Here is a 60,948-nt window from a genome sequence, read left to right on the forward strand (position 1 = left end):
TTGCGATTAAATTTCTGTACCCGAATACTGTTAGACCCCCTTGTAAAATGCTCAAATAGAGCTATTCAAACCATCTACTAAAACTATATTCATATCACGATGTTTATTGAAGAAAAATAAAATATCGTAATATCAGATTTTTCCAATATCGTGCAGCCCTATGTCCTCTTCTCTTTATAAACATGATATAATTTGGCCCAATCTTTAAGGCACATGAATTCTGCTATCACCGATTAATTTATTTTATTAAAATTACTAAAACACACTGGTTTATAGTTTACATTGTGTAGCCGTTACACATGCATTGTTATCATTATAGTTAGTTTTCCTATAGTGAATAATGAGTTGGAAGTCATGCACGTTCACAGAAAATTTAAAATAAGATATACACTTGTGTACAGATTTCATTAATGCATGCAAACAGAGAGACCCGTCCTATAACCCTAACCTTGCAGCTGGATCCTTTCATTATTTACACTTGAAATGATAATGCCACCTATATTTGTGCACAGCTGCGCCATCTGCAATTCAACAACATTCGTGTCACACAAAACGGAAAGGGATCTATTGTACATCGTATTCATTAGGTCTGGCAATGATCCATGATCAGGCCACTGAAATATTCTGGCTGACCCCCAAACCTCTCAAGAGCTCAGTTAATAATACTCCATCCATCCAAAAAGCAAGCTTGAGGACTGATTTGTTAATGCCAGTTATTTCCCTCCAATTCATTTTCTCCCTAATGGTTTGTGTTAGAGCTCTGACAACTTTAACTTTTACCCTATTTAAATTCAAACATGCATTTCGGGATTTCTATGTAATGTCTTTTAAAAATGAAAAGCACAAAATCATGGGATGCATTTACACTAAACAGGAGAGCAAATCGAGAGTGTTCAGCAGCTGGTTACATGTCTTGCTATGCCCTCCAGCCACTCTGACACACTGGAAACAAACAAAAATGAGGCTGATGCTGAAATATTATGACAGATTATAATTTATTGAATGATCAACTTTGAACAGACAACAGAGACACTTTACAATGCTGGAGTAAAAGGGAGCACTTTGTTGCAACATAGAGAAGAAAAGGCAAACCAAATAATTCCACCTTTTCGTCCAAGCAAAATGTGTACAAAATACAATATGGTTTATGCGCTTTAAGCCTTGTCAAAGAATAAAGTTGTAATGTCATTGTTTCCATACACTTCACGATTAAGATGTTCAACTCAAATTTCTTAATCTGCATTGTTCAAATGTAAATTAGTCTAAAAGTGCAAAGAATTACTGCAGGTAACTTTGGCACCACTATAATTTTACAAAAATAAAAATAAAATTAAGGCAGCAGTTATATTTTTCGTTGTTTAAGCTATTTGAAAAGATGAACCAGAATTTAAGGGGAAAGTGTCATTGAGACCTATCAGTGATGAATGTCAGACTCTTTCCAGATGGTTGCTTAATGATTCAGTAAATGAATTTTCCTTAAAGTGGAATCATCTTTTAAATCATTCACCCAGTAACAAAAATCTCATTAAGAACACTCATCAAAATCTTACAAATGTGCTCTCTGTGCAGTGTTGGGATGAAGCATTTGTTGATGCATGCATAAAGAAGAACGAGTACAAAACACATCTGGAAATCTTTTTACAAATAGGCCCTTGAATCTGAATTACAAAAATCTTTATCTGCTAACAGAATGAAATGATGAATTTCTGAATGGAAATGCAGAGATAGCAAGTTATTCTGCGTTTGTTATTTCTAACAATACCTATAGTCAGCTATTAAAAACTCAGCCAATTCTATGATGTAAACAACTAGATATTTGCCTTGTGTGAATGAGGGAAAACTCCAATACAAACCGGAAAAATTTCACTCTCGTAGTGTAACGCCTATATACACACGCTCTCTCTCTTAAATAAAGCGCTTTTGGCTCATTCTCGACAGAAAACGTACTCTGTGTAGCTTGTCCAGACTTTGTCCTCGTTTGGGTCGCTGCTTGAGTACGCGCACGTGCCCGTGGAGCTGCACGCGACCATCTGGAAGCCAAACTCTGACAGTTTATCAAACGCCTGCTCGAGGAAATTATATTTCAGATAATAGCGCGACGTGTACCTCTCTGGAGGCCGGTCCGGGTCTCTGCTCTCGTTCAAAGTGTCTCCAAACCTCCTTTGCCAGAGAAGTCTTCCCGCATACAGTGATCCGCGCGACCCGCCTGAATTTGGCATCTGTCTGTATGTCTCTTCCCATTGTGTATGAGCCTCGGTAACCAACCGTGATGTAACCCGACTTTCTGGACTCCAGGGAGGGAGAATGTGCGCTGCTGGCGACGGACAGTGTGCGAGAAGTCTCGGGTCCGACCACTGGAGTCGCGCTCGCGCTCGGCTCCTCCGAGTCACTCTGGCAGATCTCGTCAGTGATGGAGTTGTCTTTACTCATTTTGGGACTCAAGAGCTTGCTGAGGTCCCGCAGCTGAAAGAACTCAGCCTCTCTCTGTAACCTGCTCTTTTCTGGAAAATAGTCCGGCAGAACCAGGTTTAGATCCCGTAGGTAGTCTAAAATGTAGCGGAAAAGAAAGCCGTCCCTGTCCAGAAAGAAGCGACCTTTGCTGTCCCGCGCCAGTTCAGCCGGTGTTTTCTTACTGAACATGGTCCACAGCAGAGAGTCCGGTACGGCTATTAAAGTGGTGTGCCGTGTTACATACACCTGTCCTCCCACGTTAAGTTCGATAATGACGGAGAACGGGGACGCGGAATCAGCGCCGTTTGATATTCCACACTCGGGATCTGCCAAAGCCATCGCGTCTCCTCTGCCGAAGATGCCAGTCACTCGCGATTGTGCGCAAAGGGCTTCCCAAAGGCTCGGGATAAGGGCAGATGTTTGTTTAAATAGGCTGTGGGAGGGGAGAGAAGACGAACGATGTTAACGCTTTATTGGCAAAATGAGACCAACAGCTTTCATGCCTCCTGCTGTCAGTGTTCAGATGCTAGTGTATCTCATGCAACAAAAGTGTAAGGATGCTAAATGTAGATCATAAAATGGCGGAAAGATGCACGGCTAAACGAAATATTCTCTCTATCCATCACGCAGCGGGTGAAAACAGTTAATTACAGAATTGACATTTCTCTTGTGCCTTTTGACAAAGAGAATAGCGACATCTGGTGTAGTAGAAATAGAACTGCGGCTACCAAACTTCACAGTTGAAAGTAGGCTACTAGTAAAATGCTTATAGTAAAAAGTCACATATCAAAGGTTTAGCATCCTGAGGTATGTAACAAAATTTTTAAAAGAGTAGCTTTCTGCTCCTCAGAAAAGTGAGCTGTAATCTTTCTCTTGCCTGCTCGACTGAGGGGCTTGAGGGAATCGAGCACCAGACAAAGACCCCCGGGAGCGAATGACGCCAGTGCCCACTCTTTGCACAGCTTAACTTGTTTGTTTTTAGCAGATACTCATTATCTCTCCATCTCCAAAATGGACCTAGATTGTCAATTAGTTATTAACCTTTTCCTTTGATTTTGATTGTGTAATATTAGATTCTGCTGATACACACTGATTAGATTGACATCATTTAAAATGCTGCTGACTGGGGGTCCTAATGAGGTAAAAATAATTACTTGCTTCTTGTAAATAATTAATTTCCGCTGCTCTTATTATGGCTGTTTTTAGACACAGATGCATTACATATAGATCAATAAAAACAATAATAATAACATTAATAATATATAATAGTATAAATATGTAATAATGAATTCATTATACACTATATGAAATAATAAATTAATATATTATTACTTTTGTTTAGCGAGGATACATCAGACTGACCAGATTTTAAAGCTGATAGCTGCTTTGACACAGTCTTATAAAAAGTGCTATAGAATTTAATATAAATTGAACTGAAAAGATTATATTCTATTCTATAGAGTTCTATATTAAATGAAAGCTAATTTTTTGTCCAAAAAAAAAAAAAAAAAAAAAAAAAAAAAAAATATATATATATAATATATATATATATATATATATATATATATATATATATATATATATATATATATACTTTCTACAAGGAAAAAACGTTAGTTTAAGGTGCAAATCAGCTTATTAAAATTATTGGTAACACTACATAATAACTACACACTATAAATCATTTATTAAGCATTAGCATCTAGTGAATTCATTATCTGTTAAGCATTAACTCTACATTAACGTTAGTAAGCAGATTATAACTGCAGCTACAAATGCTGTATTCTTGACTTATAAGCACCTATATAGTGTGCTAAATAATTGTATTTTCATACTTAGTTAAGGATTTTTTTCATTACTAAATTAAGTATTGCATTATTTACAAACCGGTTGTATTTAAGAGTAGTTGAGGGTTTTTAGAATCATTCAGAATGAGTTAGTAAATGATTAATAAACTATTGAAATCAACATTATATGTCTTATTATTCAGGCATATACTAATAGTTAACTAATATGTTAATAAATGCTTTATTAACTCAACTTCCTGCAGTTTTTTGACCTAATCTAAAGTGAGGACTACTTATGCTTTATAAATCCCTTATAAATGACAATTAAAGGCTCAGAATCAAATGAACAATAATCTTTGCAATCTTTTCTAAAAAATAAAATTACTGTAAAGTTTAAACATTGCCAAATAACAGGAGTGTCAAAATATGACATAAAACTGCATACAACAACAACAACAATATAATAAGATGCAATGTAATGCAATGCAACTGTACAGTAATTTTATTTTAGATAAGGTTGCAAAGATTTATTTTTCATTTGAAGTACAGTTTTATTTGTGTCTCTTTAAATGAAAGGGGATGAGTAATGTCATTTTTCCTGTTTAGAATTTAACTGAGCCTTTATTTCATTTATAAGGGATTTATAAAGCATAAATAGTCCTCACTTTAGATTAGGTCACAAAACTAGATGAAGTTGAGTTAATGAAGCATTTTTAACTATTAGTATATGCCTGAATAATAAGACATATAAATGTTGATTTCAATAATTTATTAATCATTTACTAACTCGTTCTGAATGATCCTAAAAACCCTCAACTACTTTAAATACAACTGGTTTGTAAATAATGCAATACTTAATTTAGTAATGAAAAATAAATCATTACAAAGTATGAAAGTACAAGTATTAAGCACATTATGAATATGTCAAGTCAAGAATACAGCATTTGTAGCTGCAGTTGTAAACTGCTTACTAACGCTTATTAATGTAGAGTTAATGCTTAACAGATAATGAATTACTATTTGCTAATGCTTAATAAATGATTTATAGTGTGTAGTTATTATAAAGTGTTACCAAATTATTATTAGATTATGAAAGATCATGTGACACTGAATACTGGAATATTGCTGCAAATTCAGCTTTGCCGTTGGATTGCAATTTGTTACAGGAATAAATCTTCAATATATTTTAATAGAAAAGAGTTCATTTGAACCGTGATACTATTTTACCATATCACTGTATTTTTTATTAAATATATGAAGACTTTGTGATTACAAGAGACATTTTTATGAATGTTACCCACCCCAGTGTTTTGAATAGCAGTGTATAATTTTTTATCATTCATGCTGTATAATTCCACTTCTTTCATTAAAACCCAGGTCAAACAGCTTTATGATTGTCAAATAATAAGGCTGAATGTGAATAAGTCACTGTCTGCCTTCCTGATTGATCTGTTAAGACTCCCTAAACCCCTCTGGGTGCTCTTTAATAAAATCAACTGATTAAATTAATCAAGGGACGTAATATTCCTTAGAAAGCAATCTACATGGACTCATTCATCTTAAGAGGATCTGTAAGTGTGACCGGTATATTTGTATGTATGAGCCTCTCTCACTGAAAGGCCCACACCAATAATAGCATTTATTTAGTTGCATCCTTTTCTGTTGATGAAGCTGGAGCTAGATAGACATTTAAGGGATGAATCAGACAGCGGCAGATTAAGAGCCTTTTGATTACATAGTGCTTGATGAATTTCAGTGATATTGAGTGTTGTCATAAAATCAACTTTCATTTGCTTTATTCTGAACTCAGTTTCGTACTCTTTTTTATGTGGTCACACATAAAGAAAATAAAGGTGCCATGCAGGTAAAACCGAAAAGAGATGCCATAGAAGAACTTTTCTTGTTCCCTATTTAGTGAAAGTTCATCAAAGAACATTTTTGGTTGGTGTGAAGAACATCTTTAATAATCTAAAGACACTTCTCCACTGTAAAGACCTTTTTGTGGAATGAAATTGTTCAACTAATGTCAACAGTTACTCGTGGGAACTATGAAGGCCATTAAATATACTTCACTTTTCAGACAAATTGTAGGAACATGTACATACTTAAAGAGCCCCTATTATGACTTTTTTTAAAATGACCTTCTATGCAGTGTGTAAACATAGCGCTAAGTGAACATCCAGGTTTAAATCTGAAAGTGAATGTGTTTAAAACTATTGATTCTTTAACGAAATAGTTGACTCAGATTTGAATAAATTAAACGTTTTGGGTTCGGATCTTTTGCTTGAACTCATCAACGTCGTTGATTACCAAATACCAAATATAAAGTGCTGGATCCGGTACAACGTGAATGTGCCTTTTCTATTTAGAAATTAGCGGAGCGCGGGGGATCTCGGGACTGATCATGATGTAAAGATGATGATCACTGACAGATGAAGATTCGGCTGTGGGTAATATTAAAGTTCATTTTCACAACAAAACCACAGTATAGCCAACCTAGTTCTGTGTTTGTTCCTGTTATTTTTCTAATGATTGATATAATATCCTACGCTGCAACGCGGGACTCGTCGTCCATTTGCGGGACTTTGTCAGACTTTGACAGGGACTTTGACAGTAACTGTTACAGTTCATGTAGACCAGTTTTTTCATGCTCAAGATCATAACATGTAAGTCCAATTAAAATTGTTGCCTCGTTTTGTGTAGTTTGCAAAATACAGTATGTGTTTAATTGTGTGTTATAAGTTGTAGTAGCTCCGTGCGGGTTGTAATCACTTATTTATTATAGATCAGTGCTTGTAATGTTTCTCTCAGGTTAAATCTTTATGGAGCTATTCACATTTCGTCCAAAACCATGTTGAAGCCCAATGCATGCTTCTTTCTTTACCAATTTAAATGCATTTCTGAACTCACGATCCTCTGCCGTTTGTCTTTGCTATGGCCACCATCAGCTGTTCATACACACATACGGTGCGGTCAATTTTCAAAAATGTTTTTTAAACTTTTGCCACTGTGTGGATTAATACTGAATGTGTGTCATTGTTATTACTTGGGGTTAGGTTTAAAAGTAGAGTAATATGGTGGTGTTTAATTGCATTGCTTTATTCCTAGGCGTTTCTCTTTGTCTTCCGCTGAACCTAGTCAACCAATCGCAACAGACTGGGTCATCGAACCAATCACCGCAGATTACCTCACGCAAAGGAGGCGTTTGGGAACAAATGAATTGCCAAACAAATCATATGGGAGTCGACAGTGAAAGTGTTTTTTGACCTTGCATGCACATCAGCCTGTTGTTGGAGACCCCAAAACCAAAATGTCACCTTTTATAATACAAAATAGGGGCTCTTTAAAAGGTCGTTTTGATGTAAGTGCAGCTTTGTATTGTGTGAAGATGTAAAGCAGTCTGCGAAAAATATTTGCACACACAAGAAATTTTTGCACACTCTTTCTGGGACATTCCCTTCATATATAACATTAATACACTTTGCAGTTTCCCCTTCTGAACCCAAGAATCTGTGTAAAGACATCTTGTTTTTGTGCCTGTGTTTTGTAGTGTTTGTTGATCTAAAATTATAGTTGGCTGATTTAAAATTGAATGTTTCCAGGTGGTCTATCACCAGCCGAGCAACTACCATTGGGATAATGGGAAAGCTAACAGATAGCTTTAGAATTATAGACCTCCTTGGATATCACTTGTGTGAGTGACAGATGTTACCATTCGTTACCAATATAAATCTCCAATGATGCATTTCCAATGAGGAGGATAGGTCATCAGCATGTAATCCTCAATTAAACTGCTACCAACTGATTCCACAGCTGTACAGGTTGCACCTTATTGACAATACCACCCCCTACTGAGAGCTGTGGCCGAACCTGATCAATAGGCTTGCCTGTGCTGGTCCAAGAAAACTGCACTTGTGCTGCCATTTACAGAGCCCAGCAGGGTGAGCGCCCCGCTGCTCAAGCCTGATAAGCTGATGAGATGGAGGATGATGGGGCACTTGGCAGGCCCATCCTGTGGAAGTGTGTCTAGTGAGCATGTTCAATGATTAAGCAGACCTCCTTTTGAGAAACCAACAGAAGAAACGATTCCTCTCCTCACGTTTTTTAAGATGCTTCTCTTTTAGTTTATGTGGAAAGTTAGCACTCTGGCACACTTCTTTTTTTATTATCTTTTTAAAAGACTAAGATTTCAGGAAATGGATTAATATTAAATGATATGGAATGTATTTACAGTTTCAAACAGAAATTCAAACACATCAGTTACCATAAACACAATCAGAAAGCTTGTAAAAAACAACAGAAATCTTACTAAACACAAAAATGTACATGATTTCACATGATGATTTGTGTTTATTGCATTTGTAACCATTGTGGCATTACATCCATAAATAAAGCAAACACTTAAAGGTCTATGATGGGATATTTATTGCAGTAATTAATTTGTTTCTTGCTTATTTAGATCTTTGCATAATTAGCAGAGGATTGACTGACTCTTTCTACATTAATACACAAGGGCTTTTGGCAATATAAAAAGCTATATACCACTATGTTAATGGTCATTCGATGGTCATATTTCGAGATGAAAATGCAAAGATTCATTGGGCTCAATTTGGAAAATAAAGTTCTATTTTTCACTCATGAATTGACCCCCAGCTGACCTGAACTCGACTTAAACTCTTCAGAATAATGAAAATGATACTCAAATTAAAGTCTTCTGGAGAAGTCCTCTTTTTTCTTCAGTGGAACCTGAAAGAATATTTTTAGCTAGTAATTTGTATAATTCAAATCATTGGTCACCCATTTCTGAGATACAAATGCATACAACCAAGTCCAAATCAATCCCCTGGGGCTGTTAGCGGCCTGTATCCATGTCTGTTTCTGCTTCCATTGTATCAGTTGGCAGGACTCTCTGGGATTTTTGCTAAATAACTAAAACCATATGTAAACAGCAGTCAATCGTATGATGAGGTGATTTTATTTATGAAATGTCTAAAGTAGAAACTAGAAATTTAAACTAGAAATTCTAAGGATTCAGCCTAAGCAGGGTGAATCGGCCTTCAGTTAATACGCCCCCCTGGAATCAGCTTTCAGAATGATCAGATGTGCTTCAACATTAGGTACATTCAAATCAGGACTGAAAACACATCTGTTTACTGAATGAGCACTGCGCTACGTCCGACAGATCGCACTATTATGTCTTTCTTTTCTTTTTCATTCTTTTATAACCTGTTTTAACTCATTTTAATGTGTTTTATCTGTTTTAATCACTTTTATTATTTGTTTATATTTTCTTATACTTCTCTCTTTTATTGCTGTTTATGTAAAACATTTTTAATTGCCTGTGTATGAAGTGTGCTATATAAATAAACTTGCCTAGCCTTATCTATAGGTGAATTGAATAAACTAAATTGGCCATAGTGTATGTGTATGAATGCAAGAGTGTGCATGGATGTTTCCCAGTGCTGGTTTTTGGCTAGAAAGGCATCCCGTGCTTAAAACATATGCTGGATAAGTTGGCAGTTCATTCCGCTGTGGCAAACCCTGATAAATAAAGGGACTAAGCCAAAGGGAAATGAATGAATGAACGCTTCCAGATTGTGAAATCATCATATCATTAAAATACTGCTTAACACACACCCTGCAAACTTGTAGTCATGAGAGCTCAGCCTCTAAAATGAATGTGAATCCAGCTTTGCATTTCAAAGAGAAGTTGAGTCATCTGTTCTCAGAGTACAATCCATATTTAATGCGTAAATGTGATAAGATCTGTTGCAGATTGCAATCATTTGCCAAAAGCCTGTTCTAAAAGATTTGACTGAAATTTTGTGTCAGGTCACACAAAACATCTGTCAAAAACAGTTAAAGCCAATGTGAAGAGACAAACTTTGTTCCAGCAGTAGAGCCACATGAAAATGTATGAGCATCTGTGCGCTTAATAAATACATAGGCTTCCATCGAAACAAATAATCTGAGTCTGTAAATTAGATGATAATCAGTCTGTTAAGTGAACTAATAGCTATTAGTCATATTAACAAATTGTATTAGTCTGAAGTTAAATATAGCTTAAAGGAATAGTTCACCTAAATATGCTATAGTTTTGCTATTTATTTATTTCGCCCCTCAGGCCATTCAAGATGCAGGAGACTTTTTTTTCAGTAGAACATTCACCAGCATGGACCACGCCGCACTTTGAGCTAGACTTTATTGTATGGATGTAGGGATGAAAGGGATGATAAGGGAAAAGGAGGATGAAGGGCAAGGGATAAGCAGTGAACATGTAGGTATAGGTTGAATGGGTGTCCTTAGATGCCCAGAAACTCAGAGTGGGGGTACCATCTCTGTAATATTTTGTAGAGTGATTGGATCCCCCAATTCAACCTAGGAGGAAAGAGAGGGTTATAGGATTGTTAATGGAAACAAGGAAATAGAGGGAGGAAGGGTGGGCTCAAGAGAACGAGAAGAACAGTGCTAGAGGGCTGGGTCTGCCTTTAATAAGTTTTTAGGGAGTGGGTGATTGGTTATTGAGACAAAGTGAGGTGTGGTCCCACTGCTGAACCTTGAAGATTTTGCGCTGAAACCATGATCATTGGTGAATCATGAAATGCATGTCATCTGCTACCAGGACTTAAAAATATAATTGATACCCACGGCTTCCTGTTGATACATGGAGGTCTAACTTGTTCAAGAAACTTTACATAATAAATGTATACATACGATATAATGTATGTTTTGTTTTTGCATATAGACTGATTGAAATCTTCTCATTAGACCTCAGTGTATGGTCAGGAGTCACAATACATGCTTTGAATGACCAGAGACTATGGTTCATCTAAAAAAAAATAAGGAAAACAATTGTACACTGTAAAAAAAAATCTGGTAATTAACAGTTTTCATATTTTGTGTTTTCCAAAAGCCTAAATAAGTGAAAAAAAAATAAACAACATGAATTACAAAATACAGCAAACTGTTAATTTCTATATTTTACGTGTAGGTGTAGGTGTAGGTGGAAAGGTAAGATGTAGGTGACTTTTGTCTTCAGTAAAGTATTAAGCATTAACATCATAGCCTGAGGTTATTAAATAACAATACACATTTTGGGTGAACTATCCTCTTAAGTTTAGAAATTGACATTAAAAAAAGAGTGTTATAAGTGTTATGGACTAAACGATAATTCATTTTATGACAATGTTAATTATGTAGATCATTTATTAGCCATTACAGGAACATAAACACCGCATCTTCTTGCATAAGGACGAGATCACTGAACACTGTGTTTCTCTGAAATAGGATTACCAAGAGCAATACCACTTAAAGTAGGAAGGATTATACTGCTCAACACAACAGGAACCGGTAATTGTCCTTTTTTTCTAAATTTAATTGACTCTTGACTCAGAATGAATGAGCATTGGTTTAAAACAATGGCAGAAACGAACATCAGTCAGCTTGCTTAAGGAATATGGAAATCAAAACCATGACTTGTCTGTATCATATAAACAATAGCTTTTATCGTAGTGAGCTACAGAGATGGGAGACATTGAGGTGATGGATAACAGCAATACTTTAAACTCTCGCACTCTGCAGAAAACAACACACACTCCTACACACCACACATGTTGGGTTTTTATGGTTGTGTGGGGACTTCCTATAGAAGTAATGATTTTTATGTTGCACAGACCTGAAATATTCTGAATATCCTTACGCCATCCCTCACCGAAAACATTCTACAGTTTTACATTTTCAAAATACTTCATTCTGTATTAGCAGTTTTCCTCATAGGGACCAAAGAAAAGGTAAAAAATTATTGATATTACTATACTTGTGGGGACATTTTGACCCCACAATGTAATGAATACTAGGAACAAACACATATACAGAATACACACACACATGTAAATCCATGTGCAAGCTCTATGCACTATTACTTCATCTATAAAAGTGGCAGTAGTCTTTACAAAATGCTTTTAATTCATTCCAAATGTCTCTTGGTTGCTTAAAACTTGTATTGAATGCAAAAAAAAACAGTACATGATCCAGATTATCAATACACAATTTTAGAATTAAAACTTTAAATGGCACACAGATTGAAAAAATATCTTATAAATATTTAGGTGTCTGGCTTGATGATAAGTTGACTTATAGTTTTAATTTTGATAGCCTTTAAAAAAAACTCAGATCGACATTAAGTTTTTATTTTTCATTTAAAAAAGGTTTCTCCTTTGCAGCTTGAAAACGTTTAGTTGAGAGTACACTTCTATCAGTATTGGATTAGGGAGATATACTTTATAAGAATGTTTTTTTTTTTAATTGAATGTTACTTATCATAGTGTCTTAAGATTTGTCACTGGTTCAAGTGCACACATCACTGTAATTTACAGTATATAAACCGACAGAATGGACCTTATTACAGTTAAAGAGAAAACAACATATTTATTTTTTATTTTTGAAGCTTTAGTTGGTAAATTACCACAGTAATATATCTAATTTCTTGGAGTACTGTCAAATACAGTTAGGTCGATCTGCAGTGTCTAAGTATGGTCAAAATGTATGGAATGACTTCAAGATATACTACATATGAATTCGCACCATCTATTTCTATATTTAAAAGTATTTTAAAGACTGTCGATTCAGAACACTGCCCATGTTTTAAACAATTGAATGGGGTTTATACTATAATTGTGTGTGTCTATGTGTTGTGGCATGTGTTTTTATTTTATTTTTCTTTTGTCTTATGCTGCCTCTCTTGACCAGGACTCCCTGGTAGAAGAGATATTATATCTCAATTGGACATTCAGGTTAAATAATTAAATAAATAATTTAAAAAAGCAACAAGCAATACAAGACACAGACACATATGTTCACAGATCCATACATGATGCTCAAAGTCTCCATTGTAATGGTAGTAATAATAATAATAATTCATCACTCTGACCAAGTTATCTTGATGAAATCATTTCATTTATTGCTCTATATGAATATGCATATAAGAAATAGACATAAGATGTTGGATTTAGCTAAAAAGACAGATTTTTTTAGTATTGGTTAAATGATAATTATCATCCTCGTGTTGTTTCAATCCACTTCAGAGCTTTGTTCAGCTTCAGAAAACAAATTAACATCTTTTAGGTGAAATCCGAGAGCTCCCTCATCCTCCATAGATAGCAAGGTTCCCGGCTCATTCAATAGTACAAAAAACATCCTCAAAACAGACCATACAGTTAGCCTTCAGTGGTTCAATCAGAATATTATTATGCTACATGTATACTTTTGTGTGCAAAAACTTTTTTTCAGTAGTTTCTTCTCCTCAGTGTCAGTATAGGGCACACGTTCACAAGTACTGTGCACTAACATTTTTCTCCTGGGTGTCCCGGTGCGATTTCCTCTGTTTGAAACACAGCATGGGTGCATCCGAGGTATATGTCAGAGCACAAGACATGAACAAAGCAGGAAAAGTAGCAGCACCGTTTTATCATACTAAAAAATAGGGATCTGGGCTCTGGGTTCTGTTATTATAGTGCTCTGCACAGCCTAGAGTGTCCTGTAAACTAGGCAGTTTTCAGTATTTTGTGATTTATGTTTTATTTTTTGTATTTTTCCTGTTATTTGTGCTTTCTAATTGCATCATTTACATGTTTAACTTTGAAATTTAAAAAAGATGTGACATTTATTACAATTTTTAATAGTTTAAAGTGCTATATTGTCTAGGTTGGTGTTGTATATTATGGTACAAATATCTTGTAATAAACTGCCAGTTGTTTTTTCTGTTATTTTACAGACTAATTTCTCTGTATATTATTTCTTATATACATTATATTATTTCAAACTACTTAAATGTCAATAAAAGTCACTTTGTGAAACCTTTACAGTTGAATTTTCAACATTAAAAGTCAACAGAGCAGATATCAAGCTCCCATAATGCAGTTCACAAACCATAAATAAATTGTAAAAAACTTGTGAATCACTAAATACAGAAACTGTATTTTACAGTGTGTGTTGGAAATGGACTTTTGGTTGATATAACGCTCAGCTCAAGGTCCTCACATTTGACATTAATGTAATTTTCAAACTGTGAACTGCTTATTAAGAAGCTATCAATATACAATTCTTATTCATTTAGCTAAGCAGTAATAACATCATCAGACATGAAAAAAGCATTACAGAAGTCAAAAGGTGAACAATTCCACGTCCTTAAGGAAGTTGCAATGCTTAATTGACTTTATTCTTTTTTTATCACCGAACATCAAAGCAGCTGACTTTTACCACTTTTCATCACCTTACTGTTAAACGCACAGAGCTGTTGCTATGATTAACTGAAGAATAAAAGCTGTACTTAATCTGTAGACAGAATGCAGCTGCTATGAAAACAAACCCCCTTGGAAAAAGTCTATCGACTACTTCTTGATGAAGATAAACAGATTTGTGGGTAAAACAATTACGGGGTTGTTTGATGCTGTGCTGACCTGTTTCCTTTTCCACTTAGTTGCTTATTGGCTTTTTAGGACTTGTATTGATCATTGTGATAGAAATATGTTTTTTTAACCAAGTATTTCCAGAAGTATATGAGTAATAGTGAACATTTTAATGTGATTTTGCAAAAAAAGAAATGATAAACAGAAATATTCCTGCAAGCCACTACAGGTGAATGTTAAACATCTAAGAGATGTCAGTTTTTCTGTTATTAATTGCAGAAAGAGTTTGAATTTGATTTCAATATTGTGAATATTAATATAAATTAAATTAAAAATATGCAGTAATTTACACACATTTTCAAACCTTTGAACATTTAATATTAAATCTTTAAAATCATTAGTTTTAGGAAGAACCTTTAACCTTTCCATTTAGGGCTGCATAGTATCCTTGAGCATCAATATCCCAATGTTTGCATCCACAATAATCACATCGCAAGATATGCAATGTTTTTATTATAGATTATCATTAACCACAGGTCAAAACAAAGAAGATTTGTTTAGGCACTGCAAAATTTAATTATAATAGAGTGAAAGTTTATTTGTATGTGTTTTTAAGGCCTGTGACTACGTAAGTATTTTCAGAGAATTTAAAGCTTTTTTTCTATAAAGTAGTCTAAAGATTATTTGTATTGAATTACTTATATGATGAAGACTATGCAATGTTATTTTACATTTGATTATTCAATTTCTGTACCTGAATACTGTTAGATTCTCTCCGGAAAACCATAAAGCACTGTTTATTTTACTTTAATATTTGCTCCATTGTGTTTATTTATGACTATAGTTTGTGTATTATATGTATATAATAAATGACATTAAAAAGATATGTATATTTCACTCCCCTACAAAGTAATCTCAATCAATCTAAGCTAATGACATTGCAAATAGAGCTGTCGAAGTCATCTGGTGAAATTGTATTTATATCGCAATAAACAGTTGAAGTCAGAATTATTAGCCCCCCTTTGAATTTTTTTTTTTCTTTTTTTAAATATTTTCCAATGATGTTTAACAACAAGGAAATTTTTACTGTAAGTCTGATAATATTTTTTCTTCTAGAGAAAGTCTTATTTGTTTTATTCCGGCTTGAATAAAAGCAGTTTTAAATTGTTTAAAAATACATTTTAAGGTCAAAATTATTAGCCCCTTTAAGCTATATATTTGTTTTCAATAGTCTACAGAACAAACTATCGTTATACAATAACTTGCCTAATTAACCTAATTAACCCAGTTAAGCCTTTAAATGTCACTTTAAGCTGTAAAGAAGTGTCTTGAAAAAGTAGTATATTTTATTTCTAGTTTTATTTCTAGTATATTTTTCAAATATACAAATATTATTTACTGTCATCATGGCAAAGATAAAAGAAATTTTTTAGGGAACTTTTTGGTATGCTTTGGTCGTTCATTTATATCAAAACCTCACCATTTAAACTCCAATAAACAGTGATGTTATGTGCATGTGTTTTATATGACAAGCAAATATAGTGTATAGCAGGATTGATAGTGTGGGGTGTTTTAACTACTGGCTTGACATGCACCTAATAAAACACTTTTAGTCATTGTTGATGTGAAAACAGGGATCTTTTCAAAGACGTGAAGGAAATAATATACTTTTATATGTAAGTGATGTCTGAAAATACTTTTAGCAGTCAAATGAAAAACATCTGGATATTTTTAGGAATTAATTAAATCTTACAGTGCTCGGCATAATTGAGTACAGCCATTTTGAAGATGAATATTTTTATCCATTTCTCTGTGAATATAGGCAATGTGTTTTGGTGCATTTGAACACAAAATTTATTAAATGGCTATATTTTTCTAAAATTATATTTTAGTCACTAAACATCTTTAGAAATGGAAAGATAATACAATTAAATTCAAGCAAAATATTGCATAAAAATTGAAACTACAACATTTCAACAAAATTTTAAACTTATTTTGTTTCTCTTGAATTTACCTTTTTTTAAATTATGTATTTAATATTTTTCTCTAACATATAAATGTGGGTGTACTAGTTTTTGGACCGTTATCATGTTATTTTGTTAGCTCCAGATTTGGCTTCATACTGACTAATGCACATGTTTATGCACAAATATAATATTATAGCTTCCTTTAGAAAATATTCATTTAAATGAGACATTTGTGAGGGGTGTACTCATAAATGCTGAGCACTGTATATAGCATCAGTATATAAACCATCAGAAAATAGATAAGAAATAAAACGAATTATCATGATAATAGTATATGCAATGTCTGTACAAAGACATTTACATTTATTTTATGTGTCAAGCATTTGTGTGTTGCATTCATAGTTTGTTTATCCAAATTTGACCAATCAGACAGGGCCTTACTTTATACTTTGTGTCTGTATACCTGCCTCCACAGTAGATGCTGTCCTGCTGTTGGCTAGACCAGGCCAAAGGCAAACCTAGAGCTGAAAATACTAATGGCGGGAGCAGAGACAAGAGAAAAATGACAGTAGCCAATCAGAATCAGAATATCTGCCAAGGTTTTCAGTCATTTATATGTTTTAAGGGTTAAATTAGAAGCAGTTGAACTAGATTTTAGATTAGAAAAATATCTATTACCTCTTTATTGTAGTATGATCATTACACAAAAAAATAACTTTAATAAAAAGCTGATAGAGATAGCATTTCTTCAAAATAAACAACCATAAAATAAATGTACTGAAGCTGAAATCTACAGCAAACAAAGTGTAGTAGTTTAAACACTTAAATGTGTATTTTGTATATGGTTTTCTCTGACATCTCAAGATATAGAAGCAAATTATCTGTGTAAGAAATAAACAACGCTTTTGCCTGTAAAGTCTTATTTTAAAAGTCTGCCCTCCTCCACCTGATGCTGTAAATGCATATATTCAAGAGCTTCTGGAAGTTGCCAGGACATTTAGATTTTCTTATCTTGCAGCTGGGCCACAAGATGACTGTGCCTGAAGGTAATCCAAATATGCAGCCGTTGCCTAGCACTTCACTAGTATTTCCATTGAGGACATTTTACTTATCTCTGAATTAACTTCTTTCATATAACCTGTGAAAATGTTTTTAATAGCAACCCTAGCTCTTAACATGGCTGTATCTCTTGACATAATATAAACTGTATTGTTTCTTTTTGTATTCACAACATATTTCACAAAGGACATCAAAAAATCTGTTGCCCTCTTGCTGTTTAATCTTATTCTATCACATTGAAGAGGGACTTTGAAGTGATTTTTATTTCTGGAGCAAGCCAACCAGGAAATCACAGTCCAGGTCACTGCTGTGAAATATTTCACGCTCCAAAGACAAATTGTGCTTGCATAAAACAGCTGAACTGTTTTTTTTTTTTTTTAATATGGAAGCAATCTCTTCTGATATACTGAAGCTGCATGCTCTTAATAACACGTGAAGGTAGAAGCAGACATCTGCTGATGGTACAACGAGAAGCAGATGTGTGTTTTTCACCAAGATCACATTGTCTGTGTGTGACTGCACATTTTGTAATTCAGCAAATACATGAAAATGTTCTCCATACATACTCTATGACGTACTTAATATTAAAGACATCCATATGCTTTTATTTGATAAAGATACAGTAAAACACTGTAAAATGTTTTAGTGTTTTCTATTTAAATATACACTCACTGGCCACTTTATTAGGTATGCCTGTCTGAAAGAAAGGTGATTTAAGTGACTTTGAACGTGGCATAGTTGTTGGTGCCAATCAGGCTGGTCTGAGTATTTCAGAAACTGCTCATCTACTGGGATTTTCATGCACAACCAACTCTATGGTTTACAGAGAATGGTCCGAAAAAGAGAAAATATCCAGTGAGCGTCAGTTCTGTCTACGCAAACGCCTTGTTTGGTCAGAGGAGTACGCCAGACTGGTTCGAGCTGATAGAAAGGCTACAGTAGAAAGGCTACAGTGACACAAATAACCACTCGTTACAACCGAGGTATGCAGAAGAGCATCTCTGAACAAACAACATGTCCAACCTTGAGGCGGATGGGCTACAGCAGCAGAAGACCACACCAGGTGCCACTCCTGTCAGCTAAGAACAGGAAACTGAGGCTACACTTGGCACAGGCTCACCAAAATTGGACAATAGAAGATTGGAAAAACATTGTCTGGTCTGATTCTGATTCTGAGTCTCGATTTCTGCTGCAACATTTGGATGGTAGGGTCAGAATTTGGCGTCAACAACATGAAAGCATGGATCCTTCCTGTCTTGTATCAACAGTTCAGGCTGGTGGTGGTGGTGTAATAGTGTGGGGAATTTTTTCTTGGCACACTTTGGGGCCCATTCGTACCAACTCAGCATCATGTCAACGCCACAGCCTGCCTGAGTATTGTTGCTGACCATGTCCATCCCTTTATGACCACAGTGTACCCATTTTCTGCAGGATAACGCGGAATGTCATAAAGTGTGAATCATCTCAGACTGGTTTCTTGAACATGACAATGAGTTCACTGTACTCAAATGGCCTCCACAGTCCCCAGACTCAATCCAATAGAGCACCTTTGGGATGTGATGAAACGGGAGATTTGCATCATGGATGTGCAGCCGACAAATCCTGCAGCAAACTGCTTGATGTTATCATGTCAATATGGACCAAAATCTCTGAGGAATATTTCCAGTACCTTGTTGAATCTATGCCACGAAGGATTAAGGCAGTTCTGAAGGCAAAAGGGGGTCCAACCCAGTACTAGTGCGGTGTACCTAATAAAGTGGCCGGTGAGTGTATCTAATAATTGGATTTATTTCGTTAATATTGACGATGAATTTCAGCATTATTATTCCTGTATTCAGTGTGAAATGAGCCTTTAAAAATGTATTTTGAATGTCAGTCCATTTCTTATTAATATAAAAATAATTAAGTAGGGATCTGCGGGGCATTGCAAATTACATTTATGAGACAGATCAGTACTGTCATCGTTGCAAAGACCAAATAAATCAGCTATTTAGAAATTAGTTATTAAATTTTTTTGTCTCTGTTAAACAGCACTTGGGAAATATTTGAAAAAGAATAAAAATATGATGATAATAATATATATATATATATATATTATATATATATATATATATATATATATATATATATATATATATATATATATATTATATATATATTATCATTAAATATATATATAAATCAATTTATTAAACAGTTTAGCGAAATTCAACTTCTATGACAATCAATATGATACAAATCCTAAAGACAAATCATATAAAAAATAAATATCTACAAAAATATGACAGGGGAATGCGGTTTCTACAATGTCTAGAGTTTTAATTAAAATGATAACAAATGCACAAGGTTTTCCCTTAAGACATGCTTAGCCTTCTTTTCTGTGAAGCTGGACCATCTGTTGTGTAATTTGAGCTGTTTGCTTGATACATTCTTGGCCATGTTGACTCTTGTGCTATAGAGAGAAGACTCTCAGGCATTCTTTGCACCTCACAAACACATGAGAGCATATGAATAAAAGCATGAGTCATACATGATGCAGACCCTCAAATGTCACCTGCTTCTCCAGCAAATTATTCATTGGATTAGGCCGGCTTTGTGGCCAACAGACTCCAATTGCTTATTAATGTATTAGGTCAAACAGCCTCCAAGTGTTTTGCATAACACCTGTGTGAAGTGTTTATTGTGAGGACTTGATTAAAGATGGGATTTAAGTCAGCCCATGGCTTGCTTCTTCAGAAGAAGATCCGAAAGTAAAGCAGGTTAATAATAAATTATATTTTAGATCTATGTCAACTAACTCTCATTATACTGTCTGCTTAATATTGGCAAAATAAATATTACAGACAACAGACAATGAACTTTGCAAGTACAGGTTATTATTATTATTATTATTATTATTATTATTATTATTATTATTATTGTTGTTGTTGTTGTTGTTGTTGTTGTTGTTGTTGTTGTTGTTATTTGAATTACTACTATAATTGTTACTATTATTATTATTATTATTATTATTAGAAAGAATACTATTATTATTATTGTTGTTGTTGTTGTTGTTATTATTATTATTATTATTATTATTTATTTTATTAATAATAAAATTAATAATAATCTGCTATTATTATTGTTGTTGTTGTTGTTATTATTACTATTTTTTATTATTATTGATAATAATAACAATAATAATAATAACAATAATAATAAGCTGTTATTATTATTATTATTATTATCATTATTAATATTATTTTAATATTATTATTATATTAGAATTAGAATTATTACTATATTGTTATTATTATTTTTTTTTTTATTATTATTATTATTAACAGAATTATTACTTAATATTATTATTATTATTACTAACAGAATTATTACTTAATATTATTATTATTATTATTATTATTATTAACAGAATTATTACTTAATATTATTATTATTATTATTATTTGTTCATTTAAAAATTGGTACGTAAAATTTTTACGTAATTTCATAAATTTCATTAAATTCAAGTAATTTTTAAGACCCAAAGCAATAAAACAAAAAAGCCAAACAATGCTGTGTGCTGTGCTGAATGAACTCATTAAATACTATAATATAATCAGCTGGAAAGGAATTATTAAAAACTAATAAGAATGACTTTTAAATAAATGTCATTGTGTTGCCCACATATGCATATTGAAGTCTACCATTTCTGTCTTTTTTCTTTTGATTTCTTTGGAGCTTACTTTAATGAGAAAACAATGCAGTTGCATTACATTTCATCACTTCATAACTGCAAAGGCTTTATTCATTGCAGATTTAATGTGACTGACTCAAATTTAAACTCAGTTCTAGTATGACACATTTGTGTCGCGTTATTTCATTTCTTTTTTGCTGAATTATGTAAAATGGTTAATAATTTAGGACTATATGTAGCTTGCTGTTTAGCCATTGTAAAATGTCATTTAAAGGACACGATAGATGGTGACCAGCAGTCGAATGCACATTAACTCAAATGACTACACAGGAAAAAAAAAAGTTGTACGTGCCTGACTGAGTCTCTAGAAAGTGTTTAAGTGAGCCAGCGAGCACTGTTTTACATTTACTAGCCTTGACAATCCAGGCTTCAGTTTAATAGAAAGCAACCATGAGGCTGGATAGACATCTATTCTAAATGAAGGAAATTAGTTTATTTAATTACTGGACTTTTGTTTGTGTAATTGCTTCAAAGAATGCTAATGAAGCGCTAGTATATTTAGTTGTACACTCCAATAACATGTGCTATAGGGAAATTGAATAAACTAAATTCTTAGTAGTGTGTGGGTATGCGAGTGTATGGGTGTTTCCCAGTACTGGTTTGCAGCTAGAAGGGTATCCACTGCATAAAACAATGCAATAATTAGCGGTTCATTCTGCTGTGGTGACCTCTGAAACAGAGACTAATCTGAAGGAAAATGAATGAATGAATGAATGAATGAATTTTTTCCCCCTGTTCTAACTATATCTCTTATTTATCCATATACCAGGGTCTTAAAAGCTAACTGTCATTCACCCATTGTAATGTTTTTCCTCTTGTAAACATTTGTAGAATCTCTCATGTGCTGCAACAATACACTTTTATAGGACATTTTAGGCTTTGTATAATTTTTGCTCAGTGAAAAGATGCTGTCATTCTGTCAAGACTACAATAATTGCTATAATTGAAATCTCTTGTCAGGTCTTTTCAGATGTTCATGTCTGAAGCACAGTTTAGTGATGTCACTGAAACGAAATGGTGTGAAATACCAGCCTGGTCACTTTGCACATACAGTCATTTCTGTTGCACACCATTCAAAACCTCTTAAACTCAGTCACAACTGAATGAAGCAACAGTATATCATAATATAGACACCAATCTTCAATTAAGATGCGCATCGTGTCTCATACATTCTTGTGTTTATTAAATAAACCAAGAAAATATACACTACCTGACTAAAGTCTTGTTGTCTATCCAAGTTTTAGGAACAACAAATAATAACTTGACTTCTAGTTGATCATTTGGAATCAGAAGAGGCTTATATGGAAGGCAAAAGCCTCTAAATTACGCATATTTACCAAAATAAAATATGATCATGCCTTGATTTTAATTATTTAATTAAAAGTAAGCTCTTGACTTTACTAAGACAAAAGTCTTGACACTTAAATGATGAAAAGAAATGATGTACAGCATAGAATATAAAGAATATAAGTCATGGTGCAGTGGAAAAAGAATTAATATTGTGTATGACTCCCCTGAGCTTGCAGGTCTGCATCCATACATCTCTGCAATGACTCAAATCACTTATTATTAAAGTAATCTGGAATGGCAAAGAAAAAGTTCTTGCAGGACTCGCAGAGTTCATCAAGATTATTTGGCTTCATCTCCAATGCCTCCCTCCTTCATCTTACCCCAGAAATGCTCAATAATGATCTTACTGGTGACTGGGCTGGCCAATCCTAGAGCACATTGACCTTCTTTGCTTTAAGGAACTTTGATATGGAGGCTGAAGTATGATAAGGAGCGCTATCCTGCTGAAGAATTTGCCCGCTCGTGTTGTGTGTAATGTAATGGGCAACACAAATGTCCTGATACCTCGAGCTGTTAAGGTTGCCATCCAATCTGCAGATCTCTCGCATGCCCCCATACTGAATGTAACCCCAAACCATAATTTTTCCTTCACCAAACTTGACAGATATCTGTGAGAGTCCATGCTGGTTCCAATAGGTCTTCTGCAGTATTTGTGATGATTTGATGCAGTTCAACAGATGATTCATTAGAAAAAATCTACCTTTAACTAAGTCAAGTTATTATTTGTTGCTCTTACATTTTGGATCGACAACAAGACTTTTGTCTGGTATAGTGTAGCCGCTAAATCATTTTCTTATTCTTGTTTAACAGCATATGACTCTATACCACAAAACCAGTCATAGGTGTAATTATTTTAATTGAGATTTATGCATTATCTGAAAGCTGAATAAATAATCCTTCCATTGATGTATAGTTTGTTAGGATACGGCAAAATTTGGCAAGAGTGACACTATTGAATATCTGAAAACTTATTATTAAAAAAATGCCTTTAAAGTTGTCCAAATTAAGTTCTTAGCAATGCACATCACCAATCAAAACTCAGGTTTTTATATATCTATGGTACAAAAATAATAAAAATGTCTTAATGGAACATAATCTTCACTTAATGTCCTAATGTTGTTGGTATAAGATATAAATCAATAACTTTGACCCATGCAGAATTTTTAGCTATTTTCTTATGTTTAGCTATTTTATCTTATTTACAATATACTAGTGCAACATAAGACTCCAGAGTCACATATTATATAGGATAAATGTAAGTTATGTTAAAAATAACAATAATAAGTAATTGACAGTGCAACAGCTCAACTGGAGTATTATTTCTAGTAAAAGAACTACACCATAAACCGGTTTCAAGCCTCTAGAGGCGGCTGAGTGTTCAAGGCGATGATCTGCTAAACCGTTAATGTGTCTTCCTGAGAGACTACAGCTCATGGTTGTTATAAATGGAGTTGTCAAAGGTTTATTTCCAAATGTTTTCAAAGATGTCAAAAAGCACTCTCTCCCCTCCCATGATAATGCGTCTATACAATAAATCACCATGCATTTATCTGTCACTTAATTGCTCTGGTTGCAGATTATACACCAAACCACTTTGCCACGCTACAATCCATTCCAAAAACAAAACACATACGCCATCCATCTTGCAAATACTATGTCTGCAAACATTGGTAGCAATTAAAACAGGGAGCTGTTGTAGTTTAGTGCTGGACGCATATCTTAAATTCAGTGAGGAGTTCAGGTTATAAATGTATAGAAGCAATGTGAGCAATGATGCCTCTGCATTTCCACAAGTAAGATATAAATGCCTCATGGACAGACTGTTAGCACCAGCACAAGGAATGTTTAACATACTCTCAAATTAAATTCTTTTAAGTGTATGGTAGCTGTTGTAACCTCATTAGCTTTCTTAAACGTATATCAGTAGGGTAACATGTTATGAATGCAACTAAATGATCATTCTTCAATTATAATAGCCTTTTTTAATTGCTGCTTATCAAACTGTACAAACATGACCCCAGCTTTAAGCCAATCACACTCATTGTTTACACATTGACATTGTTTTTAGTGCCAAACTGCCAAAAAGACAAAAATATTGCATACACAATAAGACTCGTCTAAATTACTTGACATAATCAACGACACAGTACTGAATTGGCAGCTAGCAAACAAAAACAACCTCCAGTATTAATTTTGATCTGGCTTTTTTTGAAAGAAAACATGGGGAATGTTTTTTTTTTCTTAATTTGATTGTTGTAGTGACTATTCTGCATGACTGTGCCTCAACTTCTGGTGCTGGCAGAAATTTCAGTAGTAATTTATTGGCTTTCATGAACATTCAGCAATTAAAGACCACAGGTTTTGTGCACTTGGCTTTAGTGTATGGAGTCAAACAAAACTTGAAGTTTTGAGCAAAAAATAAATAAATGCAAATCTCCAAAAATACAAAATACATTTTTAGAAATAACTATTAATTTTGCAAACAATAATAAAGAACTGCAAAGGGAAAATTAAGTTTTGAGAAATAAAAACAAAATTTGCAAACAAAAAAAGAACTGCAAATAAAAATCAAGCAGTGCAAAAGCAAAAAAAACTAAATATTTGCAATTTTTTAAAAAACTATATATATTTGCAAAACATTTTTACCGCATTGTCTTTTCAGTTACTTGCAATGCTCATTTTGATTAGCTTTTTAGTCAACCGTAAGTTTGCGATGCTGTTTTCACTATGCACTTCACGTTCCCTTGACTCTGCTCTCTAGTCAAATCAGGGCCAAAATGTGAAATGTGCTGAAACGTGAAGTGCAAAGTGAAAACAGCATCGCAAACTCACTGACTAAAAAGCAAGTCGAAGTGAGCATTGTAGTTGACTGGACGGGTTTTGTAAAGGCAATGCTATAAAAAATGTTTTGCAAATATTATATATATATATATATATATATATATATATATATATATATATCTATATATATAATAGATATATATATATATATATATATATATATATATAATATATATATATATATATATATATTATTAATATATATATATATATATATTATTTTATTTTATTTTTTATTATTTTTTATTTTTTAATTTTTTTGCAACTGCTAGATTTTATTTGCAGTTTTTGTTCTCTGCAAACTTTATATTTAGTTCTCAAAACTTAATTTTCCCTTTGCAGTTCTTATTTTTGTTCTTTATTTATTTATTTTTTTGCTCAATACTTTATTTTTTGTTTGCAAAACTTTCTTTTATTTTGTAAGTATATATGGCCCTAGATTGACTCTATATTAGTGTCTGTGCAGTTTTGAGGCAATATATTTTATACTTAAATTCCACCATGGGGTTTGCCGCATATGTTGGTTATATAAAATCCTATGTACAAAAGTTAAAGGCTGGAAACTGTATAAATTACTGCAACTTGTAACTTCTCAGCAGTTCTGGGTAGTAAATGATTACATCTGTGTTATGCAATCAGGTTTCAGTTATTGAGCACTAACATGGTGTAATGTTTAATTCATTTAATGTTGTTGACAACATAAAAGAAAAATGTCCTTTTATGTCAAACAAATAGATTCAGATCAACGCTTAGATCAGTAGTAATCTGAAAATAATCTAATTAATATATGATTACACTGTTTTCTGGTTAAATTACTTCATTTTCCATAGGCTTTCTTCTCTATTTGAGGTTGCAACAGCGGAATGAACTATTCCAGCATATGTTTTCGAAGTGGATGCCCTTCCAGCTGCAACCCAATATTGGGAAACACTCATTCACACACTCTCATACACTACGGACAATTTAGTTTATTCAATTTATAGCGCATGTCTTCGGACTGTGGGGGAAACCGAAGGACCGGAAGAAACCCACGCAAACGGGGACAACATGCAAACTCCACACAGATATGCCAGCCAGAACTCAAACCAATGACCTCTCTTGCTGTGAGACGACAGTCCTAACCACTGAGCCACCCTAATTAAATGACTTAAAATGTGGAATATAGATGTGTCATTATTGCAAATTAAAATCCGTATTGGACAACAATTTGTAATCTACCCAACACACCATTAAAATTTATACTTAACAAACTCCTGACAAAGAACAGAGTGGTGCGATGATGTGAACAGACCCATTAATACATTTTCCAGCTGAGAGTAATGGTTATTTTTAGCTAAGAATTTAATTGAATTAATCACATTTTTTTTCTGACTGAAGTCAGTCTTGTGGTATGTTTTGTCACGCAGTTCTTTGATCTGGTTTTCTGGGCCAAAAAAAGGTTTTCTACAGAACAAAGACTTTAAGCTGGACATGGCGATAGATGTTCAGAAGGTATTCAGAAATGGACATTTTTATGCTGCAGTTTGTGGATCAAACTCTGAATTATTGACAATAACTCAATACAAATCTGCTTTTGTCTAGATATCTCAACATTCATACTTTAACATGATTAATGCCCCAAGTGCTCTCCTCTGACATGTGCATCACAAATGAGATATGTTAGTCACAGAGGATATGTCTCTGAATCACATCAGCTAATTAACTGGGGTGCCTTATGGTTGGGTTTAGGACTGTATATATCGTTTCAGCATTGATGTCGCAATGTGCACATCCACAATACTCACATCGCAAAGATATGCAATGTCAAGTCAGATAGAAATACAAACAGATAGAAGTATAGTACAAAACAATACAAATATTACTTTTTTGCAACAAGAGAATGTGACCATTTTCAAAATTATATAATAATCGTAAAGCAAAAGAAAGACAATGATAAATATAAAAAGAGGAAAAATAAATAAATAAGAGAGGGCACATGAAAAAAAAGTACAAGTATGAGTTCCAATTCTCTTTAAAAAATACAAATTTTGACTTACATTGAGTATATTTACATTTATGTATAAAAAAATTCTCCAATAAATAATATGAGGTTTATACAAAAAGTTGAATTAAGGAATTGTTTTTCTTTCATGTAAAACCCCAAAATAATATGTCTATAGCTTAAAGTACAATCACCACAAACTTTTTGGACAATTAGAGACTTTACATCAGACCAGAAAGATTTAACAAAGGAACATTCCCAAAACAAGTGAGCAACAGACTCAGGATGTCTCACAGAAAGAGCAAGAGACCTCACTGTCCTTTTTGAATTTCTGTCCAAATTGTTTAACTGGATAAAATCTGTGAATCATTTTAAAAGATATTTCTTTCATTTATTTGTTAAAAGAATTTCTGGGGCAGTGACAAAACATACAACCATTTAATATCATCAAAAAGTCTGTTTCAATAAGAAATAGACAAAGGATTTGAGACGACAAGATCTAAAAATAAAGCCCTGATTTTATGATTGGATTTTTTTAGTGGAGAAACAAATGGATCCAACAACAGTAGATTCAGGTCTAGGGGGACATACAGAAATCATTGAATTATTGTTATTTCTAAAAAGCATACAAATCTCAGAGGAGATGGCCTTACAAGCAATATTAAATTGTTTTTAGACATGGGCAGAGTATATCTTAAAGTAAAATCAGAGTAAGTAAATAAATTACCATTACTGTCAAATAACTAGTTCACTAATATTAGTGAAATTGTTACTGAACCAGTTACTAAAGACCCATTACTGAACCAGTTATAAAAGAATAAAGATTTCCTCTTATCTACATTATTACAGTTGTTCTAAATGTAAAAATTCTGTGGCGAGAAATCACTTTATTTATCTGGAATTTATAAGATTTATGCAAAAAAAAAAATTGTTACTTGGAATTTTTGTCTTGTTTCTAGTCCAAATATCTACAATTCAAAGCGAAAACAAGATTATTTCACTTACCCCACCGGCAGATAATTTCTTTAAAACAAGCTTAAAAAAAAACTCTTAATTTTCACTTATTTCTTTTGACGGTGAAAACTAAACAATATTTTGCATGGTCTATTTTTGCATGATATTTGGACTAGAAACAAGATAAAGAAAAGCATTTATAACACTTTATTTAGATGGTCCATTTGAGTATAACTAAACTGTCTGCTAAATATCTGTTGATACTTCTCCTTCAACAGACATTTAACTGACTAGAAGAAACTTTGCAAGTACGTCAACTTACACAAACACTAACCCTAACCCCAACCTAAGAGTCTACTTGTAATCTGATGAGAATTAGTTCATATGTAGATGCAATGTAACTTAAATTCAACAAACGGACCATCAAGTGTGACCAATGCATTTTTATTTTTTGCATTGCGATTAAATTTCTGTACCCGAATACTGTTAGACCCCCTTGTAAAATGCTCAAATAGAGCTATTCAAACCATCTACTAAAACTATATTCATATCACGATGTTTATTGAAGAAAAATAAAATATCGTAATATCAGATTTTTCCAATATCGTGCAGCCCTATGTCCTCTTCTCTTTATAAACATGATATAATTTGGCCCAATCTTTAAGGCACATGAATTCTGCTATCACCGATTAATTTATTTTATTAAAATTACTAAAACACACTGGTTTATAGTTTACATTGTGTAGCCGTTACACATGCATTGTTATCATTATAGTTAGTTTTCCTATAGTGAATAATGAGTTGGAAGTCATGCACGTTCACAGAAAATTTAAAATAAGATATACACTTGTGTACAGATTTCATTAATGCATGCAAACAGAGAGACCCGTCCTATAACCCTAACCTTGCAGCTGGATCCTTTCATTATTTACACTTGAAATGATAATGCCACCTATATTTGTGCACAGCTGCGCCATCTGCAATTCAACAACATTCGTGTCACACAAAACGGAAAGGGATCTATTGTACATCGTATTCATTAGGTCTGGCAATGATCCATGATCAGGCCACTGAAATATTCTGGCTGACCCCCAAACCTCTCAAGAGCTCAGTTAATAATACTCCATCCATCCAAAAAGCAAGCTTGAGGACTGATTTGTTAATGCCAGTTATTTCCCTCCAATTCATTTTCTCCCTAATGGTTTGTGTTAGAGCTCTGACAACTTTAACTTTTACCCTATTTAAATTCAAACATGCATTTCGGGATTTCTATGTAATGTCTTTTAAAAATGAAAAGCACAAAAATCATGGGATGCATTTACACTAAACAGGAGAGCAAATCGAGAGTGTTCAGCAGCTGGTTACATGTCTTGCTATGCCCTCCAGCCACTCTGACACACTGGAAACAAACAAAAATGAGGCTGATGCTGAAATATTATGACAGATTATAATTTATTGAATGATCAACTCTTTGAACAGACAACAGAGACACTTTACAATGCTGGAGTAAAAGGGAGCACTTTGTTGCAACATAGAGAAGAAAAGGCAAACCAAATAATTCCACCTTTTCGTCCAAGCAAAATGTGTACAAAATACAATATGGTTTATGCGCTTTAAGCCTTGTCAAAGAATAAAGTTGTAATGTCATTGTTTCCATACACTTCACGATTAAGATGTTCAACTCAAATTTCTTAATCTGCATTGTTCAAATGTAAATTAGTCTAAAAGTGCAAAGAATTACTGCAGGTAACTTTGGCACCACTATAATTTTACAAAAATAAAAATAAAATTAAGGCAGCAGTTATATTTTTCGTTGTTTAAGCTATTTGAAAAGATGAACCAGAATTTAAGGGGAAAGTGTCATTGAGACCTATCAGTGATGAATGTCAGACTCTTTCCAGATGGTTGCTTAATGATTCAGTAAATGAATTTTCCTTAAAGTGGAATCATCTTTTAAATCATTCACCCAGTAACAAAAATCTCATTAAGAACACTCATCAAAATCTTACAAATGTGCTCTCTGTGCAGTGTTGGGATGAAGCATTTGTTGATGCATGCATAAAGAAGAACGAGTACAAAACACATCTGGAAATCTTTTTACAAATAGGCCCTTGAATCTGAATTACAAAAATCTTTATCTGCTAACAGAATGAAATGATGAATTTCTGAATGGAAATGCAGAGATAGCAAGTTATTCTGCGTTTGTTATTTCTAACAATACCTATAGTCAGCTATTAAAAACTCAGCCAATTCTATGATGTAAACAACTAGATATTTGCCTTGTGTGAATGAGGGAAAACTCCAATACAAACCGGATAAAATTTCACTCTCGTAGTGTAACGCCTATATACACACGCTCTCTCTCTTAAATAAAGCGCTTTTGGCTCATTCTCGACAGAAAACGTACTCTGTGTAGCTTGTCCAGACTTTGTCCTCGTTTGGGTCGCTGCTTGAGTACGCGCACGTGCCCGTGGAGCTGCACGCGACCATCTGGAAGCCAAACTCTGACAGTTTATCAAACGCCTGCTCGAGGAAATTATATTTCAGATAATAGCGCGACGTGTACCTCTCTGGAGGCCGGTCCGGGTCTCTGCTCTCGTTCAAAGTGTCTCCAAACACCTCCTTTGCCAGAGAAGTCTTCCCGCATACAGTGATCCGCGCGACCCGCCTGAATTTGGCATCTGTCTGTATGTCTCTTCCCATTGTGTATGAGCCTCGGTAACCAACCGTGATGTAACCCGACTTTCTGGACTCCAGGGAGGGAGAATGTGCGCTGCTGGCGACGGACAGTGTGCGAGAAGTCTCGGGTCCGACCACTGGAGTCGCGCTCGCGCTCGGCTCCTCCGAGTCACTCTGGCAGATCTCGTCAGTGATGGAGTTGTCTTTACTCATTTTGGGACTCAAGAGCTTGCTGAGGTCCCGCAGCTGAAAGAACTCAGCCTCTCTCTGTAACCTGCTCTTTTCTGGAAAATAGTCCGGCAGAACCAGGTTTAGATCCCGTAGGTAGTCTAAAATGTAGCGGAAAAGAAAGCCGTCCCTGTCCAGAAAGAAGCGACCTTTGCTGTCCCGCGCCAGTTCAGCCGGTGTTTTCTTACTGAACATGGTCCACAGCAGAGAGTCCGGTACGGCTATTAAAGTGGTGTGCCGTGTTACATACACCTGTCCTCCCACGTTAAGTTCGATAATGACGGAGAACGGGGACGCGGAATCAGCGCCGTTTGATATTCCACACTCGGGATCTGCCAAAGCCATCGCGTCTCCTCTGCCGAAGATGCCAGTCACTCGCGATTGTGCGCAAAGGGCTTCCCAAAGGCTCGGGATAAGGGCAGATGTTTGTTTAAATAGGCTGTGGGAGGGGAGAGAAGACGAACGATGTTAACGCTTTATTGGCAAAATGAGACCAACAGCTTTCATGCCTCCTGCTGTCAGTGTTCAGATGCTAGTGTATCTCATGCAACAAAAGTGTAAGGATGCTAAATGTAGATCATAAAATGGCGGAAAGATGCACGGCTAAACGAAATATTCTCTCTATCCATCACGCAGCGGGTGAAAACAGTTAATTACAGAATTGACATTTCTCTTGTGCCTTTTGACAAAGAGAATAGCGACATCTGGTGGTAGAAATAGAACTGCGGCTACCAAACTTCACAGTTGAAAGTAGGCTACTAGTAAAATGCTTATAGTAAAAAGTCACATATCAACAGGTTTAGCAATCGTTTAGATCGGATACAACATGACCATGAATGACGGCTTTTATTACAGACTTTTATCAACCAGCTACCAATCAGCAGTCAAGTTGTCCAGCAAATTTTAGCATTAATTTTAAATCAAATCACTTTTATTGTCGCATCATCAGCAGCACGTCTACTGTGATGAGTGAAACGCTTAGGTGCTAGCTCCAGACACTACAAAATACTTCAACATACTCCATAAAATAAAACGATATACTATTAGCAGTGTTGCAATACGTTAAATACGTTAAGCAAAACACACATATAGGCACAGAAAAACAAGTACACGTCTAAAAGCTGTAAAAGTAGTTTGGCTAATTGTTGTAGGCAATATTGTTTTAAGGTGGGGATTTGGTTAAATTGCAGTGCATGCTACATCTTGATGATATGCAGTGAGGGGTATGGAAAGAGTTTGTGTTAGGTGTGTTGTGTTCATCAGCCTGATAGTCTGTGGGTAGAGCTTTCCTTCAGTCGGCTGGTGTGTGATGCTGCGGAACTCTCTGTCTGAGGGTAGCAGAGAGAAATGTCCATAGCTTGCATGGGTGGCTGGAGTTGCTGATGATTCTTTTGGCTTTCCTCATGCACCGCCTGGTGTAGAAGTTCTAGAAAGAGGGAAGTTCACCTCCTACCATGTGGCCAGCAGTTTGCATTTATTAATTCATTCAACAATAATTGTGTTTATGGCATTTTACTGAGTAATGAGTATTTGTAATGTTACCCCACCATGAAAAGTGGAAACTACCAAATATGTAAGAGTAAAAACCATTCTGCAGGACCACATGGTCACTATTTTAAGTCTTTATGATTTCAGAATGATTTTTGACCTTGTTACACTGAATGAATGACTTCTAACAAACTGCACATCCTCCACACGCTTCCTGGATACTTCAATCTCCACACAACATATTTTAAAAGTACCTTGTGATTCACAGGTGTTTTCATTTTTTTGTACACTTCTGAAGTGTATAATGGGACCTTGATCTGTGCTCCTACAAATATCAGTGGTGACAATTTAAATTTACAGATTAACAAAGTAACATTTAGGCCTATTGACATTTTAGTATCAATAAACAAAATATTGTATGATAAAATTCAGTGCTCAGCATAATTGAGTGCACCCCATTTTGAAAATGAACATTTTTATCTATTTCTCAGTGAATATAGGCAATGTATTTTGGTGTATTTAAACAAAACAGATTTATTAAACAGATATATTTATTAAAATAATATTTTAGTCACTGAACATATACAGAAATTGAAAGATAAAACAATTAAATTTAAGTAAAATATTGAAAACAAAATTACGATCTACAAAATAAAAAAAAAATCTATATTTTTGCTTCTCTTGATTTTTCCTCTCTTTTAAATTTGTATTTAATATTTTTCTATATGATATAAATTTGGCTGTACTAGTTTTTTCAACACATTTCTAAACATAATAGTTTTAATAACTCATTTCTAATAACTGATTTATTTTATCTTTGCCATGATGACAGTAAATTATATTTGACTAGCTATTTTTCAAGACACTTCTATACAGCTTAAAGTGACATTTAAAGGCTATCAGACATACTGTGAAAATTTCCTTGCTCTGTTAAACATAATTTGGAAAAAATTTTTAAAAGAAAAAAAAGTTCAAAGGGTGACGAATATTTCTGACTTCAACTTTAAATGCACAAATATAATATTGTATGGCTTCCTATTAAAAATATGAATTTAAAAGATAGATTTGTGAGGGGTGTACTCATATACGCTGAGCACTGTAGATAATAAACTGTAAAGAAAAAGTCTGTAAAATAGGGCCACAGTAAAAATACTGTCAGCTCATAATAACTACTTTGGAACATAATTTTCATAAACAGAAACGCACAATTTATTGTTTCTAACTTCTAAAAATGTCATTAAAGTTGCTTTGTTAATCTTTTCAACAGTATAATTGTGAGTAAAGGGTCAAGGCTTCATAATTTGATGAATAAATACACAGAAAACATTAATGAATCACAAACTCTGGGAAACTGTTAATTAAAAGAAACATTTTATAGTTAAAGACAACAACACTTATTTGGACATTCCGAGAAAGGCAATTTATGTTTATTAAATATAAATGCCTGGACCTTTACACTGAATCACAATTTTTGCTACATGACATTTTTTTATGTTTTATTTTCAACCAGCCAAATGTTGCAGCAGAAATCATGCCTTAATAGTCCAGGCAAACTAATTTTATATTGTCCAATTGTGAAGATGGGCGACGCAGTGGGGCTGTGGGTAGCGTTGTCCCCTGACAGCAAAAAGGTCGCTGGTTCGAGCCTCAGCTGGGTCAGTTGGCATCACTGTGTGGAGTTTGCATGTTCTCCCCTTGTTCACAACGGTTTCCTCTGGGTGCTCCAGTTTCCCCCACAAGTTTAAAGACATGCAGTATCATTGATCTGCAGTTATAATCAAATCATGTTCATAGAAAGGTTAGTAATGAACATTTAACACCAGTATTTATGTGTATAAAGCATCTGTTTTCTGAGAAATGCTTCTCATATGATATGTGAATGACCCGTACGGCTTTACTGAGATTTCCTCAAGTAAAAATTATGTCGTCTGAAACTTTGTTGTACACCAAGCCCACCAAAAAGGAATCCTTTTGGCTGTGAAAACGCAAGCCAGATAAAGGTGACCCGTACCGACCCCTTATGTACTGTACCTCTCAGTGAAACGGGCCAAATTTGAGTTACCTTCTTTCAGCATGACCTATGTCTGGTCATTCTTCTCTGACCTCTAACTTTCACAAGACATTTTTGGCTTCAAAACCTCCCTTCACACTGGACATTATCTCATTCACAGATTATTGTCTGTAAACCCTAGAAATGGTTCTGTGTGTGAGTTTCAGTTTCTGAATTACTCAGAGCAGCCAATCTGGCCACACTGGTGGTTCTTCCCTATTTTGATGATCTGTTTTTGATGATCTTGGACATTCTGTGATCCCTAAAAGTGAACTAAGTTGCCGCTATGCTGTGTGTATATACCATCAGTTAATCAGGTGTAACTGGTGCTGGATGAGTGTATGTTTGCCCAAAAATTACAATTTTGTCATCATTTACTCACCCTTGACTTGTTTCCAGACTAGCTGATGTTTATTTTTATTTTTGTTGTTGTTCTGTTGAACACAAGAGAAAGTATATTGTAGAATGTTGGAAACCAATAGCCAATGACTTCCATAGCATTTGTTTTCCCTATAGAAGTCAATAGGTATGTTTCCACCCACTGGTTTTATGCCTATAATGGAATATTGCATTAATGGAAACAGAAATGTGCATAAATTATGAAATATGCATAAAACCATATGCTCACAACTGACTAGGATACTTTTTTATTATCCAATAAGAAAAGAAAATTGCATAAACTACAGTGGAAACACCATTTTCCAAATAAATTTGTTGTTGTGGATAATAAAAAATAGGCATGATGCATTAGCATTAATGACTAGCCAGCGGACAGACCGCATTGTAAGACATCTGAAATATTGTTTTCAAGAGTTCCCACTTAGATACGCTTGGCGTATAAGCAGGGTTGGCATGCTGTCCCGGGAGAGAACCCTGAGCTCGGAGATATTTGAGCCCAGGGCTCCCGCCTCGGTCGATAAGCATATCAGGAGATCCGAGATCAGGTAGGTCTCAAGAGCTACCCCTTTAGAAAAGGGAGGAAAAGGAGGAGATGGGGTGGAAGGGGGGATTCTTCCTAACGAAGATAGAACAGTAGGGAGAAATTGATCCATTTGTGCTCAATCATATCATGTGCTCCTCTCGAAATTAGTTTATGAAACTTCACTTTGGTCATTCTAAAATCCCTCAACCAAGTCTGTCATCAAGGTGGTTCAGTATCATTACCTCCTGGAACTGTCTTGAGGTGTCTGTGTTTCACAAGAGTGGTCTCGTGCCTCAGTAAGTCACCACGGTTTTCAACATTCTTTAGAATATTTTTGTGTTAAACAGAAAAAAGAGAAGAAAATTACAAGAATATTAGGGTCACGGGGAGTAAATGATGACAGAACTTAAAGTTTGGGGGGATCACTTTAATCCTTAAGCACCTGAACACAGTCCTATATATTTTACACTCCGTTCAGTTTAAGAGTACATCAGTAGCCTGAAATGAGCTTAATTCATTTCAAATAAATCTATTTATTGATATTTATTATAATCTATTGATTATTTTGACATTTTTTATCTTTAAACATTTCCATTGACAAATATAAACGCAAAAAACTTAACAATTTTTACATTAAAGGGGCAATAAACCTCTATTTCTTTCCCTTTCAGAGGCAAACTCAGTGTGACACTATGAGGAAGCAGTGACCAACAGAAAAGTACTCTCTAACTCTAATACGCAATAGCAGAAGAATTTCCAGATTTCACAAATGCTGAAGAGATACACTTACTGCTAGATACAAGAGATCAGGAAATGAGAGCTCATATTCCTAATATCATATGAACTGATTATACAGTCCTCTGTTTTCAGTGTCTCATTCTGTGAAAGCACTCAAATCATATCATTCAACATTAACATGTAAAAAGAATACATTTCTAAAGGGCGGTAAACGTCTGGAGTCTTCAACCTCTATTTAACTTTATGCAAAATGTAAATAGGTATTATTTTACAGTACATACAGTTAAAATCCGAATTATTAAACCTACTTTGAATTTGTTTCTTTTTTAAAATATTTTCCAAATGATGTTAAACAGATCAAGGCATTTTCACAGTATGTTCTGATAATATTTTGTCTTCCAGAGAAAGTCTTATTTGTTTATTTTGAACTAGAATAAAAGGCAGTTATTAATTTTTTCAAACCATTTAAGGTCAAACGTATTACCCCCTTTAAGCTATATATTTGTTTTCGATAGTCTACAGAACAAACCAGCGTTATACATGAACTTGCCTAATTACCTAACTTGCTTGGTTACCTAATTAACCTAGTTAAGCCTTTAAATGTCCATTAAGCTGTATAGAAGTGTCTTGAAAATATCTAGTCAAATATTATTTACTGTCATCATGGCAAAAGAGCAAATAAATCAGTTATTAGAAAGGAGTTATTAAAAACTATATTGTTTAGAAATGTGTTGAAAAAATCTGCTCTCCGTTGTAAACAAAAATTGGTGGGCTAATAATTCTGACTTCACCTGTACATCTGTGAAAAAAACTAAGAAACCACTTATAGATAAATGATTTATAGCTGTGTATAGGCCTACAGATAAAATATGTGCTTCGTTCTGCAAACTGCAAAAGTGAAAATGTACTTCGTTCTGCAAAACCTTCAAAAGTGAAATGTTGTCATAGAGTAAAATGTCAATTGTTTAACAAATGTTTTCAGACAACACTTCTTAAACTTTAAGTGTTAAGAGATCACATCAAATGAAAATATTTGTAATTCTGACCAACTCTCATTTTATGCAAAATACTTCAGAAGAAATATCAAAAAGTAAAAAAAAGTATGATTACTTAGTCATGACAACTTATGTTTTATTTAATTGTAACTTATTAAACTGTTAACCATCTTCTAACTTAATTGTATAAGTTACACAAACTGTTTTAAGTCAGTTTATAACGTAGGTTCAAATGACTCATTAGGTTAGTTTGATTCAGCTTAAAATTTAAGGCACCCAGTATTTTTTACAGTGCATCAGATCTTTAAAGGAGAAAACACATGTGAAAGAAATGTCTTTGAGTAATATATAGACACACACTACCAGTCAAAACTTTGGAGTCAGTTATTAATTTTTTTTTTTAAAGAAAATGATTCTGTTCATCAATGAGGCATTTATTAAATGTAAAAAACAAAACAAAAAAAAGGGTTAAATTGTTAAATATTTATTAACATTTTCAATAACTGCTTTCCTATTGTATGTAGTTTCAAATTAAATGATTACTCCAGTCATTATTGCTTTTATTACGATTACCATTATTATTAATTAATAATAATAATAATAACAATAATAATTAATAGTGATTTCTGAAGGGTCATGTGACTCTGAAGACTGGAGTAATGAAGCTGACAATTCATCTTTAAAATCACTGGAATAAGGATTAAATTAAATAATAAACTACTTACGAACAGTTTGTCTTATAGTGCATAAACATTTCACTATTTCACTATTTTGATGAAATAAATGCAGTCTTGGTGAGCAGAAGAGCTTATTTTAAAAACATTTAAAATCCTACTGACCCCAAACTTTTGACTGCTAGTGTAAATTATATTATTTAAAAGCATTTGCTTTCACATCTTACTACATATTCAGTGGAAAGAAATATTGCAAAAATCAAAACATATGATTGAAAATGTCCTTCTAATGTGAACTGTGTGCGCTGCGCAATGCGTGAATCATAAGGTAGTCACCAAATTGTGAAATACTGCTCTTCACGCTATTGTGGTTTAGTAACATGGAAACTTGGTGGTTAGTGAGGTCGTTTGCCAGTAGGAGATGTTAGTATATAAGGCTGCCAAACTGAACTCAATCAAAATTCAGAGCTCACACAATGATCCGAAAGGTATTCACTTCTAAATAAACATTTCATTCAGCATTTATCTGCCGCTAAAATATAATTGTCCAGCAAGCCTTGTTTATGTAGTTTGTTATTTCAGGCTCATTGTATTGGTCTTTGCTACATTTTAATTCAAATGCACCTAGAAAGTGTTGGTGCTGTTGATGAGTGTGTTAATTATTTTCTTCTGCTCTTTTGTCAGAGTGTTACGGATAGTTTTGGGGCAGCTGTGTCCTGTCTGAGCACATCTCATCTGACAGATGAAGTCATCAGGAGGAGTAAGCGGATGATTCTGGACACACGGGGAGGTGGGTTTGATTGGAACCAGAACACCAGTCTTTAACACTGTGCTTCAGTGCAGCCAGGTGAGTTTGTGTGGTGTGGTGTTTGGTGTGAGCACCCTGTTTTGTTTTACAGTTTTTATGTCTGACTCTGCTTTGATCATTTATGAATTAGAGGCAGCAAGCACTAGAAAACAGCAAGGTCTGGGGAAGACCGGATCATCTCTTCCACCTCAGTATGCTGCTTTTGTTATGGTGTCGCGGTAAGTCTTTTTAAAATACACTCTAAATAACTTTAGAGTTGCTGACATTACATTAAACTCACTGCAAGGTACATCTGGTTAAATATAAGCCGTGTTTAACTTGCTAAATTTAGAAAATAATTCATGTCAGTTAAAAAATTTAAATTAAAGTTGATGGTGTTGCATGTAGGATTTTCAAATACACAGTAAAAATTAGCTGTAGTCTTTGATTTTTTTATTTTTTTATTTCAAACTACAGTTGTCAACATTTGAAGTGGTTTAAAACCCATTCATCAAAACTGTGCTTAATCTACTGATCAACACCCCTTTTTTGTTTTAGGACAATTTTAAAAAACATTTTTGATCCATTTAAAATGTTGACTACTGTAACTTTTACAAGCCATTTCAGCGTACATTAAATTAAACTGACTCAAAACAGCAAGTTAAATATACAGTTGAAGTCAGAATTATAGCCCTCTTTGAATTTTTTCTCCTTTAAATATTTCCCAAATGATGTTTACAGAGCATAGACATTTTACAGTATGTCTGATAATATTTTTTCTTCTAGAGAAAGTCTATTTGTTTATTCGGCTAGAATAAAAGCACTTTTGAATTTTTTAAAGCCATTTTTAAGTCAAAACTATTAGCTCCTTTAAGCTATATTTTTTTGATAGTCTACAGAACAAACCATCATTATACAATAACTTGCCTCATAATACCCAAACCAGCTTAGTTTAACCTAATTAACCTAGTTAAGCCTTTAAATGTCACTTTAAGCTGTATAGAAGTGTCTTAAAAAATATCTAGTCAAATATTATTTACTGTCATCATGGCAAAGAATCAAATAAATCAGTTATTAGAAATAAGTTATTGAACCTATATTGTTTAGAAATGTGCTGAAAAAATCTGCTCTCCGTTAAACAGAAATTGGGGAGGAATAAACAGGGGGGCTAATAATTCTAACTTCAACTGTATATAAAGCCAATACTGTGTGCTTTGTGTTACTTCAGCTAATTAAAATTACATGTTAAGATTTAAAAATTAGTTTTTAGTCAGTTTAATGTTGAAATACTTAAAAGGATTGTTCACCAAAAATGAATATTCTGTCTTTTTTCTGTTGAACCAAAAGGAAGTTACATTGAAGAACACTGGAAACTGATAACCATTGACCTCTGTAGAATTAGTTGTTTCCTACTATGAAAGTCAAGATATCTTCTTTTGTGTCAAACAGAACAAAAATATGTGGTTTGGAACGAGTTGAGGGTGAGTAAATGATGACAGCATTTTCATCTTTGAGTGAACGATCCCTTAAGGAGAAAAAGTACAGATGCAGTCTTCTTCCTAATGAGACCTGTGCCTCTGTGTTTTGTGATATATATTATAGGTGCACTCTATGGATTTTGACGACACCTGGCATCCCGCCACTCACCCGTCAGGTGCAGTGTTGCCTGCTCTCCTGGCATTGGCTGAAACACTGCCTGTTAACCCTCTGGCCTGGAGCTACTCCTGGCTTTCAATGTGGGCATAGAGGTTCAGGGGAGACTGCTGAGGTTTTCCAAAGAGGCACACAACCATTCCCAAAGGTACAACATATTTTTTTAAGTGTTTTGAAACCATTTATTTGATCTAACCATGTAATCATTTGGCTAGTAGAAATTAGTCGTAATGAAACTGAAACACGTATGGTGTGCAGTATCTGTGGTATAATTAAAGTAAGTGAAGAGTTCAGATGCAAAAACCTCCTATATCCTATATTTTCGTATCCTCCTTTGTTTATTTTGAGATATTTCACTTTAAAGACTAGGAAAAGGACTTATTCTTTGCCATAAAAGTGGTATTACTGAACATACACACAGGAGCCTGATATAATACCAATTTTAGAGGAAAATTTCAGACGGCATTTAGAGGTTTTTGCATCTGAACTCTTCAGTTAGTAATTCAAATAATTTCACTTTTTTGTGAAGGTATCATGTAAGTAATTTAATCAAAAACACACAAAACACTGATAACATATTCAGCAATGCTTAACTAAGAATTATTAATGAATAGTCCGTTGTATAAAACAAAATGCAATTACACTACCATTGGGATTAAAGAGGTGTTTTCGGAGGTTTTTGAAACACATTCGAAGCTTGTATGCTCACGAAGGCTACACTGTTTTGATCAAATAAAGTAAAATTGTGAATAATATTTCAGTTTGAAAATGTTGTATATTTCTGTTATTATATAATAAAATAAAATGTGTAGAAACATTTAAATATAGTGTATTCCTGTTTTCTAGTTTAACACTGAAATTTCAGTAGTCATTATTTGTCAGTCACTTGTTTCTTTACTAATAATACTACAACTATTATACTACTAATAATTATTATTAACTTTAAATATTTAATTAAAATATTTATTTTAAAAATGTTAAAACGTGAACATTTCAAGATTTTCATTATCACTGTGTTAAAAACTGTGGTGCTGCATATATAACATTTGTAAGATTATTTGATGAAAATAAAGTTCAAAAGAACAATTTATTTAAAATTCTGAGGAAAATCTAATCTCTATCAAGCTTTTATATCAACGTTGGATCAATTAATGATTGTTAACTGAATAAAAGTGTTAAAACTTCCTACTTTCCTGAAAGTCAGTAGCATACATATCAGACTTGAATGCACATCAACTAATTTTCAATAAGGTGTATTTAATCAAATAATTCTTTAGTAGTTTTAGTCATAAATGCAAACACAGTTATTTCTGAATAGTGTAAATGTATCTATAGTTTTAAAAACTCATTTACATATGAGTGAATGTGAATTTGAAAAGAAACTCTCTGGTGTGGAGTGATCGGAGGGTTTTATTTCCACTGTAAATCCCATATAGGTTCTTGATCTCTCTTGAACTTTTGATGTTGAAAATGCAACCCTGCAGTTTATCAAATGACAATTGACATTTGTCAACGCTGAGTTACAGATTATATGTTTTGGGGTTATTACAGTATTCAAGAGTTCACACTTAGCTGATGATTGATTATAAAGCTTGTTTGGCATGCTGTCCCGGGAGAGAGCCCTGAGCTCATAAGATCCTCGAGCCCTCCCGTTTGCAAGGTGAGAGGGGTTTGAGCTCAGGTAGATCTCGAGAACTCCCCTGCTGTAGTAGCTAATGAACAGACAGTGAGTGCTCTTAAGAGATAACTACTACTAGGAGCATGTCTATGATGCCGATTTGGATTAGTCGATTAACTTAAGTTGCTTGTTTTTGGACGGTGGGAGGAAACCAGGGGACGTCAGCTGGCTTGGTAAGGGACTAGAGGCAACAGTGCTAACCACTGGGCCACAGTGCCACCCATCTGGGAAAATTCAATTCACCTTCTTTTGTATAGCGCTTATACAATGTAGATTGTGTCAAAGCAGCTTCACATAAAAGGTCATAGTAAAAAGAGGAGGAGTAGGGGTGGAAGGGGGGATTGTTCAAAACGAAGATGGCTGTGATATGGAACTTAAGGTATTTATAGTGGATTAGGAGTCGTCTGATTGGTGAATCATAAATTAAATAATGCAGGACCAGCTGCAAGCAATATTAAACATGTGATCCTCTCGAAATTATTTATAAACTACACTTCACTTAAACTACAGTACAACACCTGGTAATGAGCTGCCAGTACTTCATCTTCACAGATATTCTTTTAGAGTGTACCAGAATTCAGTTCTAATGAAAAACTCTACAACTGCCTTTGATTATTGGCTTCTGATTAGTTCGACATTGACGGTGTTTGGTATGTGTGTGTGTCAGATTTCACCCTCCTGCAGGTGTTGGTGTGATGGGCAGCGCAGCAGCGACAGCTAAACTCCTGCGTCTCCCTGCAGCTCAGAGCATCGCAGCTTTAGCCATCGCCTGCTCATCTGCAGGAGCCCCATGGCCAATGCTGCACCCAAACCAACCCCTCCACATGGGCAATGCTGCCGGGGTGGTTTAGAAGCGTCTCAACTCGCTCTCCTCGGCCTTGTGGGCAACACACACATACTGGATCTTCAATCCGGGTTTGGGTCCTTCTATCCAGATTACGCTCCCTCACCCGCTAGCCGAGGTCACCCCTAATTCTCACTACCGATGGGTGCTGGAAGAGCAGGACATCGCGCAAAACGATTCCCGCTCACCTCGGCATGCACTGGGGGCTGATTGCAGCAATAGAAGCGAGGGCCAAATTTTTAGACAAACACCCCAATGCAGATCTCAGTCAAATCAAGAAGATCACTCTCAGAGTTCCCTCGTCCAGATATGTGGACTGTCCGCTTCCGGTCACCGAACACCAGGCCAGACACTCTTTCCAGTTCAACTGTTGCACTGCATTGCTGGACGGTGAGGTCAACGTTCAGTCCTTCAGCAGAGCTCAGATGAACAGAGGCGTCCTGAAAGAGCTGCTGCTGAAAGTAGAGCTGGAAAACCCGCAGGACAATCACTCAAGCTTTCAGAAGATGTATTGTGAAATCTCTGTGAGTCGACGCATGGGGAATGTCACTGCACGCTGCGACACTTTCTACGGTCACTGGAGGAAACCGCTGAGTCAGGAGGATCTGCTGAAGAAGTTCAGGCTCAACGCTTCATCTGTGCTGCCCGCTGAGGTGCTGGAGGAAATCATTTATGCTGTAGATCATCTGGACACTAATCAAGACTGCTCCAAACTCTGGTCATACATGCACTTTAATAAGCACATGGTACAGAGAGACGAGCGCCGCTGCTTTGCGTTGGCTTGAGTGTTTGTGAGGCAGATTTTTGGAGATTGAAAGCTGTACTGACTTTGTTCTCCTTTTTGAAAGATTTGCCAACTTTTGTCAGTTTGACGCAGTTGTGGTGACAAAATAAAAAACGTTTTCTGCTAATTTGGCTTAAAAAGATACTAAAAATGTCCTAAAGAACTGTTTGTATCTTCTGATGAACCCAAAAGAAGATATTTTGAAGAACGTGAAAAAGTGGTAGCCACTGACTGTTTTTCTTTTGGTCTTAACAGGGCTGTTCATTCATTCATTCTTCTTTTCGGCTTAGTCCCTTTATTAATCTGGGGTCGCCACAGCGGAAGAACCGCCAACTTATCCAGCATATGTTTTTACATATGCAGATCCCTTCCAGCTGCAACCCATTAGTGGGAAACATCCATACACACTCATTCACTACAGACATTTTAGCTTACCCAATTCCATTCTGCTTTGGTATTGCTATGGTTTCGTGAGTTTTCATGATCTCTGAAATGTATGTGTAAAGCAACCTTATTTATAGAAAAAATTATAATGATTACAATTTTTATCAAAATAATCGTGATTATAATTTTTTTTCCCGAGATTGGAGCAATCCTAATGGCTACCAGTTTGGAGGATGACTAAATTAACATTTCGAGGAAACTATCTCTTTCGATCTTAACCTTGCTTTAAAAATCAAAATAAATGTGCAGAATCCTTTGGAGATTGGCAAGTATTTGTTTTGCTTGTCTCTTGCATTTTTAAATGCATTTGACCAGGGGTTCCCAAACTTTTAGCCCGTGACCCTGAAAATAATGCCAGTGACTCGCGACCCCCACATTCTTGGAGGTGGTTATAAATGTGCAAATGTTGCACACACAACAATAAGCCTATATAAACCACGAGCATCTTGACAACACAAAACAGTCTAACAACCATAGGCTATAATGTATAGTGATTTATTCATTTGTTTAATAAATATTAACCTTAATGAAGTGGGCACAATGTTTTCAGGACAAGTAAATTCTTGATTTAATTATGGAAATCATCTTCAATGTTCAGTTGTGTAATGTATTTGATTGTCATAAATGTGTCAGAAAGTTTGACCTGGTGCTGTCAAATCAATCTGCTGCAGCTGACGCTATTGTTGTGTTGTTAATCTAATCACACCAATCCTATAAAAAACAGATGGAAAGCTGATGGCTTTTTATTTGCATGTTGTTGTTTAATTGCAACTATTATCCATTATTTCTTTTTGTGGATTAAATATGATAATTCTAATAGTTTCATAAAATTATTTGACTTTAGAAATCACCATGCGACCCCCACTTTGGGAACCAATGCATTTGACTGTCAGGCTTTTTATCCAGATACACAGCATTGAGTAATAATGCTCTGTAAAATTTAGATCTCTAACTTTCTGAATCGAAGGTTTCACATCATTTCGTTTTTATTTATTTTTATTCTCTCTTCCATGTTGCACTCTTGCTTTATATTCATTTACATAATAAAGTCACTTACACTACCAAAATGTTTAGAGTTGGTCTTTTTCTGTTAAGGCTCAAGCCAAGGCTGAGTTATTTGTTGCAGTAAAATCAGAACAATTTAACAAAACTATTTTCCTCTTTTTTAATAAATGTAAAAAATGTTATTTATTTCAGTGATGTTGATTAACCACATCCTTCCCAGAAATCATTATAATATCCTGATTTAATGCTCAGGAATAGGGCTGGGTGATTAATCGAAAAGTAATCGACATTCAGAACCTATAATCGATTCCATTTTTTTCGATTACTTTCCCACCACCGCGTGTGAAGTCACGTGACCCTGCTCAGTTATGTTACGTTATTCTGCCAATGTGTCAAGCTTAGACAACTGAAACACTGAGACAACAAGAGCAGCGTGTACCAAAGAAAAATGCATATTTACTGTACAAAAATTGTCAGCAAAAAATAAATAAATAATCCTTCATTAATTGTAATCGAGTTAAAATGTTGAATTAATCGATATTTTGATTTAAGGTCAAATCGCCCAGCCCTACTCAGGAAACATCTATTATGGCTGAAAAAGTTCTGCTGCTTAATATTATTGTGAAAATCACGATTCCATCCATTTCTAGATTCTTGGTGACCAGAAAATTGTAAGCAATAGCAATAGTCCTACTTAGTAGCTTTAGTCACTTTTGATCCATTTAGTGATTTTCCTAAATATATGTTTGAGAAAAAGCTTGTGTACCATGTTGTCCAGCAAATATTATCTAGCATCTCTGCTCCTGTCTGTCCTTTAGCGGTAGAAAATAACCCTGCTAGGAAGATGCTCAGTTGCACATCATCAATTATTTAAAATGAAACGATCAGTAAATTTTTAATAAGGTATGTACTCTTTATTCATTTCTAATAAGTTCTTAATGAGACAATTATGACACTTGGGTTGACTTTGACCTTCTATAGAAACATTAGAAAAATAAGATTTAGCAGGAATTCAGGCAAGCTTCAGCACCTCCTGCACCATCACTCCAATGCCATCATGTATTTCATGCAGTGGAGCGTTGCACATGAAAGCACAGGTGGTGACGATCTTATTTTTCTCATCAACATGAGCCTCATCCACATGCTTACAGACGTGCTTGCAGCCCAGCTGAGAAATGGCTTCTGCTGTGTCCGGAACACCAGGATACCTGAAGACAAACACGGTGGAACTCAAGATTTAGGTCATATTGTGCAGAAAGTTGTAGAAGCAGTTATTTATTAGCCTTTTATATGTTTTTGTGTTGGTGTGTGTATTTCCAGAAAATTGCCAACATATTTTGCTGAATGAGGACTGGTTATTCCATGTTTAATTGTAAAAATCTATAAAATAATAAAAATAATCTATAATATCGACACAATTCTAACATTTTTGGCTCTATACACCAACACAATGGATTGAAATGAAATTGAACAATATGTGTTTGAACTGTCAGCTGTAATTTGTGGGTATTTCCATCTAAATCAGGTGAACGGTGTAGGAATTACAACAGTTTGCATATGTGCCTCCCTATGATGTCTCAATATTTATGGACCTGACTATAATTAATTAGATGAATTGCAAATTCAAAACCACATATAACTGAAAAAAAAAAAAACATAAATAAAATCCTAATAGAATAAATGTTGACAGCTGATATCTACGTTTACATTTAGTCATTTAGCAGACCCTTATTTTTAAGTCACTTAAAATTGAGGAGGCATTCTGCAACATTCTGTGGCACTCTCAACAAGAGCAATACACACTGTGCTAATTATACAAAGGAATGTCTGCTAAAATCTAATATATGATCAAAGTGTTTTAATTAAAGCTATCTACCAATGAAGGTCTCATTTGCATAACTTGATGTTTTAAATAATTTTAAATAATAAAACCTGTTTAGATATAATTATTAACAAAGTAATAAAACCTATAAAAATGCAGAAAAACAACTAATAATGATTAATAAAATAAAAAATCATCTACTATTATGAACTAATCATACTATTATAAGACTTCAATATCATTTGCTTGAAATCACAGTATCTTGCAGCATTATAAATGTTTTTATTGTCCCTAATGGCTCATTTCCACCAAGTGGTACAGTACGGTACTGCCAGAAGGATATCGTTTTGGTGGGTGTGGTGTACGACAAAGTTTCAGTCGACGTCATTCTCGCTCGAGGAAAAGTCAAAATAAAACTGTACGGGTCGTTCACATATCATATGAGAAGCACTGTTCACAAAACAGATGCTTTATACACATAAATACTAGTGTATAAATGTTCATTACTAACTTTTATATGAATATAATTTGATTATGACTGCAGATCAATGACAATGTGAAACAGCCTACTGTAACGTCAGAAATTATATAAAATAAATAAATAAATACAACAAATATGAACACCTACAGACAGTTTCTGATATGTTGTCAATTACAGAAAAACAACACACAACATACATTTAGTCCTTATTTGGGTTCAAAAACAACACAAAATATAGCCCACAGTCAGTGCAAACCTCTCATCTGTATCTTTAATCTTCACCAGCACATGTAACCTCTTGTTGGAAAGTAATTCCATCATTCTGAGTTCATAATAGTCTAAAAGATGATGATAATAGTTAAACATGGCAGTTTGTTCATCTTTTAGGTTGCTGAAACAATCATTTGCTCCTTTGTTTTGTCCGGCTTCTCCTTTGTTTTTTCGTGCTTCACTCTCGCGTTTGTCCGTTTCTGAAGGATCGGGTGTCAGAAGCACTTCAATAAACAATGCTTCCGTTATTATCATCAGTTAAAAAATAGACGCGCGGTGAGTACATGCGAGCTCTCTGGAGAAAATGAAACCGCTCGCACTTTTAGACAGCCTTGTAAAACCAAAACAGGACATGGCAGATTTTGTTCTTCTTGGCTTTGTGGCTGTTTATCATGACGGGTCGACCATGGGCAGGTTATTATATGTTATATTATTATGGTGTAAATGTCTCTGCAGTGTGTGTTTAAAAATGGCGCTTCCTTTGTTTTCATCTCTCCTGGCTTGTGTATGCGCTAGTGACTGTATCGTAGAGCAATAGCGTTCAGCTGTGCATCTAGCTCCGCCTTTGGGTACCTTTTTTGTGCTAGGTACCCATTCGAAAGGGTACTCAAAAAGTGGTGTGGTATGGTTCACTTTTTGGTACCTTTTTGACAGTGGAAACGGCCATAAAAGCGTACCTAACCGTACCGTACCACTCAGTGGAAATGGGCCAATAATATTTACTTTCTGAAGTAATGTATTCATTTCTCTTTAAAACCAAAACCAGACAGTAATTCATATGCAGACTAAAGTTATGACTCAACGTGAAACGTAAGTTTATAATGTTTTCAGAGATTTCTTCTGTGTAATTGTTACCTCTCATCTTTGACGGACCAACGGTCACTTCACAGCCGGGGAAAACCTTGGCCGCCAGCACTGGTGAGATGCAGCACAGGCCGATGGGCTTCTTCTCAGCATGAAAGGCCTGGAGCACTGCTTTAACCTGATCATTGACCGAGCAGTCTTTGCCATTCACTGCCCAGCTGCACAAATTCTTGGCTGCTCCAAAACCACCTGCAAATTCATAGCAGAATTTAAATAAAAGACCAATCTGAGGAGAACATGGAGATTCTTCCCAAAGCAGAACAAATAAGAGCGGTTTGCTGACCGGGGAAGATGATGGCATCCAGTTCCTTCACATTGAGCTGGCCGAGGTCTTCAATTTCACCCCGGGCCAGTCTGGCACTTTCCACAAGCACATTTCTTTTCTCCTCTGTTGGAGAGCCTTTCAGATGATCCACAACATGCATCTGGTCAGTGTTGGGCGCAAACATCTTGACCTGTGGGAGGAGTTCATCGATTACTGAAGTCTTGTGAAAAAGAAACACATAAGACAATAAGACGATAACCAAAGCTAAAAATACACTGCTGTACAATGTTTAATAATTTAGATGCACTGCTAGTGAAGATGTTATAGGGAAAAGACAGCCTGTCCAATCATATTCAGGTCTGTTTGACCTGGAAGAGAGACCTTAAAAAATCTTAAAAATGCAAAGTGAGGGTAAGAAAAATCTAAATTGTATTTATGTATGCAAGAATGTATAAATGAATGAATGAATGAATGAAAGAAATGAATGAATGGAATGAATGAAAGAATGAATGAAATGAATGAATGAATTAATGAAATGAATGAATGAATGAATGAATGAATGAATGATTGAATGAATTAATGAAATGAATGAATGGAATGAATGAATGAATGAAATGAAATGAATTAATGAAATGATTGAATGAAATTAATTAATTAATTAATTCATTCCTTCATTCATTCATTCATTTAAAATCCACAATACTGACCTGGAATTTATCAATCTTTAAAATACCTAGTTTTTTAAGGAATTAATAAAAAAATTACAATTACTCTTATTTACTCTTACACCCCCTCCAGTATAATATATACTCAGCTATTAAAATTTGAAAAAGATGACTTTTTCTAATAAAGATTTCTATTCCTTGTAATATTAAAAATAATGGGTATGTGCACAGGACTGGGTATAAGCCAGACAGCCCAAGCGCTTCTGGTGACTGTCTTTTCATTATAAAATTGCCACGTTTAAGTCTGATTTCTTTAAAAATCAGAGATCTTTACTGCCTGATTGATATCCGATATGAAGTGGGTCTTAGACCAGACAAGAAGCACTGCGTTAAATTCAATTTTCCCCCGCCATCTCTTTAAAATATGACATGTTTACTTTACCCCAGTATTTTCAATGGAGTTTCTTAGTTAGCCTGCTGGTACTGACGGTGCTAATGGTTACACTGTCTTTCATCTCGTTTTATGCTTGAACAATTAAATGAATGCTTAAGTCTATTTAACTGATTGTATTTTAATCACATTACAACATCGATGCTCTAAAAGAAACCTTATGAAATTGAAAATAGTCACATTAAGCTTTCACCGGAAGTTTATTATTAGCTGAAAAACACTAGCTGTGCACAGAGCCCATTGACAAACTAGGGTAATTTGGTGTATACTTCAAACCAAAATAAAACAAACATTGATTAAAATAAAGAGATCTTGTGAAAAAGGTCACATTTCAGTTTTACTGTAACATGCAAGTTTCTCCAAAAAAAAACTTTTTAATAATGTTTATGATTATATTTTTGCAAACCAAATAAATGAATATATCCCTGAAAATAGCAGAAAATAACCTGGAGAACTTTTCTTGGAGGAAACTTTATTTTAAACGGTCAAGTTAAATGGGAAAACTTGTATCTTCTGAAAATTTTAAAACCTCCACCTCCTGTAAAAAAAAATATTCAAGTGTGTGTGTGTGTGTGTGTGTGTGTGTGTGTGCGTGTGTGTGTATGATAGAAGTTGAGACGCATTCTGCTTTTGTAAATGGGAAAATAAGCCAAAGTGAGTGATTGATGGTCAATGCACATTGTCTGCGAACTGTTTTGCTGAAGTAAAAATGAAGTACATGTCATGAGCGTTGGCCTTTGAATCACCGCTGTTCCCGCCGGATACAAAAAGCGCATGACGCATCAGTAAGAGAGAGACGCTTTCACTTTTAGCGAGAGACCGTGATGAGTTCATGGCGCATCCGGTTTGCCTCTCATGCGAACAAAAAGCACTCACTGCCCTGTCACTAACTCAGTCTGCCCTATAGACGGTATAAAAAGGTGCCTCCACACGCAGTAGTATGTTTTAAAGGGATAAACTAGTATTAACAGGACTTAAGAAACGAATGAAGAAATTGCGTCACTTATGAATTTGCTTTCGCTTTCTCTTTGATTGGCCTCAACCTCAAAGGCGTAGATATTAATACAAAACAATGTAACATTCAACAAACATCAACGAGAAGCTCCTGGTTAGGTACACTATGGTTTTAGTTGAAAAATATATTTATTTTATGCAATAACGCTACCAATAATAAATGTAAATCGAGGGAAAGTAACGTTGGTTCTAAGTAGAATCAACCTGATTAGGTGTGTGCATGTTGTGCTCTGTTTATAGTCCTATAATTGCAGTGAATACTCGAGCTGAGAGCCAGCGGTTTGGATAAACTTACAGTGGCTTGCTGACGGCTCAGATGAACCAGAACCGCAGACGCCTCGTGGATTTCACTTCCGTCAAACACTCCACAGCCCGCCAGCACTACAGCAACACGCTTCCCCATACTTTAAAACTGGAACTACAAACTCAATGAAATTTCAGTGAACTTGAAGGTGACGAACTTCTGAGGTTCGTGAATGAACAGCGCCTCTACCACTGCGGACGGAAGAGAGTCTGACACCGTCGACGTTACAACTCCTAAATGAATCCTTTAATCGAGTCTTTTTAAACGAGTCTTTTGAACAGTCAAACTGTTCAATATGGATAAATGACTCGTTAAGTTGAAGGAACGTGGTGGAAGAAACACTACATGACTTCGGCTTTTCATCTGGGATAGCTGCCTTCCGTCCAGAAATAAAGCAAACAAACACATTTTTTCGTGATTTGGCAGACTTAAACAGTTTAAAATATTTACCGAAATACATTGTTCACAACCAAGATGTTAATGTTATTATTGTATGTACATAGAATTGGGTTTAGTTACTTGCTTAAATTAACATTTAATAGCATGAAAATATAACAAACATAGGGCGTTTATTTTTTTACTTATTTAATTTCTTTATTTAATTATGCAAGAAAGAACATTTACAAAGGTATTGGCCTTATTCTTCAATGCGGAAGTGCGCTCGTTTTTGCGATTGTTTTAGAACTTCCGATTCAGCTGCCAATAGGAGAAATGACTATGAATAATAAACGGCAGAAAACGGTTAAACTACTTACTCTACAAACAAGTATTTGCATGACAATACAGACAAAATAGAATAACATAATAAGAAAATATCAGTTTGCAACATCAAGCAGCAAAACGAGCGGTTTTTAACGTCTAAAAATGAATGGAAGTGAATGAGACCGGAAGTCTCGTGCCAAAATGATTCCAATGGCTGCGCCCACTCGTACGCGGAGAATAAGGTGAATAGTATGAACAAAGAGACGAAAAGGGTTCTATAAATAAAATTCCAGCAAATTAAACAAGTTTAAATGATTTACACCAAGCAAGAGTTTTACATGCAATATAATTGTTAGAGTCTTTTAAAGAGTTCACATATGAATCAAAGTCCTGAAAATAAAAAGTAAGGGTGTTTCTTTGAAAATTTATGGATGTAAAATTTAGCCAAAAAAATAATAATACAATGAGAAGGATCTACATTCAAAAAGTAAGCAAAATACAATTTTTGGGGAAACACAAAAGTTTGGAAATAAGAATTTTTAAATGAAATTGTAAAATTCAACCCAAAACACTTCACAGTAAGTTAATTCCCAAAATAAATGATTTAGTGTTTTATCATATAGTGTATAAAATGAGCATTTAGGGGAAACATTGTTATTATATTTAGCTAGTTTGATATTTATTGGGTAGCAATTTATGAATAATTTTGATTGAGACTTTAACAGTTTTTTAGATAAAAAGGTTTTTTTCCGAAGAAGCCAAAACTGTTCCCAATCTAGGCCATCAAATATATTATTGTTCCAAAACGTAGGTTTTTTTTTTTTTTACTGGAAAATTGTAGCAAATAACACGACGTAACAAAACCACAACGCGCTTTTTGCCCAAATATGAACCGACTCGTGGAAATGAATCAGACCATTCGCTGTGGAACTTTTATTTTGAAATCAGTCTTTTTACCAAACGGTGTCATTTCCTTTTCCGATCAACACATTTGACATACATGCATGGGCTGTAGTTTATTTAGCTGTTGTGATACGTTTATTCATTACCATATAACAAGAACGTGGCTATGAAAGTCAGTTACATTAAAATCCTTGATGCATTTGCGGTCATTGTGTAGTTTACTCTCAGAGTATTGTACTGGGCCTGTGTAACTCATTCTAGCTGCCTAATAACCTTCCTAGTCAGCAGCATCAGACAGTCGTGTAATGATGGCAGGACTGTATCGAGCTCTTCTGACATCGGCCTCCAATGTTTCAAAGGTGAGCTGCATTCACATATCAGCATCGTCGGAAAACAGTGATACCTGATTTTAGGTGTTCAACCTTTTAAAACTGTCATTGCAGAATCTGACACAAGTCTCTCCATGTCGAACTAAATTCACGAAGAGTCGCATCTCTCCACAGGTTTGTGGCAGGTCAACTCTGCTTATAAAGTTTTTTCGATTTTCAACCCACTGAACGTAATAACATCACCGCATATTCGCCCCTCAGGTGTTTGAGGAGCGAGCCAAAGAGCATGACAAGTATGGGGGAGACCCAGAGCAGCCACATAAACTGCATATAGTGACACGGGTGAAGAGCACGATGAGACGACCATACTGGGAAAAGAAGGTTGTGAAGAGTTTAGGGCTCATGAAGGTGGGATGCTATCTGCATTGTTTGAAAAGGATTATAGTGTTCTAAATATTATAATTTATTTAATGATTTTTATCACCAGTCACATGAGCCCCGTGTCCACAAGAACACCCCCTCAGTCAATAATCTACTAAAAATCATCAAGCATCTGGTCAGGCAAGTTAGAATTTTGCATTTCTTTGAAAACCTGTCAAACGTGAATATTGACATCATAAGAAAGATGGTCATTTAAACAATCTCTCTAACTGCAGGATTGAGCCACTCAAGCTTCCTCATGGACTACCGGCTGAAGAAGACATGGCCAACACACATCTGAACAGCAGAGGAGAGCTGGTGGTCAAACGTCTCCTTAAACCACTGGAGAAGAAGGCCATTGAGTCATAGAACATTGATCTGATCTACTGTCTGTGTGTATCTTTCTATTTGTTTAATAAAGATTTGAAAAACTAGATCTTACTCATGACTAGTAAATGCCCATTTGTTACAGCAGTTATTAATATAACATCCTAGTTAAATCACTGTTACATTGTTTACAGAGGAACAGAACACCCATATGAAATCATTTTTTTATTAAGTCCTGTACTGCTGGAAAAGAAAAATCTTGCACTTCCTTCACATCAATGGGAGAAAGAGGTGGAGATTCTTACTGAAATACAGAAGTGAGCTTTCTTGGCACTTGTTTGCTGTATATTGAACTGACCATCAGTTCGTCAGAGGCAGAAAATATGGATTTTTGTGTTTGCACCACCATTTAAATGTCAGCTTTTTAATCAACTCTATCTTCCTTATTAAATAAATCAGAGACTGATCTTTCACAAATTATGTTCCACAGAAATAATAGACTTCTGGACAGTAAACTGAAAGGGATTACAAAAAGTATTGATATACTATCAGTGAATGCCTGGTCATCATGTAATGATCAAATAAAGAGTAAAGGTCAGAGACAAGAAATTAAATAGACACGGAGCTGTTACACAAATTAAAAACACAACGTGGTGTTACAAGACTTAGGACTGCTATGTAGGAAGCCCTGAGAAAGACGGAGCGTGATGTTTTAGTCCTCTAATCTTCATCAGATTCAGAGTCCGAGTCATAACCTTTCCCTCTGATGGTCTTTTTCTCCACTTTGGTGAACTTTGACCCTGTCTTCTGTCCAACTGTTGGCGGCTCCAGAAGATTTCCACTAGGAGGAAAAAAGATTCACACATGCAAGTTTAATCAAGTTTTTTCTAAATTCTTATTCTTCAAATAAAGATTATATTGATCAATAGTGAATATAAAGACATTTAAAAATGTCAGCAACACAAGGGACTACACTCACTGGCCACTTTATTAGGTACAACTTTCCAACTGTTCGTTAATGCAGACTTCTAATCAGCCAATCACATGGCAATAACTCAATGCATTTAGGCATGGTCAAGACGATCTGCTGCAGTTCAAACCGAGCATCAGAATGGGGAAGAAAGGGGATTTAAGTCACTTTAAACGTGGCATGGTTGTTGGTGCCAGACAGGCTTGTCTGAGTATTTCAGAAACTGCTGATCTACTGGGGTTTTCACGCATAACCATCTCTAGGGTTTACAGAGAATGGCCCGAAAAAGAGAAAATATCCAGTGAGCGGCAGTTCTGTGGGCACAAATGCCTTGCTGATGCCAGATGTCAGAGGAGAATGGCCAGACTGGTTATGAGCTGGTAGAAAGGCAACAGTAAGTAAAATAACCACTTATTACAAGCAAGGTATGCAGAGGAGCATCTCTGAACGCACAACACTTCCAACCTTGAGGCGGATGGGCTGCAGCAGCAGAAGACCACACCGGGTGTCACTCCTGTCAGTTAAGAACAGGAAACTGAGGCTACAATTGGCACAATTTTAAAAACATTGCCTGTTTGATGAGTCTCGATTTCTGTTGGGACATTCGGATGGTAGGGTCAGAATTTGGCATCAACAACATAAAAGCATGGATCCATGCTGCCTTGTATCAACGGTCAGGCGGGTGGTGGTGTATTGGTGTGGGGGATATTTTCTTGGCACACTTTGGGCCCATTAGTACCAATTGAGCATCGTGTCAAAGCCTACTTTGCTGACCATGTCCATCCCTTTATGACCACAGTGTACCCATCTTCTGATGCTAGTTCCAGCAGGATGTCAAGGCGCGAATCATCTCAGACTGGTTTCTTGAACATGACAATGAGTTCACTGTACTCAAATGGCCTCCACAGTCACCAGAACTCAATTCAATAGAGCACCTTTGGGATGTGGTGAAATGGGAGTTTCTAGTCATGGATGTGGAGCCGACAAATCTGCAGCAACTGTGTGATGCTCTCATGTCAATCTGGACCAAAATCTCGGAGGAATATTTCCAGTGTATATGAATGCATTCATTCATTCATTCATTCATTTTTCATTTATAAGGAAACCTGAAGATTGTACAGGAATAAACTTATTCTAGATGCAATGCCCTGATACATTTAAAAGAAAAAAGTACAAATAAACTAGTGTGACGTCCAAAGATTTTTAAAAGTGTGAAACAGCTCACTGAAGTTAGCTTTCTAGAAAAGTTAATTATTATTTTAAACATTAATCTGCACAATATTACGCTGACCTGTAGTTGATGATGTCTGAACAGCCCAGTCTCCACTCCAGCATTTCGGTAGAAAACTCATCTGTGTTGCCCAGATCGCTGAAACCCACAATATAATCTTTAGTCTTGCCGTCCTTCACCAGCGCCAACGTTGGAATGACTTTAATCCTCAGCCTCTCTGAAAGGAAAGGAGCCTTCTCCACATTCAGCTTGATGAACTTCGTTTCCAGATGCTTCTTAGCCAAAATAGCTAGGTGCTTGTCCAAAATCTTGCATCTTTGAAAAATAATATAAAAAAATGATTGATTCATTATATAAAAGTCAAGCAAAACAAATGTGTCCTGACATACCTGAAGGTGGAGTCTCTGTAGAAATGACAAACCACACTCTTGCTTTCTTTCACCTCTGGAAAGAAGTCTTTCTCACTTGGGATCTCTCTGTATTCACCATGTCCTTTAGAGATCCACTCCTAAAGACAAACACATAAAACAGTTCACAGTGTTTAATCACACATATTCATGTCACTAGATATGGATAACTAATTATTAATACACTACCTGACAAAAGTCTTGTCACCTATCCAAGTTTTAGGAACAACAAATAATAACTTGACTTCTAGTAGATCATTTGGTTTCAGAAGTGGCTTATATGAAAGGCAAAGGCCTCTAGATTATGCTTATTTAACCAAAAATAAAATATAATCATGCCTTGAATTTTAATTATTTAATTATGGCAGTAGGGTCTGACTTTGCTTGGACAAAAGTCTTGTTACTTAACAGAAATAATGTACAGTTTAAAATATGAAGTCATGGTGCAGTGGAAAAGGAATTAATATTGTGTATGACTCCCACGAGCTTGGGCAAATAATAAAGTCATTTAGAATGGCAAAGAAAGAGTTTTTGGAGGACACCCAGAGTTCATAAAGACTCTTTGAATTCATATTCAATACCTCCTCCATCTTACCCCAGGCATGCTTAATAATGTTCATGTTTGGTGACTGAGCTGGCCAATCCTGGAGCCCCTTGACCTTCTTTGCTTTCAGGAACTTTGATGTAGAGGTTGAAGTATGAGAAGGGGTAATATCCTGCTGAAGAATTTGCCCTCTCTTGTGGTTTATGTAATGGGCAGCAAAAATGTCTTGATACTTCAGGTTGTTGATTTTGCTATCCACTCTGCAGATCTCTCGCAAACTGACTGTAACCCCAAACCATGATTTTTCCTTCACCAAACATGACAGATTTCTGTGAGAATGTTGGGTCCATGCGGGTTCCTATATGTCTTCTGCAGTATTTGTGATGATTGGGATGCAGTTTAACAGATGATTCATCAAAAAAAAAAAAAATAATCAGCCTTCTGCCACTTTTCCAAATGATCAACTAGATGTCAAGTTATTCTCTGTTGCTCTTACAACTGTAATTGACGACAAGACTTTTCTCAGGTAGTGCACATTCATCTGGCTTTAGCCTAATTATCTGTATATTTAACCATTTTTGGACATCAGGAAAATGTGCAATAATGTTTTTACCAAAAGTTATTCTCATTATTCTTCATTAAAATCCCAATTTTAACAACACTAGGATTTTTATCAGATTAAGGAAACAGTCAACAGATTAATTATCAGAATAGCTGTTAGTTGCAACATTAAAAGATGTATTTAAAACCACACACAAGTCACCTGCTTCTGTTTCTGAGCTTTCTTAAGGGCCTCAAGTCTTCTCTCCTTCAGCAGCTCCAGCTCATCTTCATCCATGCGCTCCAGCTTGTCCAGCTCAGCATCCAGCTGCTCCTCCACCATCCGTGCCGACTGAAGCACCTGCTGCTCCAGAGCCTTCGCTACAATATCCATCGACTGACTGGCCATTTCTCTCACACTACCTGCTACAGACACAGCAGTGTTTGACAAGACATGACACTCCACTTCAACATGAATCATGAAATGCTTTTCCACACTAAACCAGCGCCAGTATTACACTGTTAAGGCAAAAAATTACAGATGAATAGGGCAAAGTATTGACCAATATTTCCTGTTGTTCAATTACATTAGGAGTTGCAAGTAGTGCTGGGCCGATAAACGATATTAAATCAAATCGCAATAAAATTTATGCCAATAATAATGATAAGCTCTGGACTTTTTTTTACTTTATATCGATTAAGAGCCAATCACACAGCTGAAATGTCCAACAATGGAAATCTAAAAGTGTGTTGACATTAGAGGTGTACCAAAATTTCGGCCGCCAAATATTATCACCAGCTGAAAATAGGTTATTTAATAGACCCTCTAATTTTTGGTGACTTCAGTCATTATTGGTGTACTCTTTAAAATATGGAAGCAGTAACAACCTGTATCGAAATATATATCGTTATTGTTCAATATGGAAAAGTAATCGAGATTGCATTTTTGCCACATCGCCCAGCCCTAACTCCAAGTCTTTCTTGCATTGCAAGTGTTCTAAATCAACGTTTCTTAACCACGATTCTGAAGGACCACCAACACTGCATGTTTTGGATGTCTCCTTTGTCTGTTCCACTCATTACAGGTCTTTCAGTCTCTGCTAATGAGCTGATGATCTGAATCAGGTGTGTTTGGTTAAGGAGACATGGAAATTGTGCTGAGTTGGGGGTCCTCCAGGAGCGTGGTTGAGAAACACTGCTCTAAATGGTGTTTAAAGATGCAAATGAGACAATATTTATTTAAATATAGACTAGCTCATTAGGTTTAATCAGAGAAGATTTAAGGATTCTAGTTTAGTCACTCAGAAAATAACGTGAATTGTATGTCATCAGGCAAATTATGTATGAACACCCCTCTGTAAAAACATTTAGAATATAGATATGAATAAATCTGTTCTGTAATAAATCAATCTGAATATGTTCTTTAATTGAAATCTTTCTGTAACTGAAACATCCTCTTTTGTGTTTAAAAGAAGTAAAAGACTCGCAACGACTTGAAACAAGTAAAAAATGAGCAAATGATGATAAAATTTCTATTCTTGGGAGAACTATCCCGTTCAGTAGAATAAAAACATACATTTTGTACCTTTTATTTTCATTAGCTAAAACACTCTATGAAAGGCCAGAAAGCACAATATTCAAAAAAAAACTGCTAGGTTACGTGCATAAAAAATGTTTTAGCTTTCAACGTCTTGACCTAAATAACTGTCACTCACCTGACAGGCCTCACGACAATCAAGGTTTCTGAGGAAACAAAGTCTACTTAGTTGCAATCGTTTTAACACGATACAACGAAATAAGTGAAATCGACCGCTATTGGTGTGTAAAAGGTGTGGCATAACATATTCAAAGGAGTTTGGGTTTATTTGTGCTTTCTATTCATTCACAACAATAGAGATGCTGGTTGTCGGCCAGCGCCTCACTACAGCCGTATACAGCAAACATGCTAAATTAGCTTTTATGTCTGCGTCAGACATTTGTTAATTATAAAAGGCATTAAGCTCTTCTAAATGAGGACTGTCGAGTTTAAAATGTATATTTTGGCTTTGTGTCTAATCGTGCTAATGTTAGCGTCTTGTGTAAGGTTAGTGTTCAAGTCTCCCAAACAAACACCGTGGTAACGGCGGCTTTAGTCGCAGCACAATATCACCAGCGGTTTATCAGAAAGTGACACACTCTCCGCAGAGCAACGACAAACTATCATCAGTTTACGACACGTATAATTTTAATTCTTTTAACATTTCTTTAGATGTTCAATGGAAACGGCACTTACCAACGCTGTATGATTTCTGAAAGGCGGCACACTGACGCAAGGCTTCACGCAAAGGCGTCGACTGATTACGTCACTTTACCATAGCGCTTTGTGACGTATTTCAGAACCTAAAATATATATTATTTTAACTCTTGTGTCAAATAAATTATTTTTAAATATGAACGTTGAATGTATGTATGTTTATTTTATACAACAAACTGTTAATGGAATTAAGAATTGATTTATTATCTTTCTTTTCAGCTCAGTTCCTTTAATAATGTGAGGTCGCCACAGCGGAATGAACCACCAACTTTTCTAGGATAAGTTTTATGCAGCGGATGCCCTTCCATCGCTGGGAAACATCCATACACTCATTCACTATGGACAATTTAGCTTACCCAATTAACCTACAGCACGTCTTTGGACTTGTGGGCGAAACCGGAGCACCCAGAGGAAACCCACGCAAACACAGGGAGAACATGCAAACTCCACACAGAAATGCCAACTGACCCAGCCGAGACTTGAATCAGCGACCTTCTTGCTGTGAGGTGATTGTGCTACCCACTGTGCCACCGTAATCATTTGTATAAATAATAGTTTGTCCAGACTTAATCAGATACAATAGCATTATTTACATTTTTCGTTCTTATTTCTTTTTTTTTTTTCATTTTAAGGCAAGTTTATTTATAT

General features: G+C 35.1%; 5 protein-coding genes and 1 pseudogene across 7 annotated transcripts; 2 read left to right on the forward strand and 4 right to left on the reverse strand.

Annotated features, from left to right (window-relative positions):
• Positions 1–1,016: 1,016 nt before the first annotated feature.
• On the reverse strand, positions 1,017–2,931 carry LOC130234617 (BTB/POZ domain-containing protein KCTD12-like; annotated as a pseudogene).
• A 27,042-nt stretch (positions 2,932–29,973) lies between these two features.
• Positions 29,974–31,909, reverse strand: LOC130234557 (BTB/POZ domain-containing protein KCTD12-like). The gene has a single exon (XM_056464794.1). It carries the CDS (start codon positions 31,779–31,781, stop codon positions 30,915–30,917), a length of 867 nt encoding a protein of 288 aa, XP_056320769.1. The 5' UTR covers positions 31,782–31,909; the 3' UTR covers positions 29,974–30,914.
• Positions 31,910–38,721: 6,812 nt separating this feature from the next.
• On the forward strand, positions 38,722–44,156 carry acod1 (aconitate decarboxylase 1). Its single transcript, XM_056465258.1, is given in 11 exon segments — positions 38,722–38,791; positions 38,988–39,092; positions 39,094–39,150; positions 39,242–39,281; positions 39,284–39,321; positions 40,693–40,789; positions 40,792–40,891; positions 43,089–43,204; positions 43,207–43,361; positions 43,363–43,439; positions 43,441–44,156. Coding segments are annotated over 11 exon segments (1,407 nt in total). The 5' UTR covers positions 38,722–38,779; the 3' UTR covers positions 44,051–44,156.
• A 2,230-nt stretch (positions 44,157–46,386) lies between these two features.
• zgc:162944 (uncharacterized protein LOC569993 homolog) lies at positions 46,387–51,865 on the reverse strand. Of its 2 annotated transcripts, XM_056465904.1 has the most exons (5): positions 51,626–51,865; positions 49,219–49,390; positions 48,927–49,124; positions 48,058–48,064; positions 46,387–46,706 (listed from the first exon to the last, which is right to left on the reverse strand). In XM_056465904.1, the coding sequence occupies exons 1-5, from the start codon at positions 51,731–51,733 to the stop codon at positions 46,511–46,513; spliced, it is 681 nt and encodes a 226-aa protein (XP_056321879.1). In that variant the 5' UTR covers positions 51,734–51,865; the 3' UTR covers positions 46,387–46,510. The 2 variants fall into 2 exon arrangements, with proteins under 2 accessions (XP_056321879.1, XP_056321878.1); XM_056465903.1 differs by lacking the exon at positions 48,058–48,064 and having other exon boundaries at positions 51,626–51,861.
• A 1,440-nt stretch (positions 51,866–53,305) lies between these two features.
• mrpl30 (mitochondrial ribosomal protein L30) lies at positions 53,306–54,429 on the forward strand. The gene is made up of 5 exons (XM_056465116.1): positions 53,306–53,598; positions 53,683–53,742; positions 53,830–53,976; positions 54,056–54,129; positions 54,225–54,429. The coding sequence occupies exons 1-5, from the start codon at positions 53,545–53,547 to the stop codon at positions 54,355–54,357; spliced, it is 468 nt and encodes a 155-aa protein (XP_056321091.1). The 5' UTR covers positions 53,306–53,544; the 3' UTR covers positions 54,358–54,429.
• A 98-nt stretch (positions 54,430–54,527) lies between these two features.
• Positions 54,528–60,342, reverse strand: txndc9 (thioredoxin domain containing 9). Of its 2 annotated transcripts, none has more exons than XM_056465115.1 (5): positions 60,280–60,342; positions 58,231–58,433; positions 56,906–57,024; positions 56,577–56,831; positions 54,528–55,156 (listed from the first exon to the last, which is right to left on the reverse strand). In XM_056465115.1, the coding sequence occupies exons 2-5, from the start codon at positions 58,414–58,416 to the stop codon at positions 55,036–55,038; spliced, it is 681 nt and encodes a 226-aa protein (XP_056321090.1). In that variant the 5' UTR covers positions 58,417–58,433; positions 60,280–60,342; the 3' UTR covers positions 54,528–55,035. The 2 variants fall into 2 exon arrangements, with proteins under 2 accessions (XP_056321090.1, XP_056321089.1); XM_056465114.1 differs by having other exon boundaries at positions 58,231–58,430; positions 60,280–60,338.
• Between the last annotated feature and the right edge of the window lie 606 nt (positions 60,343–60,948).

This window comes from Danio aesculapii, chromosome 9 (genome assembly GCF_903798145.1).
Source record: "Danio aesculapii chromosome 9, fDanAes4.1, whole genome shotgun sequence".
NCBI classification, from domain to species: Eukaryota; Metazoa; Chordata; class Actinopteri; order Cypriniformes; family Danionidae; genus Danio; species Danio aesculapii.

What these genes read in the sequence shown, in the direction of transcription:
- LOC130234557 (XM_056464794.1), bottom strand. Translation starts at nt 31,781, where the DNA reads ATGGCTTTGGCAGATCCCGAGTGTGGAATATCAAACGGCGCTGATTCC.
- zgc:162944 (XM_056465904.1), bottom strand. Translation starts at nt 51,733, where the DNA reads ATGGGGAAGCGTGTTGCTGTAGTGCTGGCGGGCTGTGGAGTGTTTGAC. An exon ending in TGAGCCGTCAGCAAGCCACT is followed by an intron (nt 49,391 to 51,625) that starts GTAAGTTTATCC and finishes CTCCTCCCACAG; the next exon opens with GTCAAGATGTTTGCGCCCAA. An exon ending in GGATGCCATCATCTTCCCCG is followed by an intron (nt 49,125 to 49,218) that starts GTCAGCAAACCG and finishes ATGAATTTGCAG; the next exon opens with GTGGTTTTGGAGCAGCCAAG.
- mrpl30 (XM_056465116.1), top strand. Translation starts at nt 53,545, where the DNA reads ATGATGGCAGGACTGTATCGAGCTCTTCTGACATCGGCCTCCAATGTT. An exon ending in CGGCCTCCAATGTTTCAAAG is followed by an intron (nt 53,599 to 53,682) that starts GTGAGCTGCATT and finishes CTGTCATTGCAG; the next exon opens with AATCTGACACAAGTCTCTCC. An exon ending in AGAGTCGCATCTCTCCACAG is followed by an intron (nt 53,743 to 53,829) that starts GTTTGTGGCAGG and finishes TTCGCCCCTCAG; the next exon opens with GTGTTTGAGGAGCGAGCCAA.
- txndc9 (XM_056465115.1), bottom strand. Translation starts at nt 58,416, where the DNA reads ATGGCCAGTCAGTCGATGGATATTGTAGCGAAGGCTCTGGAGCAGCAG. An exon ending in TACAGAGACTCCACCTTCAG is followed by an intron (nt 56,832 to 56,905) that starts GTATGTCAGGAC and finishes TATTTTTCAAAG; the next exon opens with ATGCAAGATTTTGGACAAGC. An exon ending in TCAGACATCATCAACTACAG is followed by an intron (nt 55,157 to 56,576) that starts GTCAGCGTAATA and finishes TTTTCCTCCTAG; the next exon opens with TGGAAATCTTCTGGAGCCGC.